The sequence below is a fragment of the Vidua macroura genome, chromosome 17, assembly GCF_024509145.1.
Source record: "Vidua macroura isolate BioBank_ID:100142 chromosome 17, ASM2450914v1, whole genome shotgun sequence".
In the NCBI taxonomy this organism is placed as follows: Eukaryota; Metazoa; Chordata; class Aves; order Passeriformes; family Viduidae; genus Vidua; species Vidua macroura.
Window position 1 is genome coordinate 6,622,310 of NC_071587.1, and position 69,731 is coordinate 6,692,040.

Genomic DNA, 69,731 nt, shown 5'->3' on the forward strand with positions numbered 1-69,731 from the left:
GCAGGGAGCAATTTTCCCTTCCCATTCAGCCCATCTTTGCTAAGGCATGACGAGGAGCATCCAAGCAGAACGGCAGTGCCCAAACCCAGCACAGCCAAGCAGACAGGGGTTTGGGGTATGCTCAAAGACTCTTGAGCAGAGCAGCCCTGAGATGCTGGGCCAGGGGTTTTCCCATTGCTCCGCTGTTTAACAGGACTGCACTGCCCCCCTGCTCCTCCTGGGGAGCCCCTGCCCAAATCAAGGATGAAGCTGGAGCACGGAGAGGCTTGGGCTTTGTTTTTCTCCCTCAAACTACAGAGCAAACAGGACCATGTGACGTGCTAACCAATGTGCTTTATTTTGTTTTCCACAATCATTAAGGATTTTGTTTGAACATTAAGGATTTTTTTAAAAAAACTTGATTGATCAAAGTTCCACATTCAATTGGTTTTGGCAATTTCAGTTCAACCCCTTCGAGTTCCCACCTGCCACATCACCCCAGGGTGACCCCCATAGGGTAATCCCTGCAGCAGCAGCTGGTGAACATCTCCCTGCCAGCCCTCCTACCTGGCCCTGGGGGTTATCAGCAGCACAGGAGCAGGGGGATGCACTGGATCCCTACCCCGGGCCAGTTCATCTTGTCAGCTCCACCAGTTTACATTGTCAGAGAAACCGGTCCCAGCACAGGGACCCAGTCATTCACCTTCCATAAAACAAGAATCAGATCCTTTATCATTCAATCATCTATTTCAATGACTGACGATTTAAGTTTAATATCTTATATTCTTACAGAAAATAAAATAAAAATAATTGGATAAAGTGGTGATTAAAATCACAGTCAATTTGCAATGCTTTCATTGAAAGTACCCAAGCAATCTGATTTAAAAAGACGTTAAGAATCAAAGCCTATTTTTTAAGAAATGTCAATAATATTCCAATGCAACTTGTCCACTGACCTGTGACTCAGCGGGTCGCTTGTGAGTGAGTCAGTCTCACAGCCTAAGACTGGCCACAGTTACCAACGGTGAAACACCACCGATGTCCAAAGTTACGTCAGAAATTAATTTGGTCCCAAACCCCCATCCATGTACTCAGTGCAAAGAACCAGGCAGCAGTCGCTGTCCCAGGTTTTCAAAACATTGAACATGTTTGGAAACAAACTGTGGCCTTCCAGTTTCCAAAGCATGGAGCAATGCACCAAGTCCTACCGACACATCTCCTGAGTCATCCCTTCACACACAGACGTGAAGAAATGGTCTTCATCCTCCATGAGAGAATTACTCATGAGATGGCAACGAGACCCCAGCCTTACACCCTGCCAGAAGCACCACGCCGCCTTCTCCCCGGCCAGATTCTGATACACTCACTCACGTTGGGTTGCACATAAATAATCCAGTTGCCTCCACCCTGTTGCCAGGGCTGCTTTCCAAAACGAGGTAGGGTATCAGAAGCTAGAGCAGCAAGGCTCGTCAGCTCTCATGGGGGGACAGGCATCTACCCAAAGATGCTCCATGCTTACAGGTTGTCCGGTTAACAACCACCTGTGACAGAAGGACTCTGAGAGAGTCAGATTTGTACCTGCAGAAGCTGGGGAAAGCTCTCCAGAGAAAATAACAAATGGATGTTGGGACACTGACCAGAATTTCTAAAAATAAAATTAAACCAGAAGGTCCCACACAGTGTGAGCGGCCACGTGGCTTTTCCTCCTGTGCAAACTCTGACGATTCCAGTGCCCCAGTCCTAAGTGAGTGAGTCCTTCCCCGGGAGTGGCTTTGTTCATATTTTATTAAGTGCACTTAAAGTGACATTTTCTACAGCTGTCACAAGTGAGGTGGCATTTTCTGCGTGGATGTTGGCCCATGCAGGGAAGGTCCCCAGCTGGAAGATGCTCTTGGCCCATGTGTTCATAGCCAAGCTAAGAAGCAGAACTCCCATAAGATTCATGAGCAACCCAGTTCTTGCCTACAAAAGAAATACAAAGACAGCTGTTGAGTTTAGACTGGACATCTACAGCATGTGAAGCACGAAGCTATTTGAATGCAAACATAATAAAAATGGAAGGCTCAATTGCTGTTAATATTAGCAACATTTTAAGCAGGCTTAAAGCCACAAAGGCCATTCTGCAGCTGCTTACCAAGCTTTGATCCATCAAAAACATTAACATCTGTTTAGCCTCAGGAATGTGAGCAGGAACTTGGACTAAGCCTAATTTTACTCATAAGCTTTGTTTCACTGAGCTGGGGAAATTTTCCTGCATCCAGAAACCTATGAAAGTTGAGCTGTTGACACTAGAGAAACAGGACAAGGGGCTGGGGGATGCTGACCACATTCAAGACCACTTCTGTCACCATTTGGAACCATGGTGGGTCCAAATTTCAACTTCATGCAAGCTCCTTCCATCCTGTGCCTTCAAACACTGTTGAGAACAGTATCAGACTTCTGTCTTCTCATTTTACTACACATTGAGTACTAACGATACAGAAAAAAAACCTTCTTTAAGTGCTCAGGCTGATTGTTTTCATCATTTTATGTATCTAAAGGAACTTACCATATCCTTGACCATCAAATGTCCAGAGGAAAACGCAATTGAGTTGGGAGGTGTTGAGACTGGCAACATGAATGCATAGGAGCATCCTATAGTTCCTGGTATCATTAAATAGAGGGGATTCACTTTCAGACGAATGGCCTGGAAAACCAGAAAGGAACAGAAATTGGACCTTGGGGATTTGAGCTGCCAACAGATAAACCAAAGGACGCAAATAGCCAGTGTGCTGTGCACAGCCCTGTAATCCCACACTCTGCAATAAATGATCGCATCCCTCACAACAAAGTCTGAGGGATTATTATCCTTCTGTGCCCACGTTATGCTACTGGACTTGCTGCTCCAAGGGTTTCAAAGAGCCTGAAGCCCAGGAGGAGAGGGCAGAGGAGGAGCTGCTCTTGCCATGGGAAGGCCTTACCAGCTCTGCCAAGACAGGCAGAAAGATGATAATAGTGGCAGTGTTGCTGGCAAACTCCGTGAACAAGGCGATGACAACCGTGATGAGGATGACAGCCACAGGAGGTGGCACACCCTCCAAGGGATGCAGACGGCCTCCTATCCACACAGACAAGCCAGACTCCTGCAGAAGGGAGAGTAAAAACAGGAGTCATCCTCCTGCATCCCTGCAGGGGAACTGGTCCTCTCCTAGAACTTGTCCTCAGGGTGTCTCAGAGCAAGCAGCTTGCAAGGAGTTGTCGCCTCCTTAGTTATCTGCTGTGTATTTGTTGTCACTTGGAGTTAACAAATATGTCCTTTGAGTGTCGTGACTCCATTTGGTTTTCCAAAGCCAAATGAGACCACCAAGTGACTCCCTGCTAAGACTCAACCCTGCTGGGCAGGATGATGCCACATGGCATCTGCTGTGGGCCTCACCTCACAGCCCTTGGCCATGGCAAAGCCTCCTCCGAGCAGCAGGATGATGTTCCAGGGCACCGTCTCCTGGGCCTTCCTCCAAGTCAGCAAGGGCTGGGTCTCTGTGTTTGGTGCTGGACAAAGAGGAAAGGCCTGTGTCAAACACCCACCCGAAGAGGAGCATCAGCCATCGCCTGACTGAATGATACCATGGGTCTGATGGGTCTGACAGCAGTGCTGAAGCTCACTGACCGTGAGCTGCTGATCAAATACACACATGGAGTGTCTTGAGTTAGCCAAAAAAAAAAAAAAAAAAAAAAAAAAAAAAAAAAAAAAAAAAACCACCAAAAAACATTCTAGCAATAAAGTTTTCTTTGAGTCTTTCTCGATTTAATACTTTAATATCCAGTTAATTTTCTCTCTGTAACAGACATAAACATTGTCTTCAACACATGGGGGTCCATAGAAGGAGGAAATTTTCTGCCATTTGAATAAAAGGTGCTATTAATTTTCCATTTGTTATTCAACAGCCAGTGAGTTTTACAGCAGAGAGCTCATCTCCCCTAAAAGCTATTTCTTAATACGTGATAAAGTGAGCTCTGTTGTATGGAAGGATGCACTAATGGGACTGAAATTTTCTGTTGAAAAAGGGCACATATTTTATCCACAGGAGGCCTGATTAAACATCTTCCTGTGTATGGACAACACAACAAATGTGCATAACTCAGAGCAGCTGCTATTTTGTTCCCACAGACCCCAGGCGATTCTCCATCATCCATCCAAAGGCCTTCAGCTACTTCTCCCCATTCAGATCATCTCTTATTCCAGGAAATTTATGAATTAAAATTTGTATTTCATTGCTCCTCAAGCGGACTGACCCAAGACTTCAAAACCTGCTGGAGAGTTTGAGCTTTAGAAGTTCAAATTCTAAATTATTCTAGAAGCTGAGGAAGAGCACCTATATCTGAGAATGGACAACTAGCCCAGCTCTGCCCTCTCAGAGGTCCATGTTCCCCTCGAAGGACAGGAGCTGTTGGGAAGTCAGACCCCAAACCTCTGTTCCACCATCAGGTCTGCTGTGGTAAATGAACACCCATTTCAGGTCGCTTCATCCCACCATGGCATCAACCCTGACAGCTACATGAGCAACTGAGTCATTCCTGCCATCAGCAGCAGGGCAGCGGCTGGTACTTCAGATTTAAAAAAAAAAAAACCAAAAGCCTCTCTAGGATCAAATGGCACCTTCAAGCCACCCTGCTCCACACAGACAGTGCTGCTGCTGCAGCTCCGAGGGGGGATAGCACTGCCTCTGCCCCATGCCTGCCCTGCCAGGACACAGGCAAGCACACAGTCCCTGCCTGGAGGGGTCTCCTACTCACCTTTCAAGTCAAACCACCACCTGAAGGAAGGTTTTTGTGAAGGGAAGAAGAAGAGTATAATCACAATGGTGATTCCTGTAACCGCATCTGAGATAAACCTGTCCAAAAGCAGCAGAAACACTTGTAAGAAGCACAGGCCTGTAGAATTACAAAGTTTATGAGAACGGGGATTTACCAAAGAAGATTACAAGTTTCCATCAGGTTTGAACAATGCTTGTTGTTCACAGTTCTTTTCTTTTATAATTCCCTGTCGAGCTACATTTCTACCGTGGGCTGTGAACCCCCCAGAAAAGCTGCCCTACAAAAGTAAAAACCAAGATCTAATCCCCGCCACGTTGATGTTCTGGTTTTCTGATTGCAGAGTTATAAGGACAAGTTTCCTGAGCCTGTTGCAGGGAGGAAGAGAGACAGAACCCAAACCATCTTATTTATGTGAACTCTTTGCAAAATGCTCAAACTCTCAGGTGAAAGGCAGGCTCCATCCAGTAAAAAGCTTAATTTAAGCATGTGTTGGATTTAAGGAGTTATTAACTGATGAGGAAAAGGTCCATAACTACTTTGTTATATTAAGGAAACATTTATCAAACTAGGATTTTATTTGAAAAAACCCACCAAACTATTAAGCTCTCTTCTTTTAAGAAATAACAGCACCCTCTCTGAGCTGTAGCATTCCCTTACTGCTGTATCTATTAATCTTCACAAGGTATGGTTGTCACAAGGGATACAAACTTGGCAAAGAGACAGGATAGCACTCAGAATCAGTTCCTGCCATCTCTCTTCAGTCTTCAGACCACTGGTGAAATCAGTGGATTGCCTAAAGAACTCAGTATTTCACTGTAAATATATCTATAAACAGCATTCCCAACATTAAATCCTCGGGATGGCCTCAAACAGACACACCACAACTTCCCACTAGCTTCATGCACCTCCTCTAGGAGAGAGAAAATGCAAAGCTGGCTCTGCTACTTGATGCTCAGTTAATTTATTCCAGGAAATCTGAGTAATAGTGTTAAGCAACACAATCAGAAACTCAGGAATGTCAATGACTTGGAAATGTTACTGCAAAATGCCAGAGTGGAAGGAAAATAAAGTCTTACCCCGGTGCAAACAAGCTTGCCCAGCCTGGAATGAATTTGGGATCCCTGGAGAACAGCATGATTGCAAACATGCAGAAGAAGAAGAAAATTGCCTGCTCTGCAAACCTGAAATGAAAAGAAATGAGGTTAAAATGCTGATGTGCTAAAGGGGTGGATCCAAGCTAGGACAAGTATCCAGCTCCTGCTGCAGGAAGCAGGAATCTTGGCTGAGAAGTGAGGCTGATTTTCTAAAAACAGCTACGGTGAAACATTGGGCCAGATTGCAAATCTATTTGCAAATAGTGGTGTTTGCCAGCAATACTCTCTCGTTGGAAGACATTGAGGAGAAGAAAGATGGATATCAGGAATGTCACAACAGTGGGATGCAAGGCTGACCCTCTGGGTGTGGCAGAGAGGAAGGGCCAAGCAGCTCCTCGTGGCCATGGCTCTGACCATGTCCCTCCAGGGATGGTGGCACTGCAGCTCAAGCAGTACAAAAGGATGACTGAGATTCAAATCATACATGAGACAGCAGGAACAAATTCCTCCAAGGTCAAATTCTAAACACTGTCCCTTAGACACATGACAAACAGCAGGGTAAAAGGCAATAGCATTCACTAAGTATCTAGTGGAGTTAAGGTTTAACCAAGGTTTAAGATGATGCCTCAAAATTCTATTTAAAATCTCTCTGAGCACAAGCAAGGGTACACAAGCCCTTGGTAAGAGGCTGCTTGAGCTGATTTTTAGTTATGGGGTTGCTAATCAAATTGGTAGAGCTCAGCTTAATGGACTTTCCCACTCCTAGATCTCAAAGTGGGACTTTGATTCTTTCAGAGACATTTTGCAGGCTGCTCGATAATGTACTGAATGGAACAAATAAACCAATTTCTTTCATTTACAGCACAGACACAGAGAGCTGTCTTTGAAGAACCACTTCATGTTCCACACAACAGAAATAATTACAATGTCAATAGCAGGACACAAACATCACTGGATATTCACAGCATTGCCCTGAGTATGAAAATATTATTTTACAGATGGGCAAACACAGACCATTTAATGATAAACCCTAGAGTTTCAACAGTCTTCAGTAGTCTTGGCTGCCCAGAATATCAGTGGATGGTTGAACATATAGAAGGTTGGATTTCTGGAGATACTCAGCTTTTCCTGCTTCCCCCCTTTTTTTTAGCATTTCTCAGAAATCTAAAACTCATGTTTCTTTCTGCTGGTGCCTTACTCCAAAATATAATCCCCATCCCTAGTTTGTACCAGCTTTTACTTTCCTCACTTGACTATCATAGTTGAGGGAATTGTTCAGAAAAAAATAATTTGTTCCATGGTATGGATCTGACTTCTTCCTGTATACTTTCTCTGAGCTTTAAGATTTCTTTAAGTATATCCACAATCCATATGATTCATATCCATAATATGATTCATCAGCAAATGCCTCCTGCTTTGCAGGACAGGTTTGCACAAACCCTTGAAATCCAGCCTGTGTTGGTTAGCACCTAACACAGAATTGGGTTTGTTCCTGGAGTAGAAAAATCATAAAGAATAATTAAACAGCTCAGCATGAATTCTCTCTATAAAAGGAATGCTGTTCTTCAGAAGATTTGAGTGCAAGCTGCTATTTGCAATTATTCACACTAGCAAAGGTGAGGGGGGTGGAGCATGCAGAAAGCCAAGTTCAGCAGGTTACAAACAGATGAGTAGAAATGTAGGTATAATTTTCTTTAAAAAGCTCCATTCCCCACAGTCCTCCACTCTTAAAACAGGATATTTCCAAACCCACTGAATTGCTGTCTCATTTCTATCCCAGCTTTACAACTCACTTTGTTGGACCCAGTTTCTGATAGTCCTCCTTTATCACCTCCTTGGCTCGGGCTTCTGCATCCACTCTTATATTTGACTTTTTTGTTTTCCAGCCCCTGCCAAGAAATACAATTATATTTTTACATGCATTTTTACATGCCTCTGACCTAAGTGACAGATAGGAAATAATGCATTTTCTATGCAGCACATGCAGGACTCAGTCCTTCTCCAGCACCTGCTCTTCAAGGTTCAAAGAGCTGCACATCTCTGGCAGCTCAGTTTGTGTTACCTTCAGATTATGAAGACTAACAATGAAAATCTCTGCTGAGATAAAGGTAATAAAACTTTTTTTATATATATCCTTTGTCTCTGCAGTCATACAAAGGAGACCCTGCAGAGGTGAGGAAGTTTCCTCTCATTTATATTCTGAACTGTTTCCTCCAGCGTGGGCTGTGATTGCCAAATGAAAGTCCCAACATTGCAGGATTTCCTTGTCTTCCTTCCAAGCAAGTTACCTACTTGGGCAGAACAACTAGGAATAGGGTGACACAGAAAATTAATCTGTCCCTTCATTTTCCAAGTCACTTGTAATTTCCTGGGTGATCCCAGGATGCTGCTGAGGATCAACAAAAAATGTGAGGAATTTCTAAGTGGCTGGGAATGTTAATGTGCTCCTGGCTAAGCCTCTTAGCCTGGCTGCACTGACTGCTCACAGTTTGCTCCTTTGTAGCATGTGCATACAAATGATATATTCATATCTTGCACTTCATCTCCCATCACATCCCATGACACTGAACCTGGTTTCTAACACTGCTCGTGACCTTGATTAAAACTGCAACCCCAGATTTCAGTATCAGACACATCTGCCCATCCCCATGGTCCCTGCCCTTCTTTAATTCATTTATTCTTTCAAAGGGTGGCTGGATGTTCTATAGAGATGAATGGTTGATCATTCAGAAGCTCCTGCATTTCAAGTTCCTGGCCCCTTAATTTCCTGGTTTTTGGGAGGTGTCATTAACAGCAGCCTCATCTCAGCCAGCCCACACCTCAGCCTTTTAATGCCCTTTGGATTCAGGCAAAGCCCAAGCGTCCACCTGCCCGTGCTCTGCTGCAGGCGCCCAGGACCTGCCCACAGAGAAATCCAGCCACTATCCCCAGGCAGTTACAGCCCAAGCAAGGCTCCTGTGGGGCCTCGGCTGTACTTGTGGAGCTTTGCAGTGTCTCCTCCACGCACCTCACCACGGGGGAATTCTGGCATCCGCGCTGGCCCAGCTATCCCAATAGAGCCGGGCCTTGTGCTGGGGACGAGCCAAAGCAAACACAGAGCATCACGTCCCTGAGCACCACAGCAGCTCTGCCTTCCACCGGGGCTTTGGCCTCTTCCCTCACCTCAGGGGCTGGGGGTGTGCCATGCCCAGCCCTCACCATGGACACGGGAATTGAGGCTCGGCTCCGCACAAGCCCTGGCACACGGTGAGAGCAGCACAGCCCTCGGCAGTGGGAGCCAGCCAAGCATCACACAGCAGCACGCAGAGCCTCCTGAGAAGCCCCACCAGCAAGTCAAGGACAAGCCTTTGGCATTTTCTGGATTAAAACTTTCCCATTGATCTTTTTTTCCCCTATGTCTGAGACAATGTAAATATTTGGACACCTGTTCTCCTTTTTCCCCTCTCTCCACATTTGCATTTTAAAGTCAAAACAACAATTAAAGACTTTTCTAAATATCACAAATTCTGTATGGTCCCTGGAGGAAGCAAGACTCTGACTTTGTTACCATCACTTGTGAGAGTGTGGAGGGGGAAAAAGGTCTCCACATGAGCAGCAGAGCAGTGCTGCAATCGCTTTAGGCTGTGCACACTGAGGCGTTGCATGTGTCCAGCAAAGATTTACCAAAAAAACATGTTATTCTCAGTTACAGATTAACACCTTGTTGTAAAATTAAGCCCTGTTGTGAAGTAATCTGTTCCAAACCCAGGTTTTTGCCCCAAGAAGAAATCCTGTCTCTTTCATGGGGAACTAAGATTTTATCACAGTCTTCAAACTGAGATCCTTCTTTTCCTTCTGTCATTAAAAATCTGCCATCTACTCTCCATAGACCAAGGTCAGGCAGTAAAACAACCTCTAAAAATTATACATTTAACTGAATGAATATAATGCATACTCTGTACATGTATTTCAGTTGGATAAAGTATATGAAACTATGAGATATCTTTAAAACCTTCTTATTCTATATCAGCTTTTTAAAAATAGATGACTTGTTATGGGATGGACCTGCTAGAGTTGGTTTTAAATTCCCACACTTTCCAGAAGATGATCCTGAGTGATATCAGAAAATTTAGGATGAGAAGAATGATGACCACGTATTTTATAATGCTAATATAACCAGACTACATATATGTGTAGTAAATATCAACATACCTCAGGTTAATTCCTCCATACAGGATGGAGATCCATAGCCATCCCATGAGAAGAAAAATCAGCATTAAAGGAAATGCAAACATAAACCAAGAACCAAAGTTCACCACATCACATTCTGGAAAATAACTAAGCAAATGGGAAAAATCAAGTTAATGCAAGATGGGAAATCAACCCTTCCATCTATGGGCTAACAAGCATCTGAAATCAGCAGTGAAATATCCCACAAACCTGCCCCTGTGCATTTAAAAACTATCCCTGTGCATGCCTCAGGAGTTATCTGGACATAAGGAAATGTGAGGAGCATTTTTGTGTTGGGACAACTCCCAGGACACCCTGCCACCCCCATCTCACCCAGCCCAGCTGTGAAAACACGCAAGGAAAGATTTGGAAATCTCCCTCCAACTGGAAAATGCCATCATGCAAAGATTCTCCTGAACACCCAGGATTAAATCCTGCTACAGAAACTGCTGGAGAGCCTGGACATGAACCTGGCAGGGATGCTGCAGTGCCCAGGACAGGCTGTATGTACTCCTTGTAGAGGTCAGCAAAAGTAATAAATACCTGTGGGCACCTGGGCTGGCACAAATCTCTGCCCCTATGCACATAGGAGGAATCTTTTATGGCTAAGAAGTAGTGGGTTCATTATTTTTCTTTCTCCCATACAGCAATAGCTATAATTGCACACAAAGCACTACACAGTTTGCTTCATCAAAACAGTTACCAGGTTAATTGTAGGCGTGGAGTCAAGTCCCATTCAATTCAATGGGATTAGAAGCATCAGTGAGGTGGAGCACACATGCTCCAGTTTGGCTGCCAGCCTGCCTGGCTATGCTGGAAACCTGCTCACTAAGTCTAAGGCTGGTGCACTCCCTGCTTTCATTTCCCAAAATGTTCTGGAAGGGCATGAATTTTCCAAACCAGCACTCAGCACAGAAAGGAATTTCCTGCAGGGATGAAGAACATGTCTCTGTCTTGTAGGATTTACAAGGATCCCCAGGAAAGCCTCCCATACCTCTTCAGCTGTCCCAGAAGGATGAGGTTTGGTGCAGTTCCTGTCAGCGTTGCTGTACCTCCGATGCTGGCTGCATATGGGATTGAGATGAGGAAACCTTTCCATATGTTTGTTTTGTACTCCTCCTCCTTCTTTAAGTCTGAGAGAGCATCACTGGAAAGCTCTTTCTCCTCCGCCAGATCTTTGCTTTAAAATAGTCCAAAAGAGAATCCGGTGAAAGCCCTGGTTTAAATACAGTGCAACCACTTCAGAGCCTTGACAGAGGAAAATTCCCAGTTTTTAGAAATCCAAGCTCCCAGTATGCTCAAGGACACCTTAGCAGCTTGGTGCTGCAGAGGGGTCTGCTTGGTGAAGTGCCACATGGGACTGTCAGCCTTGCAGAGGACAGAGCACCCTCAGACCCATCCATAGGAGCTGAGGGTGTCTGTGTCTTGTCCAGACCCTCAGCAGCTTGTAACACTGAGCACAAAGTCCACAAGACTACCAAAAGGAAAAATAACTAGAATTTGATCGATTTGAGGGAAGAAACATCTGTTGCTCTGTTCCTGAAAAGATGCTTCCTCCCCATCCTTGCCATCAAAGCAGGACCATGGCCAGTGTACAAATCCTGGGGGGTTTTACATCATCAGCTTCACACATCTGATGTTCCTGAGAAAACCAAGGCACAAATCCCCAGCAGGAGACACCTCTGGCTATGATTTCAGAGTGGCTGAAAAAAAACCTCTGTAATGATTTGGACATGCAGAGGGATGCTGGACACACAGAGGAGGGTTTTTATCATCAGGCTGCTAGTGACCAGGATGTTCAGTAAAATCAAAACATTGCAATGATTGAATTTCAAATTCCTAACACTTGGTCTAGCTCAGGGGATAATTCTCTCTCAACTCTCTAATACAAACTTTATAGTTAACTTACTCCTCAGTACTTGCCAGAAACTGCATCTCAGTTGGTACAGTGTAAAGTTTATTCTGCTGTAAAGATGCTGAAAAAGAAAGATGAGGACTTTAAAACAGTTCAAAGCATCTAGAAAATTCTCCTTGAACCAAACAGAGGGACAGAGGAAAGAACTACCATCTTAAAGGAGGGGCTGTGTGAATGAAGGGTGAGCTCACACCAAGGGGATGGGGTCAGGAGCTCACACCTGGCAGGGATGAAGGAGCCCACCTCCTCCTGCCACTGCTCCAGCCCCACCACAGCACCCAGCTTCTCCTGCAACAGCCAGGCACTTGGTCCCTTTACAGCTTCTGACACAGGGTGGCCTTTGGGATCTTCTAACACAGCCCAGACTTGCAGGGCGTCCCTTACCAAGTCGTGGGTTTGGGGTGGGTTTTCCTGGGGGAGGATTAACCTTAATCATTCTTAGGAAGGAACACTGTTGGGTTTTGTTGTATCTGTAAGGCATTTTCCCCAAGGCACAGCAGGAGCACTCCCTGTCACTGAGCTTCATTCCCATGGGGTGAGAATTTTACACCCTGCAGACATCTAGTGCAGTCACCATAAGGCTGTAATTCCTTCTTTAAAGACAAGAGTGAGACACATTTGGGGATTAGGTTTTGTACCAGGTCCTCCAAAAGCCACCCTGACAGCAAGGACCATTCCAAGCCCATCATCCTCTCCACAAATGCCAGACCCTGCAGGCTGAGCAGCCAGTCCCAGGACTCTGGGAGCTGCACACCACTTGACCACACCAACCCATGGGATAACTCAGAAATCAAAAAATGGAAATGCAATACAATCACTCTCTGTAACCAGACCTGACATTAAGGCTCGTGGCATTTGTGGTCATGGCTTGACCTCCCGAGGCTGGGAGATGTACTACCAAACCTCATTTTCCACGTTCCTCACAGGACTGGAGCACTTGTGAGTTTTACCCACCTTCAGTCCAGGTGGCCCTTCCCCACCCCTGTTGGCTCAGATGCCTTTCCTTGTCCTCTCTGCATGGTTTTGGGTCCAGAGGTTTGTGTGCCTGCACTTCCCTGCACTACATATAGAGCCCAGTTCCTGGTACTGCCACCTAAGCAATCCCCAAATTTCCTTGCACCCCTTCTTAGCACAAAACCCAATCCCCTTCCACCCAGTATGACCTAGAGAGCAAAAGCATGGAGAGAAGCCAGTGGTCAAAGTCTCTGGACTTACTCACGTGTGCACCAAAGACACTGTGCTCGTTCCAGCTCAGTGAACCAAGGATTTTTGCAATGTCATGTTTTACACATGGCTAATTTACTGAATTGGAGTTAATTGGCTTGGATACACACACACTGAGCTTTCATCCCAACCTTGCCACGATGAAGGGATGTAATTAGAAGGATGAACATTAACCCATGGTTGACTGTTGGTCCCTCAATGGATTTAGCCCAAAGGCTCTTACACTTCTGTCCCACTGAAGCCCAGTCCTGGCTCTGCAAAAACCTTTCATTCTACTTCAACTTTTAAAAAAATTTTTTCCCTAGCTAAACTCAGACTACCAGCCAATCTGGGCAGGACTGTTCGTGAGTTATCTTTCAAGGAAGGATTGCAAAGGTAACCATGCAAAAGAAAGCCAGGCATACTGTAGAACTTTTCTTATGAAACTTGTAAAAAAGGAATTGAAAATTATTACAGGTCCATAAGTCAGAAAAGACCAAAGGTAGCAAGAGTTTGGACCCAGCTGTGCACACCTCTCACAGAGCAATATGAGGATTCTGTGGCCATTTCACCAAAATACCTCATATACCTTAGAGGCAGAAATGCTTTTCCTAGATAGTTTTTGCTTTAATGACATTTTTAGTTTCTAAAAGGTTGAGAAGACCTGAAAAGGACTATTTCCACCCACTGAGGGATGCAGGCAGCAGTGCTGTGGCCACACCCTGCCAGCACTGCCTGGGATTAAGCAATCAAACCAGGCAGCACTGCCCAAAAATGCACATTTCCCACCTACCCCTTTAGAGACATAATTTCCAGGTCTGTGACTCAGTTACACCTCAAGCACTGAATGCTTTATCTTGAATTTGCAGAATATTCTCTATGAAGGAAAAAAAAGAATGGAAATATTTTCTTGTGATTTTTGCCTGGAGATATTTAAGGTGCTCAGAGAAATGAAATATTGCCAATGAGGGGTTAGTGGGCAGAAGCAGGAGAGAGGTCAGGCTCAATGGCACAGCAGCTTCCAGCTTGTCACACACCTATTGCTGGAGATGTCAGACAGAATTGCAGGGCTCACCTCCAAAAGGAAAGTTCTAGAAGTTGAAAAATGTCTGTTGGTGTTAAATTTATAACCCTGCTTCGATCCACCAGAACCAGCTGGGACTTCAGCCACCCAACCTCACTACCTGCTCTCCTTCATCAGAAGCCAAGCGTGTGAAAATGAACAAATTATTACACTCAGTTTTAGCTGTCAATGACACAAGAATGTAAATATTAGCTGATCTATAACATGCTGCCCACATAGCTCAACATGGACACAAGTGATCCAAATCTTGAGATTCTCTCATCAGGAAAAAAGTGTCACCAGCTGATCAGATATCACTTAATTTCAGGCACTGTGTGTGTAAGCAAAGTCCTACACAAAACTGGTTTCAAACACTTCTTGAGATATTTTGCTGTAAGTCAAATGTTTTGAAATGTCACATATTCTTTATTATATTTTAAATTGTTATTTTTAACCACTCAAATATTTTTTAGCCTCATGGACTCTACCACAGTGTTATGAAACCAAGTCAATTGGCAAACTGATCTTATCACATGCCATTGTACAAGTTTTCTTCCACATACAGCTCCCTTCACAAATGAATCTGTCTTTCTTGGAGCAGAGATCACAATTCAGATAGATTATAAACATTTAATAAACTACAAAATGATTATACCTTTTTCTCATCTGCACATCTCTGCTCCTAAGTGTAACATCAGATTCATCACTTTTGACTGACTTCAGGTCTAGGGCTTCCTTCAAGGAACTCAGCTTTGCTCATCCATTCAGAAAGATTACAGAAAAGGATGAGTCTACCTTGAGACACTAAAGTTCAAATAAAAAGTCTACATAAAAATGCAGATTTTGATGTATGAAATGTACATTTTATAGGTGATTCCTCCTTCACTTGTATAATAAATAACTTTTAAAAGCCTTTATCTCAAAAAAAAAACCCCAAAAAACCACACAAAAAACCCCAAACATAACCACACCATCACATGATATTTGCAAAGCATCACTTTATTCATTCTTCTACCTGCATGCCCCTCCCTTGCCTTTTCTGGTTTCTCTTACCACTGGAAATGTGAGTCAAGGATGTTAATTCTGTGCTTAACAGTGTCTAGGACAAGGTGGGGAAAATCTTCCTTTTATGTGCTCCCAAACTCTACTGTATTTACAGCCACAACTGCACAGTCAGTTTCAGAGGCTGGGGACAAAAAGGTTAAAAGCAGACTGACAAAACACAGAACAGAAAATTATAGAAAGGAAATCAGTGAGGTTGATTTTAATAGATGTGAATAGTCAAAAATTCATAAAGCAAACATAATAAAGCAACCTGGAGTGCAAATATCTCACGATTGCTAAACATCAATGATGAATGATTAACTATATCTTTATTAGATGTGCACATGTTTGAGCCTTCTTCTGGGGACTCCTTTATCTGCCTCAGGACTCAACAGGAACTAAGAAGCCATTTAAATCACAGAGGCAGATGAATTACTAATTAGTGCAAGAAGAAGCAGCAGCAGCAGAAGAAGAAGCTGTGACTACTGCTCAGATATCAGCAATAGCTGCAAAGGGGATGTCAGGATGTCATTTCTGGATTGCTGTTTCTCATCACTGTCTGCCAGAAGCCCGAAGTTCTGGTGAAGAGAGGAAGGCCTTACCTGGCCACATACCCTTGACCTATCCTCAACCTGCTCAGGAGCAACACCAAGCAGCAGCATCGAGATGGAAAAAAATCACAAAGCACTTCACAGACAGATATTTAACCTGACAGCCTTCCCTTGAGTCCTTGCTTTCTCCTCCAGCTCAGGCTCCAGTTCCATGGGTGAACAAACAGGAAAACGAGAACACACGTGCCCCAAGTGCATGACAGCTCTGTGTGCCACAGGGAGGGACCCCACTCCTCACCTGCCCTATCTCCAGCCCTCCCTGGCTCCAGCTATCCCCACAGCATCCCTACAAACCCCCCCACCACCGTGCCACAGAGCTGCACTTTAACCTGTGCCAGCAGCAGGTTTATGGAGCAGGCTGGCTGGGCATCACCTCTTTTTGGTTTTCCAGGCCACTCACAAGCATTGCCTCCTGCATGGCACGAGGAAAGGGCAGGATAAAAGGCAGTTTTCTGCCAATATTCTTCCACCATGGGAATAAAGTGTGCAGTAAAGTGGGACCAGCCCTGAGATCAAGCTGCAAGCTAATGAACATGGTATTTGTGCCAGTGAAGTCAATAAAATGGGGCAGATTTGAGAGCAGTGGGGCAGACCTCAGCTGGCTTATTCTACTGCCCTGTCTCAATTACCTTGATTTTCTTCATTTTCCCTGTTCATATCCTTAGATGTGTCTTTCTCCCCAAAGAGGCTTTTTAAAATTGCATTTGCAATTGGAAGCATCATAGCAGTGGAGGCAGTATTACTTAACCACATGGACAGGAAAGACGTTGTCAACATCATCCCTAAGATTAGTCTGAAAGAGAGAAAAAAGGAAAAGCTGAATTTCTTCAGTTTGGCAAGTTCTCTGACACATTAAGAGGAAAAGCTCATGTGCAGAGATAACAAAACCAATACCAAAAAGGACTTCTATGACTCTCCTGAAACTGGATGGAGCACAAGTATGGGGCTGAACCAAACGATTCTCCCTGTGCTGCACTGGCCCAGGGGCAAACAGCTGGACAAACACAATAAACTGGAGAAAAGGGGGTGTGGACAGCCTCCACTAAAGCAGCAGCTCAGCAGAGCCTCTTCCCAAGCACCTGCAGCTCACATCCCCCAAGGAGAAGCCCCTGCTCCCGTAGTCACCTGGCTGGCTGGACTCCCACCAACATGAGCACCCGGAGAGCAATCCTGCGGTGTAAATTCCACTCCTCAATGGCCGAGGCCATGATTAAACCACTAAGGAACAGGAAATTGGTGTCTAAAAAGTATTGTGGGCAAACTTTGTTAGATGGGAGGATCCCCAGGAAGGGAAAGAGGACGATGGGCAGCAGAGCTGTCACAGCCAAGGGCAGGGCCTCGGTGCACCAGTACAGGGCCATCAGCAGGATCACATAGAGACATCTTCCTTCCTGCAAAAGGAGGAGAGGAAAAGTGAGATGTGGCATTACAGAGACATCTTGTCACTTGGAGACACTTAAAGAAGCAAAATGCTTCTTTACTAAAGCAAATGCTCCAGTAACTCCCTTAAGGATACAGTACTTCTCCCAAATCATTTCCATCAAGTACAACATCTTCCCCCCTGCATTGTCTAAGGGGTTCAGGCCACAGCAAAACCAAAATCCTCCTTGATTGCCTGATCTTCCCACATGCTTGCAGGCATCAACCAAGGAATCTTTGGAGACCAGGAGCTGTCCCACAATACTGAATTAGGGCTGGCACTGCTGCTAACATGCTCAGGTGTCTGACCCATTTGTGCTTTCCCTCCAGCTTCCACGGACCATGCTCTGCACAGCTATGCAAAAACAGCCCTGGGAGATGTATGTCCCCCACATTTGCAATAGGCAGCACTCAGAAAGGTTTCTTTTCTTGGATCAGAGTCTCCCAAGAGATTTATGAGAACCCATTCCATGGCAACTGATCCCGGCCCCTACGGAAATCAGTAAATCAAGCACCCCGGTGTCACACCACTTCCTGCGGGCAGGCATCGCCCGGCATCACCCCGGCCTTGGCCAAGGCTGGCAGAAACCCAGTGCCCCAGGCTGCAGCATGAATTCATCCCTCCACCCAGGAGGCACAAACTAGACCAAAGCCATTTGTCACAACAGCCACGGCCAAAACAATGAGCAATGGAAGGAAGTCAGGAGAGCAGCCCCGAGCCCGGGATGGGAGAGCCCAGCGCAGAGCTGGGCTCAGTCACGGCAGGGCTGAACAGGGATATTGTCAGCAAGCACAGGCAGAGTGCCCACAGCACTATAAATAACTGCTGAGAATCACTTGGAAGCCACAGAACTATTTATTTTATCACTTTTCCAGCTTGTTGAGCAGGTTGAATTGCTACTCAAAGGCACCCCTGTCCCTCTGCTGGGACCTTCCTCCCCTGGACTGAGTCTGGGCCTCTGAGGGGGAGATGATGGCTCTGCTCCCTGCCAAGGCTGGGAGCAGCAAGGGCTGGGGAGCTCCGTTTTGGGGATAATGTGGTCTCAGCCCCATCATTTGAGGGTTCAGCCAGAGCAGGTACATCACAGCCACCACCTGCCTGTTCACCTATGGACAATTTGCTGCAGGCCTGGGCTGAAGGAGGTCAAAACCAACATGGATTTATGCCCACTACATCTGCAAGTGAGAGTTTGAAAGGTGGACAAAATGATAGAATTTCTGATTTTCTTTTAGCACCCAGGCTTTGCATTCACAAGGGGTCCTGCTAGCAAGGCCCCAGCACTTCAGTGTGTGTGGAAGCATGAGCACAGCAGAACTGAGTGTAACTGATTTCTTCATACATTAATTGTAGCAGTGGTGATGCCTCACATGAAGTGCCCAAGATCTGGATTTAAAGATCACTTTCAGACCTAATTTTAGATGCCAATAAAATGGCATATGAGAGTGTGTGAAGCAAAACCCTCAGGCTCAGCTCAGCCCTGGCACCTGGCTTCATTTCCTCGTGCTTCATTTCCCCCAAACCAGCAGGACCAGAGCAGCAAACCTGGCAGCGTGAAACTTTACAAAAATAAAGAATCATGTTTTAAAGTGTTTGCCACTAGATTAGTGATTTAATTCCTGTGCCAACCGATAATTCCTCTTTACTATGGCTCTTTTTATATGCCAAAGAAATAGCTTTGCTCTCATTAAGCTCTTTTCCATTTGATTTCCAAAGGCCATATGAATAATTATTTTCTCCCACTGGCAAAATATTCTTCAGTTTCCTGCAAGGAAAGTTGCAGCAAAGTCAACTTCAAAATAAAGACACTTTAGCTCTTACAGGAGTAGAGCAACTGAAAATATTTAACAATGATACAAGAGCATATCAGTGAAGGCTTTAATTGACTTTACAAAATAGATGATGTACAATTTAGAAAACTAATTATAAGTAATGGATATTTATTCTCCAGTGTATGGAAAATGTTCTGGAAAACACTGCAATGAGACACAGCATCAATCTAATAACTCCTCTTCACTGCAAGATCAAAAGCCAAGGGGTAAAAATGAAACAGGGCAGAAAGAACTGCTATGTGAAAGGCTCCCCTGAATTTTTGAAACCTACGTGGATCAACAGGAAATCACTTGAAGAAAGCAGTAGTGCTGTTTATCCAATTTATTCTACCCTAGAAGAGGACAAATTGCAGCTATATTGAAAATGTTTTTGAGATAGGACCACCATTGAACAAAAAAGGAACAAGACCAATTCACAATAACTTCAATTTCAACCCAGCATTCCCTAGAATGAAAAAAAAAAAGTTATCAATAAAATTGAACCAAACTCTATATGAAATTGAAAGCTTTTTGATTTCAAGATATTTTGCAAATGTTAATTAATTGATGTCTCCAGTGTTTGGTATGTTTGGTTAGTACACAAGCAATAAATGCTAACAAATGTCAGGAGAATGGTCCTTTAGGGATTTGGCCAAGGGTGGCCCTGGACAGGCTGAGCTGAACTCGCTGCTCTGTGTGGCACCATCACCTCCACACAATCTTTATCCTTCCATCCCTTGGCTGCATCCTTGTCAAGACTCCTACATCTTGTATCTCCCTGCAGCTTTGTATTTATATTTTCAACAGAATTCTACCAAAGTTTATGGTGGCACATATGAACTTTAAAATGGATCTTGTGATCAGGTTAATTTTATAGCTATTTAATGATTTCCAGGAAAGCACTTGTGGCTTTGGACTGCAGCAGCTCTTCTTCCTGTTGCTCAAGAGCCTTGGGATCGACCTCTGCCCCTCCAGACAGAAATCCTGTCTTTGCTACACTCAAAGCACTGGGGATTTTCCACCCTGGGGGACCTGCTGAGCTATGGCAGAGGAAGCCAAGCCACGAGGCTGTCTCCTGTGGGCAGGAGACCTGGCAGTCTCTGGGAAGGGCAGATGAGGTGCCCCAGGGAAAGGAGGCTCTGGCAGGGAATGTGGGTCAGGTAAGGCGAGCTGGCTCACCCAGGCAGAGCACTGAGACACAGGCACAGCCACCAGTCCCCACTGCCAGCCTGGAAGGGGCACCAGGACCTTCAGCTGGACCTTGTTCCCCATCAGAGCCAGTGCCCACAGCTTCCCCACCCAGCAGACTCAGTGCTCAAAGCAGCTCTGCCTTGGCATTGCCAAACTTTGGGTTTTCTCCATCAACCCCTGAATGCTGCATGGGGATCACAGCCCCATCAGCCCACACAGGCTCCCCCACCACCCTATAACCAGGTAAAAGACTGGCAGACAGAGCTCCTCCAGGACCCTGATACCAATACCAAGAGAGATTTTGGCTGAATTGGAGCCCTTTTATCCCTCTGCTATCACAAAGAAACATCCTACCTGTGATATACAGAACTACTTGGAGCAGAAAAGTGCTGAGCGTTCCCATGTCACAGCTGTAACTGTGCTACCAGCCCCACTGTGCCCACTGCCTGTTCTCCAGCAGGATGGATCTGTGAATCTGATTTCTACTAACCCAGCTCCTGCAAGCATTATGTAATCTGGACTCAACCCAAGCCCTGTTTACCAGCCTCCCTGCCAGTGGAGTCGTTTTGCTCCCGCTGGCTATTTGCAGAGTGGCTAGAAAGGGGCCAGTAACACAGGGCCACAAAGCTGCAAGAGCTTCAGGGAATCTATTTTCCTCTGCTAAAATGACATAAAGCTTATTAAGCACTTTACTTTAGTATTTAAAGTAATACTTTAAATACTAAAGGGAGGCTACAGATCAGCCTGGCATGTGGTCAGCATCCCTGGTGATCTCCATCTGTACTGGGGCTTGTGGAAACACACCCACTTTATTGGTACACAACAAACTCTTCAGGCAGCTCTTGCAAAATTATTTTATGGAAGTTGTCTGTATGTATAGATTTTAAAGTAGACAGGGTTAGATGTATGAAATGTTCCATTTCTGTTTACTATCACAGTAAAAATATTTATTATCAGTCAGTTTCTTATGCTGTAGGATTGCACTATCAGAACTTTGCTCAGTATAGCACAAAAATGCTTCACTAAATGTGGCTTTTTCTTCACTGTCCATCTGGCAACAGATTACAACCTGCGTGTTCATCACCTTCAACACCTTGCCCAGGGATTTCTTCCATATCTCTTTTCATAGAACCACAGAAAAAGTAGTTTGGAAAAGACTTTTACAATCATAGAGTCAACCATTGCAGACAGGAATCAGGCAGACATGTTTTAGATGCAGTCATGTTTTCCAATTAATATTAACTCTTGTCAATAAAGACTTCCTTTTCCCCCAACCCAAGCATTGCTGCTTTCACATCCTCCCAGTGCCAGCTTGCTCTTTGCCAGGCTGGCCCTCTCTCTGCACTGAAGCTCACAGAGGATGTGGTAAAATGTAGTCACGGGGCTTTCAGTCATCCCCCTCTTTCCCCACTGAAGTTCTTCTCTCATCTTTTAACTGACCATTGCTTCCAGGTTTGTGAAACTGGCCTTCCCAAATCACCACGCACAGACACTGCAGAGATGGACTTTGTGTATGAAATGTAAAACCAGGCTACAATCACTTACTTCTCCTGCCAGGCTGCTCTCTAGACTGCACCCTGCCTGTCCATGCTCCTGCTATGCTCTCCAGCCAGGATCCAGCTCCCCTCCAGCATGCAGGACAACCCACTCCCATGCCCTTTGTCTACATTTGCATCACCCCTCTGCCCACAAAGACGCCCTTCATGCTCTTTGCTTTCCAGTGCAAGCAGTGTAATTTTTCTTCTGGAAGATCTTAAAGTCTCCTTGTTCTAACCAGGAGGACCCATCACATCCAAGTTAATTTTAAATTGCTCTATGGCCACCGAGGAAGTCAAGTCTGTTTTCTGGAGGCACTGGGCCCTATTTGCCTGCTCAGAGCTCCTTTTAGCAGATTTGGCTGCCTCAGCTGTTACCAAGCCAAGAGGCTGTAGACATTGAGTTCATTAGAAGCTGTTGGAACAAGCTCTTTGCACAGCTCATTAAAAGTGCCCCCGTGGCCCTTCCAGCAGAACAGTTCCTCCAGCCCCACCTGCCCTGCCCCAGCTCTTTGCAATCATTCACAGCCTTCCGAGCAGAGGGGTTGCAGGCACTTCCACTCAGGGGACAAATATTCAGCCATTTCAGCAGCAACCAGAGCGAGAGGTGACACACAGACCCTTGTGCAGTGAACTGGCTCCTGGGAAGTGGCTCCACACAGGGCATTTCCTTCTGCTGCCTGATGTGATGGACACAAACCATTGTTCCAGACACAGCCTGGGGAGCACACCCTGAGGTTTCAGCAAACACACCCATAAAGCAGAAATTTCATTTCTCTATTTAGCAGAAAGGAGGCTGTAGACAAAACCATTTACAGCAGCCTCCCCCTACACAACCACCACCTACAGAGGCCATCAATTAAAAACAAGGGCAATTAACATAGCAGCAGTGCCAGCCCTGTCACCATCCCTCTGTGAAGGGACTCACTCAGGGATCCGGAGAAAAACCACTGCAGAGTGACAGCTGGCAAGAGCTCTAATCACAGCTTGAAGATGTGGATGCTGGAGTCCATCACCAGTAAGCAAGGGCAGACCTGATGGATGATTTTTCTCTTTCGCGTTTCCAGGGGGATGTCACTTAAGTGTAGGTTTCCCTGGAAAACCCACTGCACCCACAGCACAGGGTGTCACTCAGAAAGGACGTACTAATCCAAGGAACCACAGCCTGTTGTGTTCTCTCAGCTTTAAGTCATGAGTTCTTGGTCTCCAGATCCAAGTGAAATGCTGCCCTTGAAACCAAAGCTGAGGTGGCTTCTTATGGTGGAAATCCCTTGGGAGATTAAAATTTCTGAGTATCCCAGTAGGGAGAACATAGATGGTGACATGATGTGAGAACAGATTTTTAACTTCAACAGAGCAGGAAATTACTGCAGAGGTGCCTGTAAGACACATTCTCACAAGAGAAAGCTCATCCTGATACCAGCAGAGGCTGGTCCTCAATGCTTCTCCTCTCCTACCAGTTTCAGTTGCACTGTGCCAGGCAGCATTCCGACCATCCCAGCAGGAGCACAGGGTTCTCCAGCTTGTCCAACAGCCCCACATTTCAGATGTGCAAGCACTCGGCAGCATCACGGCTGTTACAGTGGCTGCACATCACGCAGGAGCTCCTCCTGCCCCAGCCTGCTGTCCCTGGATGCCCTGCTTGGGACAGGCTCCCAGTAACTCCAGCAGCAGCCCAGTCAGTTGAGTTCTTGCTGAACACCTGCAGCAGCTCTCCCGACCTGGCTGCCCAGGAGAGCGCGAGGCTGGGCTGGAGTCCCGTGGCAGGACAGACCGCCTGACCGGGGCAGTGCAGCCGAGGGCATGCAGCCTTTGCTATCACATGCCAGGACAACTTCCACACTCTGCCACCCCTGATCCCCTGCCTGCTGACCCCTCGCCTGTTCCTCCCCCTTGCTGTTTTCACAGTGTGGTTAAAAGCATAACCTGCTCTTTCTTCTCCCACAGCCCTTTGCGGCTCAGGCTGCGGACAGGGGGTCAGGCAAGCTCCAGACGTCAGAACTTAATCCCCTGTTGATGCAACAGCAAGTTTCTTTTCTTGTTGAACAAGTGAGAGAGTTTAGTGTTGAAACCCTGGATGAATCATTGACCCCTGAACATGAACAGATACAACTGTGTACAGGAGTTAACAGCTACAGGTTCCCCCCTGTGCCAAACCTTGGGAGAACTTGGGGAAGCTGCAGTTTGGACTTGCTTGAAATGCTCACTCATGTGAGCATCCAGGTTTTGACAGGTACCAGCCAGTGCCACTGCTACCACCTCTGATGCTTTAAAGCCCATGGAGGATGAAGAACAGACCCCCAAGGTGAGCAGCAGAGCAGCCAGCTCTGCCAGGGTCTCCTTCCATTACCACAGCTGTATCCCTGCTTTGCCGCCCGCTCAGCTGCAGACATTTCCACTTTCTCAGCACCATTTTTTCTTCAATAAAACAGCATTGATCAGACCACCCTGTTCATGAGGTCCTTCATGGACTGCACCCTGCAGTGGACTACCAGCTCACTGGAGGAGCTGAGTGGGACTGAGCAGCACCATTACACCACAGAGACATTTTTTAGTCCTGTACACATACAGAAATCTCTTTCCTGAACATCCAAATCCTTGTACAGCCTGTGTGACACTACACACTTTTACCAGCACACAGAGCACCTAGATCAAGGCCCTTCCTACAGCACTGGGCTCATCTGTGATTTGTTCTCACAATTAACCCCTGCACAGACCAGACATGAGCTTGCACTTAGCACACAGTGCATCTCCTCCCTCTCTAATCCTATCTCACAATTTTACCAAGTGCCAAAGTCAAACAAGATGCTATTAAAGACACTTGAATTCATTTGTTCAGCTATTGAAAATTAATGTAGAAATGTAACTATTCAGTTATGAATCCGCAAGGGAATTTAGTACCTGTTGTGCAATGTGTTTTCTGCTCCTTGAGGCAGACATTCAACACAGTCCTATTCATAACTCAGCCAATAATATAAAACAGAGAAAAAAAGTGACATTAAATCCAAAGAAATGTCTCTTGGTGTCACTAAATAAAGCAATAGTCAATCTATATTATTTTTTAATTTAACAGGTGTATTTTGTATCTCAAAGGAGAAGGTTTCACCTGACCAGCACTGAACAAGCAGAACTAAGTGCCAACTTTGTGTCCTTACAGCACCTGAATATTCTATACTCACTACATACTGATCATTACTTATTTTCTGATGTAAAAAAGTCATTATCAAATGGATCTGAGTCAGAACCTGAGGGTGAAATCCTGCTCACGCTGAAGTCAACGGTGCAAAATTCCACAGTGTCTTCACCGCCCCGTGGACTTCCACCCAAGGCTCAGAAGTTCCTGGTGCACAAGAGCTGGTGCAAAAAAATCCAGCAGCCTCCAAAGTCTTGCCGCAGACTGCTTTATGTGCAGCTCATCACATGCTAAAGCACAAACCTTAAGAGGAGACCAGTTTCCACACTGACAAAACACCACTTATCTCACTCGCAAAGCCTTTTCAGATACGGCACCAAAGGTCCCCCTGGGAGTCACGCACAGCGGTGCGGGCGGCACTCCGGTCTCCCCGGCACTCCCAGCCCTGCAGCACAAACAGCAGCACAGCTCCGCAGGTCCCTGTCCCCTGCCGCCACCGCTGCCCGCTGCCACTCCCATCGCTAAGGGGACGGGCCAGCGATGCCAGGCAGGCTCTCAGCACCGGGCACTTACCTTCTACCCCAGCTCTGCAAAGCCCTGCCCTGGGTGATGCTGGTCTTGCCTCAGTGTCCCCAGATGCCATTTGGGCACTACTAATAAAAACTATAGGGCACTTGGGTATCAGCAAGAAGCACTGGTCATTGCCACTGAGCTTGAGCTCATACGATCCTCCCACCTCTCAATGTCTATATAAGAAACATTCAAGAGAATTCACGTTATCTATCTCTTCTTCCCCCTATAAACCCGACATGGCCGCAGGATGCCCCATCCATTCGCACTTTAAGTTGTTGCAAAAGGGTGAGGAGCTGTGCAGCCCACACTCTGCTCCATGGTCAAACCCTGGCAGGCAGCAGGGTGACCCTCTGGAGAGCCGAGGGCTGCTGGTGCTGAGGCAAGCGGTGGCACGGGGCACCCAGGCTGTGTCGCCGGCCCGTGTCCCGCAGCTCCCAGCGTGGAAAGCCGCTCCACACACTCGGAGCTCCCGGTGCCGCGTCCCCAGTTTGCTCTCCTGCTCCGTGCCCCACTCGGTGCCCGTGGCCCTCGTCCCGCAGCGGGGGTCCCCAGCCCGCAGTGCCCACCCGGGGTCCCTTGGCGGTACCTTGGGGGGGAGGCTGAGCAGGATGGGCACCAGCGCCAGCGGCGCGCACAGCAGCACCACGAACCTCCGCACGCTCCACGCCTTCTTCACCAGCGCCCCCAGCGCCGCCATCCCGCGCCCATCGCCGCCTCCACCGCCGCGCACCCGCTTTATCCCCCGGGAACGGCCCTCCCGGTAGGCGGGACCCCCCCGGAACCCCCCCGGAATCCCCCGCCCTTCTCCGCCCCGCCTCGCCCACCGGGAGGGGCCCCGCACCGCCCCACGGCACTGCGCCCCGCTATACCGCCTCCCGTCCCCTATACCCGCCCTTTATGCGGCCCCTATATCCCCCTCCTTTCCCCCATCTCACCACTTCCCAGCCTTTCTTCTTTTCCTTTTTTTTTTTTTTTTTTTTTCTTGTTAAAAATAAGCAAACACAACCAAACAAAAGGTCAGCGGTGCGGAGCGGGATAGAGCCATGGGAAATAGCTGAAAAGCAAGAGGCAAAGTCTTGGCTCACACAAGTGTGAGCCCCAGCAAGCAAGCAGCGAGCCTTGACTGTACCCTGGGTGTCCTATCGGGCTGGACCTTAGGGATGCTTCATGAGTCAGAAAGAAAACACAAAAGCTGCCCAATTTGAACTCCGAGAGTGGATTTTCTTGCCAGCTCTGCCCTGTATCGGGGCCATCAGAAAGATGGGGGAGTATGTGGGGCAGGACAGGATCCCCTCTCCTGACCGCAGTGAATCTCAGCAAGTGCTGCGGAGGCTGCCGGTCTCATCTGAGCGCAGGGAGAGGCAAACAACCCAGGAAACCGAGCTGCTCCACTATCAAGATGAGCAAGAGATCAAAGCCAAGGGAGCTGCTTTTTGGACCACCTGGATTCTTGTAATTGAAGGCTAAACAAAGCTGAGTGTGGGGAGAAAAATGGGAAAGCAAAGTAACACCCTTAGTACTTCACAAGCATCCTCTGAGTGCCATATATTGACAGATGTATAAAACTCACGTTCAGCAGAGAAACCTCTCCATTTCACATTTTCATTTCTCTTTAGAGAGTTACTTCCCCTTGATCCCATTTCCTAGATCATCAAGGAAGTTGGAGTCAAATGCATTGGTTTAAAAAGCAGATGTGAGAAAGCCTCATCCCCCTTATACAAACCATTAATCACTGACACACAGGGAAGACAAAATTAGAATGTGGTGGTACAATCAGCAATAGAGACAGGACTGCGCTCCCATCTGAAGGACTCTGCTCCTGGTCTGGATCCACCTCCTCCGTTCCCCTCCGTCTTCTTAAAAGCATGTATGTAATTTTGCACAAATAGTAACAAATCAGTTAATGCCCGCAGCCATCCCGGGCAGGGGCTAAAGGGTGGCGACATCACCACTGCGGCTCTTTTCAAACAGCAGAACGGACACAAAAGCTTTTGCCGGGCACTGCCGGGAGCCGCTGGCAACGCGAGGATCCGGCATCCGCCTGGCGCCCGGCCCCGCGGCTGCCCAGCCCCGCTGGCACACGCACCTTCTCTCGGGGCCCAGAAGAGAGCACAGAGCTGACCGAGGGAAATCCATGAGGATTTTTATCTTTCTTTCCCTTAACTGCTCAACAACCTGAATACAAAGTTATCATGGCCAAAGTAAATGAGTAGGAGATTGCTGTGCTGCCTCGATGCTACAGCAGGCTGTGGGGAGCAGAAGCTGCTTCATTACTCGGGTAGTGGTGCATGATGGAGAGGATGGACGGAGGGATAACTGAAAGCAAAATTCAGGCCAGTCAAACAATGAAACTGCTTAAAACAGGTTCAGCTTACCCAAAATACCCATCAGCCAGAGACTGGGAGCCCGTGTTTCAGTTCCACATGCTGGACCAAAGGAGCTCTACAAAACTTCTCTCAAAATCAACCTTGAAAGTTAAAAAAAGCTTCTAAACAATAACAACGGGCACAGTTTGTTCTTTCTCTTACAAGGATACACATTTCTGGCAGTGTGCAGGGTGAGGGGGTGGCCAGCACGATCCCCTGCAAGTCGTGGCTCACGCCGGGACAGCCCCTTCCCCAACCCCACCCGGCCCCTCTCGGCTCAGCGGGGCAGATGCTGGCTCAGCCTTCAGAGCTTCCCAGCCCAGCCCATCGTGCAGGGGCTGCACGCTGGTTCTCCTGGCCTTCAGTTGGGAATTAACGTTTAATTAGTTTGTTTTCTTGTAAACTCCATCTCTATCACCTCCGTTTCCAGTGCCAGCAGCAGCTGCAGCTGCCCTGCCTGTGCCTTCCCTGCCATCACCGGGCTCAGACCACTCCCGGGCTATTACTTAAAGTGAGTTTACTTTATTGCCAAAAGAAAGGTGCTGTGAAGTGCCCAAAGGGACCTCTGTGGGACATAGCTTGTGCGTGGGCCAGGGAGGGGCTTTATTTTTCTGTAGTGACCCTCACTGAGTGAATCCTGGGTTACAAATGAGCTTTTATGCTTTTATTGCACTAACTTGGTTTTCTATCAGCAGTGATGGGAGAAGAGGCTTGCAAAAGGTTATCAGTGTTCTGCATCTTGCAAAACTGGAAATATCAATTTCCTGGAGACATCAAGGCCTAGACTATAAAAAAGTTCACTGAAAAAAGCTACAATATATATCTTGTATGCATAGTTTTTACATATACACACAGTAACTGCCATCACAGAGCAGCCACTGTCCAGAAATCATGGCAACAGCATTCCCAGATTATTCAACATTCTCCATCCCTGTTCCTTGCTTGTATGGGGCTTTGTTGATGTTTCTTTTTCCTCTTAGTGCTCCTCTAGGTCTCCAACTCATATTTATCTCGAAAAATCCCCTTAGTTCAGTTCTGCCCTCATGGCATCATTGGGCAAAACAGAACTTGGTCTTATTGCCAAGCTAAAGTCAGGCTGGTTGTCAAGAGCTCCCCACGCCCACCACAGAAACCACTGATGATGTCAGATACCAAAATAAACAGAAAAGGCAACTCCATCAACAATCAGCAATTCCCTCAGAAGTACTATACTGCACTTTCTGCTGATAAAATGCCTCTATTTCCATTTCATTTATCTTTCCCTCTTTCCTTTCATTCCTCTTTCCACGTCTTATCTGCACCTCCTTGTATTCATGGGATTTTTGAGTGATATCCAGGTGTAGAGCCAGGTCAAGCAGGTGCTGGAAAGCCTCTGGAAATGAAGCTGTTCCCAGCAGGCCTGGAGTTGATGCCCTGAGACAACAATTCACTTTTAAAAGCAAAAAGATTCAAGCAATAGAAAGACCCAGAGTGATCAACTGTACACCCAGCACACAGCTGTAAATACATTCTGCTCAAAGGTTTTCCCTGAACATACAGATTTTCCTGGTGCTAGTGTGGTGGCAGAGAGACCCCCAGTGGCTTCATGCACCACCAGCCACCACTTGTCACATCCCACAACCTCGGGGTCCCCCCAACAGGCAAGCAAGAAGGTTTTGGAGGGGCTGAAGGACAATACAGCCTTTGGGAGAACAGCCCCTCTGGGTAGGACAGGGCAGGACATCACCACTTCCACCAGTGTGGGTTGCAAGGACCTTTTACAAAGTCAGGCCAAACTCTGGAAGAATATTGGTGGCTCAAAACTGGATTTGCAGCAGATAAACTATTCAGGGAAAAAAAAAAAAAAAAAAAAAAAAAAAAAAGAGGAAATAGGAGTCTTATTTACCTTACAAGAACGGGCATGCACTGGACATAAAGCCTGAATGTTAATAATGCTGTAAAATAATGGCTAATTATTTTAATAACAACAACAATAGCAATTAAAATCTCTGTGCTTACGAGTACAGAGATGCACAGAAAGCTAGCACAGCGGCATGTCAAGCTATTCCCAGCCAACAAAAACTGGAACTTCCACCTGCCCTGTGAACCAGTCAGGGAAGCAGTGGTTTTCATCCAAGGAGGTGCTGCTGCAGACACAACTCATCCCAGAATCATAGAGTGAATTGGAAGGGACCCCCAAGGGTCATTGAGTCCAGTTCCTGATGGACTGATACAGCGGAGGCTGCAAGAAGATGTGGGGTGGACACTTTGCATGTCCAGAGTGTCCTTTATGTTGGACATGAACCTGCTGAGATTTTTCCACCTTCAAACAGCAACAGTTCAGCATTCTCTACAGCAATCCATCTGACACACTAGGCTGATCAAGAGGAAATATCAACAAGCCCTAACACAGATGTGCAGAAAGTAACACTTACATAACAAGGAGGGGTTTATCACGCAGTGAAAAAGCAAAACATTTTGCTTTTCATCACCAGTAATGTCCTGCTTTGTTTTGAAGCTCCATCCCAGAGCTGATTTCAGCAGAGTTCAGGAGTCCCTGCTCGAAGGCCAGTCCCACGCAGCAGCTCCTTGGGAGGACTGGCCTGACCACAGGCTGCCGACCCCGGCTCAGGGCACCGCGCCGCCCCTGAAAACCTCCCGTGGACCGGCTTTGTTTGTGCTCCGCTGTCCCGCAGGGAGAGCTGCATTTTAACAAACACGATGATAGCTGGAGACAGACTTCTTCAAAGGGCTTTGCAAACAAAACTCAATCCTGGCATCACCGGGAGACGGTGAGAGAGCTGTTTGTACAGATGGGGGACAGTGGGCAAGGGGGGGTCAGGCTGCTGCCTCCCCTCCGCGGGGCCGGCACTGGGGGCTCAGACCCCTCGTTAGGGGACTCGTTATCTCACATCCACCTGCTCCCACCGTGCCACGAGGCTCCAGCAGCCCGCAGGACCGGCGGGCAGCACCGATCCAAGCGCCCGTGTGTGCTCGGGCCGGGCCGTCGCTCTCCGGGCAGGGAGGACAAGGGGCAGCAGCAGCAGCTCCTCCAGCCCCGTGCGCCGCGAGGGGAGAGCGCCCGGGGCACTGAAACAAAACACGAGAGCGAGGGCGCCCGGCGCGGCAGCCAAAGCTGTGGCTGGGCGGTGGAACCCGGGCCCCACGCCGGGGTCGGGCACTCGCCCAGGCGGCTCCTCTGGCAAGAGGTGAATGCGCGCCGGGCACGGGCAGCCCGCCGCGCTAGGACACTTGCGGGCCGCGGGACGCGAACCGGCCACCTCCGCAACCAGGGGCGGCGGCGCTGCGCCGGCGCCACCGCGCGGAGTCAGGTTGCGCCTGCGGAGGCGCCTGGTGGTTCTCGGCACCGCCCGCCCCGGCCCCTCTGCTCGGGCTGCGCCACCCCAAGAGGGCAGGGAAAAGCCCTCTCCCCTTCTGCCCTCTCACAGCTGCCTCCTCTCCCCGCTGATCCGTACGGGACGTGGCCGTGCAGAGGCGAGGGACTCCACTCCGCTCCTTTTTTACAAGCAGTTTCAGAGCAAATGCTGTGGGTGAGAAAACAGAAGGCAGTGCACAGGAGAACAGAGGACCTTCCCCACGGATAAAGACTGCCCAGCACAGTGAATCACTCAGCAAGTTCACCGTTTCTCTGTATCGTTACCTGCAGACAATGATGCTCCCACATTCACCCAACTCACATCCCAGCCTGCTCACAAAGCTGATAATCTTCTAACCCACCCACTGCAGCAAGCACCCACTCGCCACTGCAGCAAGGCTCTCCTCTGGCACACCTTCCATTCACACTATTAGATACAGTAAGCCAGGAAAACGAAGCAATATAGAGAAAACATTACAAGAAAAAGACAATTACCACCTACCTCTGCCAACCGCCTACCTGGGCAGGCAACAGCAATACCAGCAGTCCCCCTTGTAAAGCTCCAAAAGAGGAAATTTACAGCAGACTTCTTGCTTAAAGTAGAAGTTTCTCAGTAGAAGACTACTCTGGATTAACAAATTTTATATTAACAAATTTGAAGTACTATTGACTGAGAGTGAAAAAAGCCAATTTACTACCAGAAGAAAATAAAACTGGTCTATGTTTAGTGTGGTATTCCAGCATTGCCCATGTTCCAGAATTCAGTTCTGAAAATTTTCAGGACGTGTTGAGTCATTTATAACAGATTTAAACAGATTTAAAAGTCATACATAACAGAGATGCGGGATTTAAACCCTTTGTTGTAAAGTCTTCTGAGAAAAACATACACTTGTTTTTCTCAGTTATCTTTTGTAGATGCTGTTTTGTAGTCTCTGAAGCAAGAACCTCCCATGAATTTATGGTCTACAGGCCAAGAAAGATTGCTCAGAATGATTCTAACCACACAACGATGAGTAGAATGACACTGTAAACTACTTTGTGTTAGAAATATTTAACTTTTAGGACAGAAGTGACCTCTAATTGTTTCTCTCTTGGCTGTGCCCCAATCTCACAATTACTTTGGTTACTTGATGACACTTAGAACTCTTTCAAGTTTATTTATTTGAAGACACAGTTATCAAAATAGTGATCTGTGAAATAAAACCAACTTGAAATATAAATAACCCTCTTTGCAAAACCTACTATTTCTCCATCCCTAACCCCACTCTCTTCTACCCAATCATGGATCTCTTCCTTCCCCTTAGCCGAACCTCATCCAGCTTTTTGATCACAGGACCAGATTTTTTAGACGTGGCTGCATAGGTCTTTAGCAGAGCTTGGAACATCGTTTCAGTATCTGGATGAGTGCTGATGAAGGCTTTCTCCAGAACATACAAATCAACTCCTTTATCCTCTGGAAGACCCGAAATAAAACTGAGTCCAAAGTCTATCAACACCAAGTCCAGCTTCTCCGTGGGTGGCCGCAGGAGGAGATTGGCAGTGGTAAGATCCCCATGGATAATATCCTCATCGTGCATCCTTGCTAACAGCTCACCCATCTTCTCTGCTAACTTATGGAGGTCACTGGTATCATTTCCACTCTTTTGTACAGAATAAATATGATCCTGAACAGTAATTGAGTCTACAATATCTTCAAGATAGATGGAGTTGGTGACATAATCCACAAAGTAGACCACTGGAGCTGGAATCCCTGTTTAAAAGAACAAATCAAATGCCAGCAGTTAATTTACATGGTTCCCGGCTTTATTTTAATAAAACACAACCAATAAAAGCTTTAAACAGAAATGCCAGTTGAGATCACACCCAGCCACTGATGATGATCCCTTGGAATGGCCTGGCCAACACTCAGTCCAAGCCACCTGCACAGCCTTGCAAGGACTTGGCAGCTCAAACCCTTTGACAGCCCAGCCCCTCCTGGGGGAGCCTCCCCGATAAAACACGCTCTGGGACACACCGAGGCCAAGATGAGTTTCAGGGGCACTCTGAAAGAGCAGAGCGTGTCGCCCCGGGCTCAGAAGTCCCCGCATCCTTCAGGATGGCGACAAGTGCCCGAGATCCGTTCCGAGCGACGTGAGGAGCCGGCGTGGCGGGGCTCACACCGCCCTGGGGTGTCTGTCCGTGTGTCCTGCCGGGGCTGCCCCGCTCAGCCCGCCCCGGGCTGTGTCTGTCTGTCCGTCCTGCCAGGCAGCCCCGGCCCGGCCCGGCCCGCCCCCGTGCCCACCTGCCCGCCGGCACCGCAGCAGCGACCGCGCCTCCTGCACCATGCGCCGCCGGCTCAGCCGCTCCTCCAGCGCCGGGTGGCGGTAGCGCTTCGGGACGCGGAGCTTGGCCACCGCCGGCCGCCCGAGGAAGAGCCCGCGGTACACGTGCGCCTCGGCGCCCTGCTGCACCAGCCGCAGCCCCGGCAGCGGCGGCGGCGCCGGCGGCTCCTCCGCCACCATGGCGTCGCCCGCCCCGCCCTCGACACCGTCCGCGGCGGGGCCCGCGGCCTCCAGCTCGGCCGTGGCGGGGCCCACGGGCCCCACGTCGCCCATCGCAGGGCCCGCGGCCCCGGCCATGACCGAACGCGCACCGCCCGCCTCCGCCTGGGCCGCCGCCATCGCTGGGACACACACGGCGCACGCGCGGGGCGTCTGTTCGGCAATGCTCGGTAATCTCCGGCCGTGCTCGGCAACGCTCGGTTGGCCGTGACGGAAAGAGACGAGCTGCCGAAGCGGCGGCCGGCTGTACCGCTCCGCCGCCCTCGCTATAACGCGCCCTGCCCCGCTCTGCTCGGGGCCCTCCTTCCAAACCCCTCCCTGTGCTTCCCCCCGGGAATCCTGCTGCCCTCCGCTCGCCTCTGCCGTGGCGGGGGATACTGGGTAACTGCAGCATGGTGGGACTTGTTCCCGAGCATCCCCGAGCCCGCGCGCCCTCCCGTGGTTTTGCCGGCGCAAGAGCGAGACCCGCAGCTGGCCCAAGGCTCGCAAGGGAGATGCGGGATGCGTTTCTTCCCGAGGTGGCAAGTGGGAGCTCCTGGCTCCCCCGAGGTTTTCCCAGCATCACCGTGGAGCCCCTCTCCAGGGCATCATCCCTGGGACACCACGGCCGCGGCGTCACCCCCACGTCTGGAGCATCACCGTGCGGACTCCATCTCTGGGACATCACCACCAGCATGGTCCATCACCGGCTCTTGCTCTTTCATGTGCCAAAAGCCTCTGCTGGAGCGTGTGCAGACCCACTGCGGCTGCCCGGCTGGTGGCTGGGAAGGAGAAGGGGTTTGTCTGAAAGCAGTGGGGGATCAGCAGCCTGCAGCAGGGCGTGCTGTGACCTCCAGTCCCCACGCTGGGCACCACCAAAGCTTCTGCCCAGGTCTGCCATGGGCCACCACGCATGCCGTGAGTCGGGTGACTCTCCCTTCCTCCAGCAGCCAAGTCCCACATTGCCATCTTATTAAGAGATGGATAAACCTCATTATCCTCATAAACCTCACTGGAGCACTACTTGGGGTTTTATGGCACCCTGAAAACCCACTGCCCTATTGGGTGATCTGCGCATGCTGCAAATATGTTCCTCAGAAGATACAAGAGAATTCAGCCCAGTCCATGTCAATATGTTTTCAATTGTTGCTTTTGGAGGTGCCACAAGTCCATTTTGTCTTTGTTTTCTCACCCATAGCATTTGTTTCCTTTTCAGAACATTTATATTTTAGTAACGCATTCCACACAGCTTACATGTCATTGCATGGTGGGATCATGCCTGGCAAATATTTATCTTGCTTCAGTGACAACTTTTAAACAACCTTCCCAAGTTTTCAATGATACAGATAATCCATCCTGCAATTCTGCCCACCCGTGGCAAACTCCTGCAGCTGTGGCAGGGCTGCAGGAGCCCAACAGCTTGCCCAGGGGAATGGGGTGAATTCTCTGTGGCTGGAATTTGCAAATGCCTCAAACACTCAAATAAAGCAGAAGGTTTTCCCTGTGTTGTGAACAGATTTTATCAGAGCATCTGTGCACAGATACCCCCACAGACACACATATACAACCTATAAGCAAGTGCACACACATAGCCTTCGGTTCATTATTCTGGCAAACACGATGGTTTTCTCTCATGCTGGCTAAAAACCTCCTCCAGAGCTTCCAAAATGTGAAACAAAATATTTTTGCTTTATTTTCCCCTTTATTTTATTTATTTAAATTTTATCTTCCCTGTGATTTCACTTATTCTTTTCTCTTTTAAAGCAATAAACAGTTGACATAGCCCTTGGAAACTAACTAGAGCCATTTACAATATTTATGGTATCACCCAGTATTTTTATTGGAATATCGAATCACCCCAGAGAACTGCTCTGAAACTGGTAAATTGTTTCTTTATGTAACTTTGCGCTCCTGGTGGCAAGCATTTACAAACTCTCCCTTCACAAACAATGTAATTGAGTTAAAAATTGCAGCCCAGCAAACCAAGCTAATGGGAACCAAGGCAGATCTCATGGGCTCTTCCCTGCTGTCCTACAGATCCCTTGGCATCAAGCAGGATGCAGCCCTGGAAGCAGCTCTCCAATCACCCCCCAGCTTATTTAGGGATGGAGGCTGCCATCCTCAGAGCTGGACAGATGGGAAAAGGGATGAATTGGAGTTGTTGCAGGGTGCCATGCTGAAGGCATCCCTAAAATGTACAAATAAACAAGATTCCTGGTGGGACCAGCATTGCCGGGGAACCCCCCTGGGTTAGGACATCATAAAAGAAAGCACCTGCAGCCTGGCATCAGGAGGAGAAACCTCTCTGGGATGTAAATGAACATGTAATAAATGCAGGTTCCTGGTGAGCTGGCTCCACCCAGGCCAGCTGTGACGCTCCTGCCAGCTCAGGGACCATCACTTCCATCAACAACTGAATAGAGTTTGGTCACTTTGGTCCCCCGAGCCCCTTCCTAAGGGTCAATCATTATAGAAGAAAAAACACTTGAGGGTGTGATGAGGACTCCTGAACACCACGTCTTCCTTTTTCCAGGGTGGACTTCTTTCTCCTCTTGTATTTGCATTTCAATTTGTGATTATAAAACCCCTTTCAGCTGCTCCAGCTCAGAGGTAGAAGGTAACATTTCCAGTAATCACAGGCGGGTTGTGTTGCCAAACACGGGCTGCCGTTCCCGAGGCGAGCACATTCCTGCGGCTCAGCCCTGGGGATGTGTCAGCCCTGGGGTTGCGCTGCCCGGCTGCCAGGCAGGAACACGCCCCGAAAACCCGGCAGCCAGGAGCGAGATAAGGATCGGAGGGAAAATGGCACTGCCAAGACACACGGACTGCAGAGGAGGAGGAGGAAGGCATCACAGGAGGAAGCAAGGACAAGAACGTGCCTGCAGGCATGAAGCATTGGTGGATCCAACCCCCCAGACCTTCTCACGTGGAGCTTAGGGACAAAGGTGCTGGGAAAAAAACAAAACAAAACAAAACAAACAACCACAAAAACCCAACAGTTTTTTATGGAAACAGTGATAAATTTCTGGAATGGCCTGCCCAGGGAGGTGGTGGAATCACCATCCCCTGGATGTGTTTAACAAAAGAGTGGATGTGGCGCTCAGTGCCATGGTTTAGTTGAGGTGCTGGGGCATGGGTCGGACTTGATGATCTTGAAGGTCTGTTCCAACCCAGTAATTCTGTGAATTCTGTGAATTCTTTCAGCAGGCCCAGAACACCCACTGGCTACAAAAGGTGTGATAAGAAAGCTGTATTTTAAGAACCCCAAAGAAAGATTTCCCCCCCCCCCCCCAAATTATCCCTGCTGTACATCATAGCAGGTTTTCACCCTTTTTTCCAGAGGACAATAACCCACAGCCTCCACAGTGTCGATGTGACAGCTGCATTTCTGTACACACTGATATCTTTTTGTCCTCCTTTGGTAAACACACCATAAAGCTCTTCCTGTGCTCACCAAGAGCTAATGTTCAGGTGGCAGAAAAATAAATGCTGAGTGACCATAGAGAAAAATATAATTTCTTCTTTCTCACACTGAAATAATTTCAGAAGGAAGGAATTGTTCAGGCAAATTGGAGATCAGCCAAGAGTGAGTTTGCCCTGAGGTTGATGAGGACTCTAGGCTCTCTCTGGCTCTCTGCCTGGTGTGGTGGGGAACAATGCATGGGAGACATCTCCTCCAGTTCCTCACCCAAAATGCCTTGGCTTGAGCTGTGGGGGCCAGAGATCATGGGCAAGATCACACTGCATCCCCTGCATCCCCCTGTGCTCCCCAAATGTGGAACATTAGCCTAGACACAGACATGTAGTGTTTCCTGTCTGCCACGAACTGGTCTCGTGTGGGTCTTGGGGAAGAGAGAAAATTGGAATAATTTCTCCCTCTGCATATCACAAGAGCTGGTTGTGATTTCAGAGCTGTTTAAACTGCTCTAATATGAAATGCCAATGCTGTTGAAAAGCTCTTCCCATGAACTCCCTGGGTTTCTGTTGGCTGGTGTTTGAAGCCATTCTTCACCAAGTGTGTGATCCCTCTTGCAGCTGTCAAGCTGTATCAGAGACAAGATTTTAGAAAAGGTGTTCTCACATCCTGTATTCCCACTGAAATTAGAGCATATGAATGGGAAGCTTTTATTTAATCTATAAACCAGGTACATGATTTGACACCCTTTTCCTATTCTCTGTGATTTTAAGAAGAAAGAAAACCAAAACATTTGATCAATTGCTGCTCATGTTGCAGTCAGATATCCAACAGACTAAAGCTGAAAGGATCACCAAATATATGATCCAATATGGCCCATCTCAAGCATCCCAAAACTATGAGTTGAAATAAAATGAGTTGGAACTACTGCTCTACAGAGCAGAGACATGAGATGTATCCCCATACTTGGAAAAATAACAATTTTTAAATATTTCTCCCAAATTCCCTATTAACATGGGGGATGACTGCAAATGCTTTTTTAAAAAAAAATCATGTACGCACATGTTCTTTATTTTTCACCCAGCCTGTTAATTTTTGCCTGTGTCAGAGACACAATGGTCACTAATTCAGACCTTCCCAGGTCTGAATTCTGTACTGTTCAATTCTGTCCTAGTTCAATTCTGCACTGGGACAAAAAGCATTACCAGCACAGGCTCCACAGAGTGCTTTACTGGAGCTTGTGTGGTTACAACATACTAAATATTAAAATTCAACAAAGGTTTTTAATGAAATATTACCTGCAGTCACATGCCAGCTCACAAAGCAGGTTCGTGGTCATCTGCACTTACCCTGCAGTGGCAGTGCCTGCTGCAAGGCTCTGGGGAGGCTGTGCATGTCTTCCCGCCTGTGACACCACATCCTCCTCGCTGTCCCCACGCCAGCTGGGTCACAGCAAACTCCTGAACATCTCGTGTACTTAAGCACAGCACAACCCGCCCAGCAGCTGCCATTCACACAAACAGCACCAAGGGGCAATGTTTGCATATTGTGTTAAAGAGTTTTGAAAGCACTTCGAGGTGTATAATGCTTTGTAAAATCCTTGTCTAACAAACTGGACTTTGGGACATGTGAAATTAGCCTCAGAAAATAATCTCACATCCAAGTGCAAGTCCCAGTGTCTTTTATGCAGGAGAGCAGGAAGGTTCCTGTTCCACTCAGCAGATAAAGAATGTTAATTACAAAGGAAGTTGAATATGGAAAGCTTTATCTGATGGAGCAGTGTGTCAGGGGAAGGAGATAATCTTGAATGACCGATTCTTTCTGTCCCACAGCCATGGAAGTTAAGAGGACAAACTCAGACACAGAATCACAGAATCACAGACTCAAACAATACACTGAGATGGAAGGGGGCCACCAGGATCACGGAGTCCAACTCCTGGCCCTGCACAGGACACCCCAACAATCCCATCAGGTGTTGCAGAGCATCATCCAAATACTTTACGAGCTCTGTCAGGCTTGGTGCTGTGACCACTGCCCTGGGGAGCCTGTTCAGTGCCCAACCACTCTGTGTGAAGAACCTTCTCCTGATATCCAACCTAAACCTCCCCTGCTGCTTTTGTTGTTTTCAGCTTTCAAGTGGCCACCCCTTTCTTAGGTTTCTGCGGCTTTCCAGCCGAGCTACCTAAAGACATGAATAAACTGTCAATCTCTCGTGCACTTTCTGGAGGCTTTCTCGTCCTGAGAGATGAAGCTCTGCAAAGAGCAGCTCTGCAGGCAGTGAGGAGATTTCTGTTCCTCCAGTGAGACAGGCTGGTGACAGAGCTGACATGCCAGCCACCAGACCCACATCCTCATTTCTGGACCAAATCGCCACGTACCTCCGTAACGTGTCCCCGGCCACCCGGCCGATGCCCGTCCCGGTTCCGCAGGGCTCGCCCGTGGGCTCACCCATCCCGCGGGATCCGGCTCCGCTCCCGGGCGGGGCAGCGCCCCCGGCCCGGGACCCCCCGCCCCCGAGAGGGGCGGGCAGGGCGACTACAAGCCCCAGGCTGCCCGGCCGGGGGCAGGGCAGCGGCGACGTGGCGCGGCCCCGCTCCGGCCGCCGGCCCCGCTCCGCCCCGCTGCGCTCCGCTCCGCGCCCGCCGGGGCTCAGCCCCCGCCATGGGTGAGTGCGGGACGGGCGGGGGGCACGGGGGGCTGCGAGCCGGGGAGGGACGGGCACGCGCTGCCCAGGGGAGAAATTTCCAAAAAAAAAAAAAAAAAACCAACAAAAAACCAAACCAAAAAACTTTGCAACTTTTCCTAAAGGCTGGGGGTGCATCCCCCGCCCCTTCCTTTCTTTCTGTTCTTTTTTTTTTTTTTTAGCGGTCCCAGCAGCGCGTACAGGGAGCACAGGAGCCAAGGAATTTCCTGTGGCTCGGTGCCGGGGCTGTCCCGGGAGGGGAGCGGGGTTCGGGCGTGTGGAGCGAGCTGGGTTTGCTGTGCGGCGCCCGCCGGCCTTGGCCTTGGTGTGAGCAGAGTCCGGCTCAGCCCGCTCGCAGCCCCAGCCCGGCCGGACAGCGGTCACTGCCCTGTCCTGAGCACGGTCCCTCCACCGGCTTGCTGCGGGGAGGGAATCGCCTGGCACAGCTCCTTGCTCCACCAAACCTTCTGTCCTCGTGTGGAGGTCTGAAGAGTCCTCAAATTCCCCAGCTACGTCAGAATAGATGATACACAAACTGGATTTCAGTCAAAGTTCATAAGCCTTGACTGCTTATTAAGTTAACAAGAAATGCAGCAAAACCTGATGAAATCAGCCATGGTATTTATAGTGGGACTGTCTGTGGCTAATAGAATTTGTGGCTTGAAGCTAATGGGGTGGCCACTTATGCCTTATGTTCTCAGCAGATATTTTTTCTAATTATCTGCATAAGGTGTACAAGGAGTGCTAAAAGCAGCGCAGATGGTCACACAGAGCATGGTGGGAGGGACTGGGATAGCTGGGATGGCATAAGTAGCAGAAATGATAGCTGGGATGGCATAAGTAGCAGAAATGAAACACAGAGGGTTGCAGAATAAATAAAAATTGTTGTATTTATATACAGCCATCACTGAGAAATAGCCTTTATTGATAGCTGTGATTAAAGGCCAAGCAGAGACACTTTCCATTAAACACAGCTTGTGACAGGAAAAAAGTCCTTCAGCAGGGTGAAAAAAGTTTCCACAGTCTGGTGGTTGTGCCCACATTTTTTCCATGTGCAGTCTACCAAAACTGTGAATATTTCTAATTAAATGAAAGAATGCAGATAGCATTATGTGCTGCAAAACAGCATAAAACCCAAACCGAATCTATTTCACCTATGCTTCAAAAATGTAATTGGAGGTGAGGTCAGTGTCACTTCTGTCCCCAGAGGTCCCCACAGCAGCGCTGGCTCTTGCCCCAGTGCAGTCCCTGCTGGTGGAACATGGCTCATGGTTCACACGTGGTCACCCCTTCATCCCCTCCCCATGGCGAGAAGCACCAGCAGCACCTTGGTTCTGTAGGGTTCTTTGGGGCAGGTTGGTGTGAGTTGCTTTTGCTGCTTTTTGTGTCTTATTTTAGCTCAATTTACACACTTAGGGAACTGGCACACTCAGCCCTGTGGGAAGGGCAAGGTCAAAGAGTCACTTCTTGTGTTTGAGGGTGGCAACAGTAAACTTTTCAGCTCACAATGAAGTTTGTGCTGTGGGCCTGGACGAGCCTGAGCAGACTGCAATTGGCTGGGAGATCCTGAGAGCTGTGGGCTGCAGAAAGAGAGATGAAGAAATCAGGGCCACCCCACAAAGTCATGCTGAGGGTACAAGATTAACTAAAGGAGAAAATAAAGGAAAAATAAACTTTTTTGAGCAGGGCTTTTAACCACAACATAGGAAGTAAGAATGTAAAACCTGCAGGGAGAGCTGGTTGTACCACATGCACTGAAATGTGAAAACAATAATGCAGAACAGTGCAGAGCCAGAAAGCAGAAGCTGCATTTCCTGCCCAGAACAAATTTTGTAGTTACAATCAAGAGATACCACAGAGGATCCCACTGTACAACTCCAGACATTACAAATCACTGTCCTGCACTTAAAAACAAGTCTTAACTCTGTTTAAAAGTCCTGATTTCAAAGTTTTGCACCCCAAATGAGTATCCCTGCAGTTAATGGAAGCCTGGTGGGTTGTGTGACTGTCTGCAAGTGCCTCTATACATGTAATCTAGCGACCTGTGGGGGAATTCCACATCATGACTTTGTAGATGGAAAACTGTGGCTGTCCTGGGAGAGCTTTTTCCAGCCTGTGCATGCTGATAGCTTGTTTTATAGCATCAGAAAACTGAACCTGGCACTGCTTGCTTGTTTTCCAGGTCGTGCACTGATGGTCCTCGTCTTGTCTGGAGCAGTGTCTCTCCTGGGCGGGCTGATATTTGGATACGAGCTGGGGATAATCTCTGGAGCACTGCTGCAGCTGCAGGCAGACTTTCAGCTCAGCTGCTTCAAGCAGGAAGTTCTGGTGAGCGCCGTCCTTATCGGAGCGCTCCTGGCCTCCCTGGCTGGGGGGATCCTCATCGACCGCCACGGCCGGAGGAGAGCAATCCTGGTCAGCAACTTGGTCCTCCTGGGGGGCAGCCTCATCCTCACACTGGCCAGGGCATTCCCTGTGCTGGTCATTGGGCGAATGACCGTGGGCTTTGCCATCTCTGTCTCATCCATGGCCTGCTGCATCTATGTCTCAGAAATGGTGGCTGCTCACCAGCGAGGGCTGCTGGTGTCGCTCTACGAAGCAGGAATCACCGTGGGCATCCTGCTGTCCTATGCACTGAATTACATCTTTGCGGACATGGATGAGGGGTGGAGGTACATGTTTGGACTGGCCATTGCCCCGGCGGCCATGCAATTCCTCAGCATCCTCTTTCTCCCAGTGAACCCTGTAAAATTAAGCTCGTGGGACTCAGACTGCCAGAAGGGCCTCATCCCATTGCAGGACACAGAGGACAAAGCAGCAGCAAAGCGGGAGCCCTGTCAGGAGAAGCATTACTCATTTCTTGATCTTTTTAGGACCAGAGACAACATGAGGAGGCGGACTCTGGTGGGCCTGGGATTGGTGCTCTTCCAGCAGTTCACTGGGCAGCCCAATGTGCTGGGCTATGCCTCCAAAATCTTCCACTCAGTGGGGTTCCAGAGCAACTCCTCAGCGATCCTGGCCTCAGTTGGGCTGGGAGCAGTAAAGGTGGTGGCCACGCTGGTGGCCATGGCCTTGGCAGACAAGGCGGGCAGGAGAGTGCTGCTCATGGCTGGCTGTGTGGTGATGGCCATCTCTGTCACCACCATCGGCCTCACCAGCCGCATGGCTCCGCTGGCCATGGCCAGGGACTGCAAAGCGGCCGCAGGCCCCAATGCATCCCACGGCCTCACCCAGCACCCCCTGACACCTGTGCTCCCCCAGGCTGCTGTGTCACCCGTCCCGCCAGCGTCAGGTGCTGTCAGAAGTCAGGCAGGCCCCGGTTTTGCTTCCACAAGGAGCCTTACGGAAGTTTTTGCCAGCACTCAAAGCAAAGAGGTTGTTCCTAATCCTTCCCCCGCTCAGAAAAGGGACTTGGCAGGTCAGTCCAAGAAAGGAGCACTGGAAAGCACAGGCCCTCCCCTCGGTGCTGCTCCCTGGGCACAACATACGGTCTTAAATTGGATTACGCTGCTGAGCATGATGGCTTTTGTGAGTGCCTTCTCAATTGGATTTGGGCCAAGTAAGTGTGGTGTTTATCCTTGCATTAACCCAGAGAATAAAACTAGGGCTCATCTGCAAGCTGCCTGCTTGAACCATTCCTTATGTATCTGCTGGGCTGAGCAGCTCACTGTCTGGGAACTGGAAATATGTCCCCTCCTGCCCCCTGAATCAGTTTCTAGCACTGCAGCTCTGTCAGCTACAGCACTAGAGTAACTTTCTCTTCCATGCTATTCACTACCCTTGTAAAGTTGTTTTTTTCTCTGAAGTTCAATAGAAAATCAGAGCATCCTACAAACCCTACAAGCACTACATAAACTTCCTGTCACCCTGGTGAGGAGGAAAATACAGGGCTGAGGACAGAGGGACTGAAGGGCTTCTCCTGGGTGATTATGAAAGTCAGTGCAGAACTGGAAGTTGAACCTCTTTTGAAGTTTCTCAATATCAATTGGGGTTTTTATTCTATTTATTATTTATTTTTTTCATCAGATGAGATTAAAGATTAGTTCTTGCTTCCATGTAAATTCTACTGTTTTCTGGCATTGACATAAGAAAACTGCATTTAGCTCAGGAAAAGAATGTTAGGTGAGCAAGTCTCATGGTTTTGACAGCCATGCTACAAATTATTTCAAGCAAAATAACTCCAGGATGAGAGAGACTTAAAGATATGTATTGCTTTAACTCTGATTTTAGCCCAAATGCAATGTTGTCTCCCTAACTCCACCCTTTTCTCATTTCTTTACAAAGAGCATGACCTGACAGCAGGTCTGTCAGATCTCTTCATCTCCTGTGAATGGAATGACCAGCTACCCTGCTTTCTTCTTTACTCCCTGGGCCTGTTTATTGCTATTTCATTCCTGCATGAAGCGTTGAACACAGGAGGTTTGAAGTGTTCTGCTGTGATCTGTCTCTGAGATCGATGAATGTTTGACACCACCAGCCGCGGGTGCTGGGTGAAGCCAGAGTTTAAACCCCCTGCTGAAATCTCCCTTGCCCATTTCCCAAACAAATTGCTTAACTCCACACTGTCTCTGTGATCTCTCTAATCTGTGCAGTGACCTGGCTGGTCCTGAGTGAGATTTACCCTGCTGGGATAAGAGGAAGAGCCTTTGCCTTCTGTAACAGCTTTAACTGGGCTGCTAATTTACTGATCAGCCTCTCCTTCCTGGACCTTATTGGTAAGTAGCCCCTTCCTCTCCCTCCACCTCCCACAGATGGTTAGGGAAGGTGGCTACCATGAGCCATTTGGAGATTAAGTGGCATTTTGATACCTGAGGACTTGAGGCTGGAAAAGGAGTGACCCTTTGCCCCTGAGAGCAGGAAAGCCAGGCACCAACAGAACTGGCCAGAGCCTCTCTGTCACTCGTTTATAAAAATCCCCCACTGCCCACTGGGCTGCACTGTAGCACCACAGTATCAGGAAGCACAGAGTCTGCAGCTTCCACACCGGCAGCTTGACAGCATTGCTCAGCAGGCACTGCTGGCCCTGGGCCTCGGCTGCCTTCTTCCCCCAGGTGCTGGCAAAGCCTGGCATGCACCAGCCTTTCCCTTTGCCAGTTTCTAGTCCAAGCCTTGCAAATAAGGAGTTTCCCAGCTCTCTTGAAGGCTTCACAAAATAAGGTGCCCCTGTCAGGCACCAATGACCACCTCACAGTAAGCAATCAGTTTCCTTTGTACCCCACGGTGTGACTGCTACATTCACACACTTGAATCTGCAGATGCCATTGGATTCTCTTGGATGTTTCTTCTCTATGGGCTGATGGGAGTGATGGCTGTTACATTCATTTACATTTTTGTGCCAGAAACAAAGGGACAGTCCCTGGAGGAGATAGACCAGCAGTTCTCCAGGAAACGGTACGTGTGCTGCTGTCCCGGGAGTGCTGGCTTTGGGGGCTTCCCACTGCCAGCCCCTGGGGTCTGTGGCCCTGGGCTGATGTGAAGTCTGGCCACTGCTACTGCGAAAATAGAAAATGTCAAGTTTGTGGCAGGGCTGTGGGACAGGGTGAGAGAGCTGCAGCGCCTTCATCAGCAGGTCACTGCCCTGAGCCTTGCAGCTGTGCTGCTGGAGGGCAGCAGTGACACTCAAGAAAAATGGGTTAAAAACCAGGACTCATGGTCGAGGAGAGGAGACCAGGACCAGAGTATGGGACAGGAAGGTCAGGACTGGGAGGAGGCAGGGGGGGATGATAGTCTTGTCTTTTCACCTTAGAATACTCCCAGGCTGATCCTTCTGCTCTGAGGCAGAGATATCTCCTGGAACATGGGCTCCTGTGGCAAGCACATTTCTCTCTGTGCACCTCAATAAAAAATCCTGAGAGAGAGAGAAATGTGCTTGCCACAGGCTCCCGCCTGGTAATTTTCACACAAAGCTTCTAATGGACTAGGGAAGATCAAAATGTGGTTTTGCCGTCCTGGTTGTGATGGAGATGGCAGGGCAGGCACTGCTGGAGCAGGAGAGATTGTGCTGCCTCATGGCCGATGGCAAGGGGAGGGAGCACACAGCCCTCGGGGGGCAGGAGGGGTGACTGCTGTCAGCCCCTGCCCGGCTCCCTGGTGCTGCAGCTGCTGCTCCTGACCTTCATCGCTGCCCTGGCAGGGTGTGGGAAGGAAATGCGTTCAAGCAGAGACGTGGAAGAGGAGCGAGCTGCACACACGCACTGTACCAGAGAGTGGAGCACGCCAGCAGCACATGAAAGCAGCGACCTGCCTGCAGCATTGTGTGTGAGGAGCTCCACCAGCAGAGAAGCAGGCTGGGCCATCAGGACACTTCTCTGGGGCCTTGAGCTGGTGACCTCTGGTCAGTGACAGTTCTCCCTGCAGTGCCTTAGATCTGGGAACACGCCAACAGCATGTCCTTTGGGTCCTTGGAGAATCACTGTTCCCAGGCAGGGAATACATCCTTCCTTTGCATATCTCTTAATTTTTCAGCATTTGTGTCTCCTGACATTTAAGAGATTAATGGTTTTATACGCAGGAATTAAAGCACAGGTTTTGCTGACAATTTCTCCATCCTTGAGGCTCTTTTGTGAGCAAGGTGTGTTATTTTCCAGGTCTCGGAACACCGGGACGGGGCTGCACCACACTGGCCCTGCCCCCAGCGGGCGGCCGGCACCGCCCATTCGGGGCCCTGCGGTCAGACCCCGCAACCCCCAAAATCAGAGCCCCCCCACCCCCGGAGCCCCTTCCCTGCCTCCCCGCACTGTGCCCGGGGCCTGGCAGGAGGGATATGCCAGTGGGAACCGGGGGTACCCCGCCTGGGGGTGAGAGGCTGCTGGGGCTGGGCTGGGGACAAGGTGGGGGCAGAGGATGGGGGTGCTGGGGTGGGACCAGGGTCGGGGCAGCGGGCGGGGCTGGCTGTGCTGGGAGGACACCCGAATTAGCTCTGGGGCCAGCAGACAGGGCTGGGGACAGTGCCAGGTGCTGGGGTGACGGTAAAGAAAGCTGTGAGACCGCTCCTGGTAAGGGGGCTCAGTGAGCCCAGGGTAAAGGACTGTCATTCCCACTTTGTACAAAAACCCACAGTGCACTTTCCAAACCCAGCAGCTTCACCCCTGAAGAGGAGGAACCTGCGAGAGGTGCCCAGCTTGTCACACACTGCACAGGGTTTGGTGTCTGTGCCTGCACAGCCTGCAGGGCCCCTGAGGAGAGCAGGTGTGGGAGAGCCCCGGGGCTGCAGGAAAGGGTCCCAGCTCTGCTCCTGCAGCCCTTGCCATGAGGGGTGCACGTTCCCAGGCATGAGACAGCTCTGGAGCTGCCAGCAGGTTCACAGGGCCTGGCTCCTCCATCGCAGCAGAGCTGGGCAGGTGGCGCTGCAAGATGGAAAAGCTGTAAAGGGGTGTCCAGATGAAAAGCTGAAGGAAGGTCAGTGGGTGCAGAAATTCAGACTGGCATCCTGGTGAGGAGGAGGTGGCCCTTATCCAGGGAGAGAGCAGCAGGGAAATAAAGGAAGTAGCTGCAGTAAAGAAGGTGAATTTGACCATGAATAGTACCAGCAGACTCACAGGAACATTTTCAAGCAATCAAAGACAAAACCTAGATGTGCTTCTGTCACTATACCAGAAGCTTAAAAAATAAGATAATGTCAAGCTTTCCAATCCTGAATAACAATTCCAGAACCAGTACAGATTTCTTGAGATGGGAAATCACAGATTCCAGTTAAAAAAAAAAAAAAAAAAAACAAAAAAACAAAAACAAAACAAAAAAAAAAAAAAAAAAAAAAAAAACAAAAAAAAAACAAAAAACCAAACAAAAAAGTAGAGCCAGTACCATGTTACTGAGCCCTGATAAGAATAAAGGTAATGAACAGCAAATATAAAATGAGATTAGAGAAGTTAGTCAGCTCAGCAATCCATCAGGAAGGAATAAAAAGTGTGTTTGGCTACAATAAAGGGTCTCCAGGACCAAGCAGTGCTGGAACTGCGAGGAGGGCTGCTGCTCTGGGTTTGGTGGGGAGAGGTGCACAGGACCTGCTTCACAAGGTGTTTGTGGGAGAGCTGCTCTCTGCTAGTGACCACAAAACAACCTTTAATGCTGTAGTGGGAGAGTGCACACCAAATAAATCCAGCCTGGGGCTCTACAATTTCAAGAAAGGGAACTATGAAAAAATAAGGTGATTAGTCAATAACAACAAACCAAAAAGGAGCAGGCAGAAAGCAAGGAGCCTGCAAGTAGTCTGGAGGCGATTAAAAAATGCTCTGTTAAAGCCTAAGCAAAACATGTGCCACAACTCAAAAAGAACTAAAAGGGCCTACAAAACACCCTGCCTGACTCACTGGTAAGGTTAAGGAGGTATCACAGGGAGAAGGTCAGTGTTTTAAAAGTGAAAAGGTTTCCCACATGAGAAGAAAAGGAAAAGCCATAAAACATGGCAAGTAAAGAGTAGACAAAAAAGAGAGCTAAAAAGGAGCATGAAGATCTTGGAAAGACCTTGCAAGTATCTTCTAAAAAATCTTTATTTAACTATATCAAAAGGACGAAACTGGCTGGGGAGCCATTGCTCAATACAAAGATGCAACAGGGTGCCAGGGAGGATAAGACATGGTGAGACAGCTTGGGCACAACTGAGTGTTGTTCTCCACTGCTGCAGGTATTTGGAAGAACCTCACACCCAGTAAATCAGAGGAACTGGATCAATGTGACTTTCCAAGTGGCTGCTGTCCCAGAGGGGTGGCAGGTTGCTAGTGCAGCTCCCAGCTACAAACCAAGCTCTGGAAGGAGACCCTGGGAGCTGCAGGGGTGAGTGTCACCTCTGTCCCTGCTGGGGTGGTGGGGTCTGCACCAGCTGGGACAGAGCCAGTAGGCATGGATGCCAAAGAGGGAAAGCTTCCTTTGCCAGCATACTGGGACTCTAGGAATATATCAAGTGTTCACATGGATAGGGAGGACCCAACAGACAGAATAGATGAAAGATTTTGTCAAAATTCTTTTTAAAAACATTTACATTGCCAGGAAATTGAAACAATGTTTCTTTTATGTATTGAAACCTCTTTAAGGATATTCCTGTGTTGTAGGTAGCAAAGTGCAAGCTTTAACAGGCAGTTTTTGAAGATAAATGAGATTCAGCAGCCAGACTGCCCAAGAATCTCTGTTGGGTCTCGTTTTATTCAGTGTTGGCAAGGGAATGGACAGCAAAATCTCCATGCTTGTGGATGACACTAAACTGTTTTAGGAATGAACACATTTTGCCATTCACAAAGGGCTCCATAAAACCCTAACAAATGTGAATGAGGGGGCAAAAAGGGCAGCTGGGTTGGGTGTGCTGGGGAACGCTGCAGGCTGGTGTCAGAGGCCTCTGAAGGCTGGCTGGGGTCAGCATGGATGGGAGGAGTGCTCGGCTGAGTGAGTTGGATCCCTCCATCACAGTCTAACTGGACAAATGTCTCCCCACTCCAAATTTTGACCCATTAACATAGCAACAGGCTGTTTCTCTTCTTCTCTCCCCTGAGGCTGAGACCTCATAAGACTAGAGGATACAGAAATGCTTGAGGCAGTGATAAATCTTCTTTAGTGGGCTTTTATTTCCTTTTCTTTCACAATATTTTCTTTAGTTTCCTAGCCAAATTTTTTCTAAGGAAAGATTTCTGACTTCCTTTGAGCCACAGCTCAACATCTGTCCACATTGGGGGCTGAAGTAATACACTGTTAAGGGGTTTTGATGTCAAGCCCAAAACCCCACCAGGGATTTCTGCAGCTCTCCCCTTTCCTCCCTCCTCCTCTTCAAACAGCCTTTCATTTGCTCTCACTAATTGTGCTGTCATGCCTTTCTTTTTGCCCCGCTTGTGCAGACAGCCTTCCATGCAGACAGGTTTCGGTGACAGATGCCTGTGCCATGAGCTGTGCGAGGGGCGGGCTGTGCTGCGGAGCGTGCGCATGGCCGGAGCCGCGCTGAAATGATCCAGGCACGCATCCAGCCCGGCACGGATTAGCCACTGCCTTCCCTGCCTCCCCCCGGGGTGCTGCTGGATAATCACTGCCGGTCGGGAGAGCCCCGCCGGGCCCAGCCCACCCACAGACACCACTTGCTCCTCAGAGTGGGCAGGAAAAGATCAGCAGAGCATCTCTTGGAGAACTGAAGAGGAAAGTCTTCCGGAGGATTCGGGCTGGGCGCAGGGATGCTGCAGAGCCTGGTGTCCCAGGGAAGGTGGCTGTTGGGGCAGATCTTTAATAAGCACCAACCAGCCACCCCCCACTCTTACACGTGCTGCTCTAGTGTGCCATAATCAAAATCTGAATGGTGTGAAAAATAAGTACAAACTTCGTCTGGCCCAGACTGACTTCAGGAACCAGCTTGCAGAGAGGTGATGTAAAGCATCAGTGGCAGCGTGTACCATCCCTGAGCCCGCAGTGTCCAGCTGTGGTAACCTGATCCAGGTGATAGACTGAAAGCAGAGCAAGGTGTGAGTCCCTGCTGCAAATATTCCCACAACTCAGCAGAGAAATGTGGGATGTGAGTCCACATCCCTTTTGTGCATGTGAAGGCAGCAAGCTCAAGGACTGGATCCTGCTTAGTCTCTGCTCGGGGGGATACAGAGCTGGCTGAAAGGAGCCAGAGTACGTGAAACACGATAACTGGAAAAAATACAAACCAGAAGATGGGCTGTTTAATGCACTACAGATCCAGCAACATAACCAGAGCTGAACAAAAAGCATTCCTCATATAGGAACAAAGACACCAGTTCAACCCAGGCAATACCTGGAAGGAGATGGGTGTGTTGTGTTTTGCCAGCTCGTGTGTCTCCAGGCACTGCGTGGGTCAGACCAAAGCCTAAAACGTGACGGGTGCTTCCTCCTTTTACTGCATCTCTCCCCTCTGCAGTGCTGCTGCCAGCACCAGCACCACCAAGCTCTCCGGGTTTGGTAACTATGGCCTGCGCCCTTGTTCCTCCTGCTCCATCTGGCCTTCTTCCTGCTGCTCCTGGGCCCAGCTCCCCCAGCCCTAAGGTGTACTAATTCAATAAACAGAGGGAAGAAGGAGAGTTGCTGTCACTTTTAATCACAGCAGAGAAGCAGAGACACAAAGATAAGGTCTCCATCCCGTTGCTGATGGTTTGCAGAATGAGTTGCTCTGACAGGTCACCCACCCAGAAGAGCCTGTTGTCTGTAGGGAGGGAGACAAGATATCTGTGGCTGGGCTGGGGTGAGACCTCAGGTGCAGCAGGAGCAACACCAAGACCATTGCTCTTCCCCTGAACCTTCCAGGACAAATTGAGTTTCAAAACAAATCAGTGCCTTTACTTTCCGTTTTTCTTCAGGTGCTTTTCAGCCACTGTCACCTCTGGGAATCCTCCTCTCCTTGCCACCATGACAAGAGTTGCAAGGACCCATTTCCACTTGTAAAGGTCCTCTGCAAGGGTCTGGGGGTAATGGTCAGGTTCAGGTGCCACAGTCCCAGAGCTACAATCCTGGCTCCACCCCTGTGGCAGTGTCCCAGCTCACTCACACAGCTCCTGGGGGTCACAGCCATCCTTTTGGTCTCACTCAAACTCACAGCTGAGTGCTGGTGCACGATGTGACCTCCCGCAGCAACACAAATAAAATGTCGGCACTATGACTATTAATAGTGTTTCTATTCCTGCTGCCATTACGATGGCTTTTGCTACTATTAGTAATAATATTTACATATGCAAAACCACAGATGCAAAACAGATGTTTTGGTTGGGATCTCTGAAAAAATCTTGTCTCTGCCACATATATTTATGACAAATATTGAGGGTTAACCACACAGAGTGCCATATAGAGAACAAATAGATGGGGAAAAAGAATGAAATAATTCCTTCCATATTCCTAACAGAGGCCAAAACTTATCCATTCCCTCTCTCTGCTTCTCTCCTTTCCAGCATTTGAGACTTTTCCAATACCAGGCCAGGGATGGTTTCCATATTTGTTCAGACTTGTCTAGTTTTATTTTCCAGTTCAGCTATTTTTTCAGATGCAGCCTTTCCTGATGGATGGAAAATACAAAAGGAATTGCTCATCTGCTCCCTGCAAGCTTTTTCCTGACCACTGGGAAGCTCAGGCACTATTCCAGCCCTGGACTAAACCTTGCCTTATGGAGAAAACTTGATCCTTGTTTGCTGAGTTCACACGTCTGGGAATAATTTAAGCTAAGGGGAAAAGTAAAAGTGAGAAGGACTACCACTGTCTCTGAGCCCACCTCATTCCCTCCAGCATGCAGCCCTGCCTGGGAGGATGGCTGTGGCCATGGATGAGGAATGATCACATCCCCACAGCTGGCCAGTGCTGGAAAGCAAGAGAGTGGCAGCTTAGGGCAGGGCAAGAGTTTTGGCACTTTCACCCAAGCTTGTTTCACAGAAAAAACAGAATCTGCCAGCACCAGGGCATCCCCCTCTGCTTTTAGCAGTGGCTGGTGTAGGACTCAGGGACACAGCCAGGAGGATGAGGAAAAGCAGAAGGACAAGGCTGAAACAAGTACCTCTCTTAAAGGCATTGATGAGTAGCTTTGCACTGGAGTTATGCAGAGCCCCACCAGCACAAACAGCTTCCCTGTGAGCCTGCTTTGGCCTTTTATCCATATATTTACAGTTGTGGGAACACCAGACATTCCCCTGCATCCACGGGTCTCATGTTTGTGGCCAGCTAACTAACTTCAGTCCTTTTCTACTGACAAACACCCTGCAGGACACCTTAATATCCCTGAGCAGCCCCAGGTCCAGCTGCTCCTTCCATGAACAGGAGGAGGAAGAGGAGGAGAAGGAAGGCTCTATCTGCTGTGCAACAACACAGCAATGCTTGAACAGAGAAAGTCACCAGACAGCAAACGAGTGTCCCTGAGCACTCATGAGTAATAAAGTGCCCCACAAACTAAAGAGCCCCCAAGTGCTACTGAGGACTAAGTAGTCCCTGAATACTCACATCTCTCTCAGGTCAAATTCCACTCTTTAAACCAATCCCCATTACATTTTACACATCGGGCTGTAGGAGGCCTCCGAGGGGCTGTTAGAGTCTATTGTAGGGGAATAAAGAAAGTGTCAAAAAGACTTTTAATGCCCAGTTAAAAGTGGCCAAAATACAGTCTGCAGTTACCTGATAAGCTGCAAGGTCTCTATTGGGAGAAGTATTTTGGTTTTTCAATTGTCTCAACCCTTGCATACTTGCAAGAGGCCGGCCTTAGCTCTGAACCAAAGCTTTGTCAAGTACATTAAAACATTATTAAAAGCCTGGCTTTTGTTCCATAAAGGCTTTTAATGCTTGCTGGTTTGGTTTTGGTTTTTTCCTTTATAATGTTTAAGACCAGTAATTTTTGAAGATACCAGAGCACTGCAGATTGCTGCAGCCTCTCTGTGGTTTGCAGCATCAATACTTTTTCCAGCACAGTAGCTGTCCTGCCACTGCCATCCCACTGTGCAAGTGTGGGAATCAAAGTGCTCGGGGGGATTAACAACTCCAGAGATGAATAACAGGGCAGTGCCAGAGCCAGAGGACAATGCCTGAGTCCCATGTTCATGGACTCTACTCATTGCAAGAGAAAATATTCACAGTCCTCTCTCGGTGCAAATTACCCTCTTTAAAGGGAATCTTGGGAGATTTCACCTACTTACTGCTTCAGTTACCCTTTTTCATGAACAGCTACCTAATGGCTATGGACTACACCTGGTGTCCACGGCTCTGGTGGTATTTTTATGGAGATATTTGGACATCAAAAAGTTAGGTATTTGAACAGCTAGCATTTTTTTTTTATTTTTTTTTTTAAACAGATCTGTAATTCATTCAAAGGTTCAGTCTCAGAGTGTCAACAGGCAAGAGCTGCCAAGCTGCTGAAAACAGGGTGTTTTTCACCATCCCCTGTTTGCTCCTCTGCACTGTGAGGGCTCTCTGGGGTGGACAAGCCCCGTGGTGCTGTTTTGCTGATATTGCTGTGCTTTGGGAAGGGTGTTTGCATAGTAGCGAGCAAGGCCAGCACACAAAATTAATGACATTTGAAGTTCAGTGCAAGTCTTGACTGTCAGGAATGCAGCACTGAAAACAAAACTTTAAGCTTCCATATTGCAAAACCTATTAACTGCTTTACCGTTTTTGCAGTCGTGCCAGCTCACTCATACTGCAGCTTTTACCAAGGCATGACAGCTCATTTGTTTAGCTTGGGCCAGGCTTAAAGTTCTGATGAAGCCTAATCTTGTGACCTGTATTTATTTTGGCCAGGGATGCTTTTTGCACAGACGACTTCCTATCCTCCCTAATCTTTCCCGCAGGAAAGGAGCTGGGAGTTACGAGTCAGGGGAGGAAGGCAAAGCCAACCAGACATGCAGTGAGAGAGAAACAAGTGCTGCACATGTCAGTGAAGTGGTCCAGGTTCAGGGACCCTGTCTGTTAGGGGAAGGAATTAAAGGGGGAGTCAACACCTCCATTGTCGTCGTTTGAGATGTGTCAAATCCATTATGGTTTCTCTGGAATTTTACCCATCTGGAAATATGGCTGTCTGTAACTTGGACAGCTTCACAACTTAAGGATGGAAATGTCTCTTCTTGGCTTGAACTTAGCACGCATCCCACTGAAACAGAGAAGAATTCTGTGGGTATAAACCCCCAGCAACCCCATGGGATGTGTCACAGGTTCCCCACAGCTGTCAGTCCCCCATGGAGCAAGCTGGCCCTCGGCAAAGTGCCTGTGGGAGGAGTTGCTCTCTCCTGTGTGACTACAGAGGGAGGACAGACCCTGTGTCAGGCAGCCCAGCTGGATGCCAGCAGTTCCATATTGTGAGCTCCCTCACTCCTCACTTCCATTTCTTCTAAAACTAACTCAGAGAAACACATTCAGGTATCTGCCTTGGGCATCAGGCTTTCACCACCCCTCTAAAATCTGCCTCTTCGCATCCCCTGCAACCACAGGTCACTTGAACATTATGTGTCCATTTACTGGAAAATCTCTGAAAGAAATCAGGGAAGGTGTAATTGGTTCCAGTCCTTCACCCTCTGCTTTAACATGCAGGACAACACCAAAGTGTGTGGAGAAGCCCCATCAGGACCCTTCTGGTACCTTTGCAGCTTGAGCTACACCAGAGAGCACCCAGCTTTCCCCTTGGCCTCACCTTCAGATACCCTAAACAATAGCTGTAAGATTAAAGACAGAGGAAAAAAGAGAGAAAACCTCAGCACACCCTTCTGGTTGTTTTCCGACAGAAAGCCAGAAATGCCCTGTGGTGGCATTTACCCAGTTCTGAAGGCACAAGTCACCCGGGACATGACACCATTTTTCCACTGGAAGCCAGATGCTTGAAGTACCAAACTACTTTCTAAAAATGTCTTTTCTATCAAGTTGTGAAGAAATGTGGTAAGCACAAACCTGCCTTTCTAATGCAGCAGTGAGACTCTGCACTGTGCTGGCACTAGAAATGCTGGTGACCTTCACAAAACCCCTATTTTATATTCAGAAATAGGGCTGTGAATGCAGAGCCATAGCAATGGGGCAGAGGGGATTTTTGAAAGACAAACTGCCAGTCGGGTTTGGTTTCTGTTTGATATCTTGAGTTTGACCAATTCCCATGAGTTAAAATAAAAAAAAAAAATGAGTGGCTGGAAATATTCCCCAGTTTCATTCCCATGGAAGAAAAGTGCTTAAAAGCATTCTAAGGTTAATGGGAATATAATGAAAAAGACATTTCTGTAGAGCAGCATTTTGAGTATATGCCTCCTTTAAATACATTTTCCAATCATTAAAGCAGAAAAAATTGGGATAGAGTTCAAATCCCTCTCAAACCTCTGGAAATTGGGTGGCAAGGAACCAATCTATTGCACTGCTGCAGGGATGCTCCAGTTCAGGGCTTAAAGGCTCTGCAGTGGCTGTGCTGAGAGTCAGCACCCACATGAGCAAATCCCCCACTGAGTGGGAAGCAGAGCACCCACGTGTGCTCTGGTAAAAGCCCTGAAACCCAGCCCAGCCAGGCAAAAGGTGTGTGCACTCTGCCTGCAGGGATTTGTCCAGGAATGACACCTTTCCAAGGCTGCCTGACACTTTTTCCCTCAGAGGAGAAAGTGTCATCCTAAAGCTTTCCTAATTAAGCAGCTGGGGAGCATGTGGGCATTCTGCACACCTAATTGCCATCTAACCACTGGCCAAGAGCTGGGATTTGGGAAGATGGTGAAGTTGACCAGCAGCAGGGTGACACTTACTCCTCAGTGTCAAGCAGCCTGTCCCAGAGGTGCTTCACAAACCCAGAGGTGCACAGGAGCCCAGAAGACATTAATTGCTAAATCAGGGATGATTCTCCCTCCCATCTGCTCAAAGGGGCTGGGATTTGCAGAGGAGCTCACAGCAGCTGCACGTGCTCACTGTGTGCTTTCCCTGCCTGCCTATGTGCTAGCTGTGACTGCATACAAAGGTTGGTAATGCAATTACACATGTATCATGTTAATTAATTGTGCCACCATTTAAACCAAAGAGAAACACAGGCATAATAAACAGTTTAATAATTAATATTTCATTATTATATTTTCTTTGTGGTTTACAAATATACTGACATTGGACTAAAGTGGTTGCAAATGTTTTGGTAAGAATGTCAAACCCACAAGCAATGTTAGAAGAGAGCCTGAATAGGCCACTGGCTTTTAAACTACTTGAGAGCTGCTTAATGTGCACTGTGCACTGAGCTTAGGTCTACAACAACTGCCTTGCAAGGTTACCCCTTGGCAGAACTGTGACTTAAAATAGCCTTAAAAAGGCTTCACCATCAATGCACATTTCAAACCCTAGGGATGTGTTTTATGCAGAACAGACACGCACAAATCTCACAGGTGATTTGCTGAATCAGGACAATAAAGTGGGAATTATTTTCTGCCACTGCCTTGTGCTTTTCTAAGACACTGAATTTTAAATGCCCTGCCAAAGAGGAACACTGATCTCGCCACTGATGTGCTCTTGTCCTCTCTGCTCCAGTGCCACCCTGCCTGGATGTGTTGCAGCCCAGAGGTGAGGGCCCAGCAGATCAAATCCATTGCACACTCCCACATTATAGATGTTAGCAAACAAGCTCCTCATGACCCCTCACCTTTCTGCCACGGGAAAATGCTGGGAGGCTCATTTCCTCTGAGGACAAACAGCAGCAGTTCCACATGGCAGGACAACACTCCATTGAGGAGCTCCCTTTGCAGTGCAGGTAAACAGTTGTGCAAACCTTGAGCAAAGTTCTCAAGAATTGTCAGGCTGAGGACACAAGTTTTTAATTTCTATTGACTTAGTTTAAGTGCCACAGGAGGCTCAGGGAAGAAGGATGAAAAGAAAGGCTGTGGTGATGGAGTGCCCAGCTGAGCTAGTGAGAAGCAGTCGGAGCAGAGCAAAGCAAACGCGGGGCTGGCTGCGGGCAGCGGGGCCGGCAGCCTGTGCCGCCCGTCCTGTTTGTGTTTACGGGACACAGCCCCTGCCACCAGCTGCTCTGTGCTGCTGGAGCAGCACTTGCAGTGATGGGCGGCCTCTGTACCTGCTGGGCCATGAACAGCCCGAGGCAGCACCACTCCATATCCCGGGTCTCTCCCGGGTGTGCCGTGCCCGGCGTTCGGACCCTGCACTGAGGACAGCAGGACAATGTGTGTCCGGACAGGGACACAGCAGCAGCTCCCTGCAGCTCCCTCCGTGGGACAGCAGTGACATACAGAGAGGTGACAGCTACGAGGAGAAGCCAATGGGTGCCTTATCAGTTATCTGTGGCTCACTGACTCTTTGCCTGTGCAGAGCACATGTAGAAAGACAAGCTTCATCTTGCATTTTAGCAGCATTCCCAGAATGTGTTTTTAGGAAGCCACGATGATGTTCCAGCATTGGATCACCCCTAAAAGCCACCAGCCATCACCGTGGCCCGTGATGTCAGCCCTGAGCAGTGCTGGTCTGGGGAGTCTCCAGAAGACAAGCACCTTACAGCCCCATGTGCCACGTACCTGAGAAAGGATTTAGGAAAGGAAAAGGATTTAGCTGCGTTCAGGCATTCATTACCAAACCTTGTTAACGCAGGGAAGTGAAGAGGCAGCTACCCCCAGCACCCACAGCCACCTCCCCTCCAGAGCCCCCGTTTGCCCACTCTGACGAGCAGCTCTCGACAGCCGGTCTCCAGCTGCAGCCAGCGCGGTTGGCTCTGCACGATCTTTAATTTATCATCACCCTTGACCTGCATCACGTCCTGCAGAGAGCACCAAGGTGTGTGACCCCAGCCTGTCGCAGCGCCGCAGCCGCAGGGCTCCTGCCGAGGGCGGTGGCAGCTCCCTGCACCGAGCAGCCCCAGCCCCAGCGCTCCAGCCTGCCAGCGTGTTTGCAGAGCAGAGCGTGTCATACTTCTAAAGAGTGACAAATTGCCAGGAAGGGCCCCCCCGCACCCCGGCTCTGCTCTGCACAGCCCAATTCCCCCGTGCCGCATTAACAGCTAATAAAACAATAGAGCTTTTAGTGGGGAACTTCAAAGGGTTCTCAGGCAGATGAATGAATTTCACATTTCTTCACTTACTGTCAGCACTAAGGGAGAGAAGGGCAGGCTGAGGTCGAAGGCTTCAGCAGGCAGCAGCAAACAAATACAGCCTGGTATCCGGGCTACTGCAGAAAATGGAGTGGGAAATAGGCTATGCACTTATCAAGTACCAGGATTTTCATCCACTCAGCTCATCCACTTCAGCTGCCCTATTTTCTTTTTTTGGTTTTCAAGAAAAAAAAAAAAAAAGTACTATAAAAATTAAATAAACCTCCATAGTTACACCTAAACCATAGGCTGAGCCAACAACAGCTCATTTCAGTGTGGAGAATCTTTAGGCAGTCTGGCCCAAACTCAAGCAAACATAATCATTTTCAGCAACACAATTGTATTTAGTAAATGTGCCTTGAGGTCCCACAGCTAATTCATAACTACGTGTCCATCTACAAAATACATTCTGCAAACCATTAGCTCATTGTCATGTGCAGCCACAATGAGCACCTACATGAATTAAGCTATGAGCTGAGTGACTAAGAGTGGGTTAATACTACTTAAAAGATATTTCTGGTTTAGGACATGGAGAAGGAAGTACAATTCAACAGGAAAAATTGAGAGAATAATATTGTATAGCTCAAATCATAGAATCACAGAATTGTTTGGGGTGGATTTTAAAGCTCATATGATTCCAAGCCCCCTGCCATGGGCAGGGACGCCTTCCATTATCCCAAGTTGCTCAGATCTCTGTCAAACCTGGCCTTGAACACTTCCAGGGGTGGAGCAGCCACAGCTTCTCTGGGCAACCTGTGCCAGGGCCTCGCCACCCTCTCAGGGAAGAATTTCTTCCTAATATCTAATCTAAATCTTCCATCTGTCAGATTAAATCCATTCCTCCCTTGTCCTAGCACCATCTGCCTGTGCAAAAAACATACCTCACTGGCTGTGTTAATAAAGATTCCCCTGCAGGTTGCTCTCAGATAGGGCAAGGAAAACCCAGAGCTCAGGACCATAAATTGCACCTACAACAGTGGTGCTCACTGGTGGAGGAGACCATCAAAGTCACCAGCAAGACTCTGCCCGCCAAACCTTCACGAGGGGTGGAGCCTAGAGGGCAGTTTGGAAGGAAATAGGGATGGAAAAGATTTTAAACAGATGAAGCATCATTTCATTAAACTGCCACAAGCAACACAGCTCAGTTTCTTATATTTCTTCTGTCTTTTCTGACCAACTTTTGTTAGGTCGCAGCCTTTACCCCCACACAGTATCTGAGGAAGAAAAGAAAAATCTGATTGTTCTGTGCATGGCTTTTTTTTTTTTTTTTTTTTTTTTTTTTTTTTTTTTTTTTTTTTATCCTTATGTATACATGATACCCAAAACAATAGGAATAAATTATTCTAGTTTTCAGAGCTGGCATGTTTTAGCCTCTTGAATACCATCATCTATATTCTACATCACTTCCAAGCACAGCCCAAATTGTTCTGCAAAATAACTTTAAAGGTTGCAGTCATTTATGTCGCGCTCAAATCTGCTGCCAAATTTTCAAAGCATTCTGCATTTGGCTGTCCTTCCAGCCACGCCTGCATTGGACACTTTTCCAAGGGCTCCCCGTGGCCGTGCAGGGGCAGTGTTTGCAGGCAGGGAGCTCCCGGGGAGCCGCGGCACCGCTCAAAGCAGCCGGCTGGCAAGAGGGGAGGGAGGCTGCCTCCTGATAACTGAGCTGACAATTTCTAGGTTCTCTAAAGCCAGACCCTTCCAAGAATGCCCTTTGTTCAGCAGTTGCTCCATTCAGTCTCTCTCCCTGCTTGCTTGTAATTTATTCCTTCTAAAAGCCTTGCCCTAGGCCAGCAGAAAATGAAAACAAGGAGCCAGATTTTCTTTTTTTTTTTTTCCTCACTTTTGCTCTTTCATCAAGAACAGTGAAAATTTGGCACAGTCAAATATTTTGTTCAGCTTTTTCTTTCAGTCTTTGAAGTCCCCTAAAGCCTTGGTAGGAGTCTAGGCTTCCACTCACATCTGCTTTCCATGAAGCCATTTACCGCACTTTATTTTGCCATATTAGATTTTTCAGGACAGGGACAGAACTAACGAAGCATTTACATTCTTGGGAAAGTGGCATAGATACAACTACCACATTACTCTGATAGAAACAAACTACAACTGACATATTTCAAGTTCTCAAGCAAGGAGCTGTGTCATGCCACAGGCAGCAAAGACTCCTGGGCTGTTGGTTACCTCATTTCTTCCTAATGCTCATTTAATATCAAACACCCTCATTGCAACTTTCGTTTACACAGTTATTGAGGGATGCTCTAGTACCTATAGGAAAATGAAGGCAAATGTCCTGCAAAAGGGACAGCTTAGATGAAAGCTTAATGAAAGCAAATTGTGTCTGAACAGAAGCTGCATCAGAGACAGTATCAGTGACACAGAGCACTGTCAACAAGATAATGGCATCACGCTGCTGATGAACTGCTAAAGCATTTCTTCTACAGGCAGAAGACTAATCCCCTGACAATGCTCCATTCCAAGGCCTCTGTTGCTATTAGAGCAGGGAAAGGGTGTTGACTGAATCTCTGTCAGGAGGATCCTGGCAATGCCTAACAGAATATTGATTATCCTGCTGTTTTCTATTTTGCACTTCTCTCTTCAATAACCAAACCCCTCCCCTAAGAAATATTTGTCTACTTCTCATAGAGAGTATTATTAAGAGAGTTCTAAGTCAGAACTGATAAAGCAGCAACTGAGAAAAATATGCCTTGGAGGAGGCAAGATCAAGAGCCCAGCAAGCTCATCCTTTGAGCATGATCTCCAATGGCCTTTTGAGCTTAACAAGGGGGAGTTTGTTAAAAAGCCAACTGGAACTTGGAAAGTTCATCACAGGATTGCCTATCTAAGCTCAGCACAGCTCCAATCACTGAAGCTCATGGAAGAAACATTTTTTGGAATCCAGCCCTTTGCCATCCAGGCAAAGGACCAAATCACAATCAAATGGCAAAGTATGAAATGTGCTTGGATTTGTTCAGGCTTGGGAGGCAAAAGTAACTTCTGGTTGAACTTGATCACAGGGGCTGTGCATCAGCAGGTGAAAGTCTTCATAATATTGCTTAACATTACTTAGGGCAGAAATGGCCAGATCAGGCTCTTACATGTGGCTTTGAGCAGGCAAATGCCAATTTTGTTGTCTATACAGACATGGAAGTCACACCCCATGTACAACTATGAACAGCTGCAAGGAAGTTGATAGCATAGCCTCCCACCTCAGTTTTTCTCTGTGTTTGAAAGTGAGAGAATAAGGTGTCCAGAATGGAAGTTATTTACCACATCCTGACACTGAGAGGTAGGACCGTGGATACAGGAGGATAATCCTGGGATTGCTGGAAAGCATGGAGAGGGTGCATATCCCCCATCTTTGTAAAGCCCCATTCAGTTTCCCCTGTGCTGGTCCCCTCCCCTCTCCTGCATCTTTCTTCCTAACACTTTCTGCTTCTTCATCTCTTTCATGGACAATGTTTTGAAGGATGGAGGATATTGAAATAACCCACAATTGCAGTTCCCAGAAGATGACAGCCCTGCAAGAGGTGTCACATTCCTGTAGGACACCCTCACTGCTGCCACGTGTTTTGCTGCTGAATTGCATAGCCCTTACAAAAATACTGAGACATAATTTAAGTGTGTAAAAGTAGCTTAGACCCCAAAACCTTCCCCAGCCAGGGCAGGGGATCAGGTGCCCCATCAGTGTTCAGGTGTCCCCTGTCCAGACAGACCCAGGTCTTGCTGGGAGGTGCTTGCAATCACTGGGGCAGGGGCTGAGGTGGATGTCAGGAGGTAGGGGCCCAAGAAAGGGATGCTTTCCCCTGCTGCCCTAGCAATTCAAATTATTTCATGATGGCAGAAAATTAGGAGAGGAAAAAACCACAGCGCTATGTTAAGGAAAAAAAAAAAAAAAGAAAAATATGATTTTAAAAAATGCTGTGCCAGGTAAAACTCCTCTGCTTTGTTATTATGAGAGTTCCCAGCACTGATAATTTCTCCTAGTTGCTGGTTTGTAAGTTACTTCTGAGTAGAAAATTCAATTACATGGGCCAAATCAACAATAATGTTTTTCCTGGCAATGGTTCATTTTGCCAGTGGAAACATTCCCCCCCCCTCCCTTTTCTGGATTCAGCTCTGCAAAGTTGCTAAATTCTTCCAGATCTCTGGTCTGATGTGATCATAAATATCCTGATTGTATTCGACTGATTGACAGACTGGGGATGGATTAAGTGGGGATTACAGCCTGGAATGATCAAAATGTGCTTTCATGGTCAGTAACTCTGCAATAAGTCATAGTTCCAATGTACATTAACTATATAATCTAATTAACATGGCTGTTTATGTATTTAATATTATTCTTAAAACTTTTTAATAAAAGAGGTTTTAAGGAGAATTAAATGTTGTTTAAAGTATAAGGACCTGTTCCTTGAATGAACAGTAGTTTGGGGTTTGCTCTGTCATTAAGATGACTAATAAAACTCTCTCTTACTATTAAAATGAGATTTGAGCAGTATGATGGGCCTAATCCTGCCCTAACTAATAGGTGTGTTTTCTCTGTTTTATTTAAAGTTACTTCAGGTGTAGTAATTCAGGGCAGAATTTAGTCCATCAGGATTAGAAAACTACTTTTTAATCAACTGAGAATATTAAATATATGTCCATATAGGTACATAACAAAAAGTATTCTAAGGTGCTCAGCACTCACAGATCTCACAGCTGTCATTATTTACTGAGCAGGAGCAGCAGGAATTAGCTTTATGGGTACAAATCTTAAATGTTTTACTTCACAGGTTAACATCCCCCATACATACCTAATGATATCAAACTGAATGAAACAATTCATAAGGCAAAACTCCCAACGACAGCAATGTGTTCAGCAGCTGCACTTGTGAATATAAAAAGAGCTGGCTACTTGATGGCAAGGGCAGGGAATTATAGTGGAGATGTTATGCAGTTGTCCATAAAAAATGAAATCTGAAACAAGTAAATATTTTGCAGGACATGGGGTTCCCTGCTGTCTCCAATGCACTAGTCTCAAAGTCAGCTCCTCAGAGGTGTGGATCATATTGCTCTGCAGCTATAGTGCTCCTCCAACACCCTTTTAAGTTTTCAGATTTTTCATTTTCACTTGAGAGGTTCCCAAGCCAGTTTACCATGGTGTGTTAGTAGTGCTGGGCCATGTCCACAGAAGTCAGGGGGAGAGGGAGCCCTTCTGCCCTGCTCTCTCTCACTGCATGGCCAACTTCTCACCTGTGTTCTTACAGCATTTTCCTGACCTGAGACACTCTAAAAAGGAGCCGAAAAATTTCAGTTTGTCCAGCTGTTGGCTTCTGATGTCCCTCCCTGCTCCCCTCCTGGTCAGAGGATGCGCCCCAGGGACAGCTTGTTCTGGTGTGTGGCCATCTCTAAACCAGGGTCAGGACAGACACCACTGACCCAGACTCAGGACCTGACCTGGAGATCAGAGAAGGGGTCAGCCCTCTGCACACCCCAAACCTGGGGTCCTGGCACAAATCACAACTCCACTGGCTGTCACCAGAGATCTGGGATGGCTTGCCTTGAGACTGACCTTGCACAAGTCAATCCATCAACACCAGGATGAAACCCACTTCATGGCTCTGCTGATCCTCCAAGCCACAGAGAAAGCTCTGCCCAAAGTCCCTTAAATGAAGCAGGAATGTTTCAATTTAAAGGAATTAAAAGCATTTTTAAAATGTGATGGCTCCCATCATACCAAGTCCCTGCACAGTGCACTGCCCGACAAACCTGATTATTCTCCAGCCAGCCAGGGGCTTAGAAAGTATGTTGAGCACTCAAACCATTTTAGATCCCACAGCACTGTACATACCCAGAATTCGAGCAGAGTTCACATTCAAGGGCTTATAAAAACTTGAACACACTCCAATAACTTAAATCACTCAGTGAGGTTTACAGTGATTTAAAGCCATTGGAACTCTCCACGTTTGGTGCACAAGGGCTCCAGCTTGGAAAAGAATCAAGGCATGTTCCAGCATGGCAGCTCCAGGCATATTGAATCAATTTCAGCATGTAAAAATAATTAACAATGATAAAAATACATTAATAATACTGTAATTATAAGGCCAGACCAAAATTTCAGCCTGAAGAAAAAAAAAAAGAAGAAATTCAGCAAGGTTTGTGAACAGCTTGGACTGGGACTAATGAGGGATTTCAGTGACAGGAAAATGAATTGAGGCAAATCAAGGGTAAGGAGCAAAGGAAGATCACATTTGTCAGTAGTTTTAAAAGTTATACTGGCCTGAACTGCAGGACTTGCTAAATTCTTCCCTGGAGGTGTGCCAGCACAGCACTGCTAGGCCAAGGGATCAGAAACAATCCAAGGTCCAAGTTCTTGCAAGCCATCAGGACAAGGATCAAATGCTATATATCATGGAGCTGGCTCATAAATCTCCACTTTCTAGTAGCTTTGAGTAGGGAGGCCAAAAGTAGCACCTGTCTGGAAAGGATGCCACGCTGTCTGAAGGATGCTTTTCCAGAACCAGCTCAGTCCCTGTAGGGTGATGTCAATCCCCCAGGGCACAACAGGGCTTTGGCTATTTCTACATGAACTTTCCAGCACCTGGTACAGAGGCTTCAGCTTGGACCAGCACCAGGAAATGCCTGAGGTTACAGGAATAAATACTGCCAGGGACATTAACCACCAAATGGTTTAGTCACATCAAACAACTGATTTGTTTTGGTCAGCAGTCCAGGATGATTCTTATTTCATCAAGGCTGATTCACCCATCCCACTCTGTACTCAGCCATCATGCAGGTGCCTCCTTGAGCCTTCCAATAACAACTCTGCAGAAAATTTTGTAAAATAAACTAACAGCACAAAGTCTGTCCAAGGCTGTGAGAAAAAAAAAAAAAGTAAAAATGAAAATTTCTAGTGCACGTTGTTTGAGAGAAAAGGGTTGGGCATAGACAGGTGATATCACCTTTTTGTAGGGGAAAGACATGTTAATTGGAATTACCCTGGCAGAAGTATTTTCTCATTGTTCATGTTAAGGTGAGTTTCTGCACACAGAAGATAGTGACTCTGTTCCCAGAGCCACCCCAAAAAGAAAAAACCCTTATCATATGCCATTATATCCCCAATTCTACTGCAGTTTTGAAATTAACCTTTTGCTTTGGCACAAATTCCCATCTCATTTTCTGTGAAACACAGCAGAGCTCAGGACAAATGCAACCAGGAGAGATTTTTATGGAGGAAAAAAAAGCCTGTAAATCCTTTACTATCTTTAATCATGAAAATAATTCAGTTGCTGCAAGCCTGATATTAATGGCCAGGGCCCAAGGACCTTGCAATTCACAAAAGCACTGAAGGGATCCATAAAGAGTGGCTGGCCATGAGGAATTTACACTTGTTTTTTAAAGGGAGTAAAAATGTGGCTGTAGCAATTTAGAAGAGTTTATATATTCTGGCCTCAGAGAGGTTTAAATCACTCAGTTGAGAAAGATGCATTGGTGCATTAGTGAGCCTTCAGGCAACGCAAAAGGCCAGAAGAAATTATTATCACAGGAGCATTTTGGGCAGAGACTGCTCTGAAATCTTGCTCTGCCCCTAAGTGGAGTCCCTGACTCACACTCAGAGCATCCTCCCAACTTCCCCCTTGTCCCTTCCACCCCTCCACACCCCCAGCAGGGCCCCTCACACCCAGCTCAGGTCCCCCAGCTCCCCTGGAGCAGCCCCTCACATCATCCAGTGCCTGGGAGGTCCCTTGGTCCCCTGGGATGGCCAGGAGCCCTTGGCCAACAGAAACATCCAGGACAGGGAGGCCCAGGAAGAAAAGTGTTTTCAGAGGGCTCAAGATAAGATGTGGTCTTTGGGAGATAATGACAATCCCCAGCCTCACAGCATGCAGGACTAATTGCAAAGCCCATCTCCCTGACCCAGGTTTCCCACTCTAAGCCCTTCTCTGTTTCTCATATTCACTTGCTAATTCTGTTCAAGCATTTTAATCCCACCTACTGCCAGGACAGAAAAATAAGAACTTTCTGTTTGGAAACCAAGCTAGTAAAAACACAAGAATGCAGTGAAGGAAGAGCTGCTGCTGTGCAAGGGCCGTGATCTCTGGTTCTGCAGGATCTCAGCGCCCTGACCTGGGTGCCCCACGTTGCCCTCAGGTACCTGGAGGAGCTGCTGCCCATCTGCAGCCTGGGCTCAACACCACAGCTGTTCAAGCTGCCTTCCAGTGTCACACAGCTCTGACAATAAATGCCATCAGATGCTGCTCCCTCTGACAAAGATTTTCTGGCAGACTGCAAGAATCCAGGGCGTGACATTGCTGCTGCTTGCAGGGGAGGTGACACAGCAGCAGCGCTCCCTGATCCTGCAGCTACACCAGACCTGGAGCTAGAGAAACCCAGGAACAAACACCTGATGCCAAGAAATTTAACACAACACTGATAAAAGCATCTGACTCTCGAGTGGCACAAGCTTTGCAGCTCAAAGAGCCACAATTTCACCTCTGCATCTCCCAAAGCTGCCATCCCAGGAAAAGAACAGTTGAGTTTGTTGGCTGCTCACACCCCCAGTCTTGGGAAGAAGTATGGGGAAAGGCACTTTTCTTGTTCAGCTTTGGGTGTGTGTTTTATTTGCCTTGCCTTGGTGCCCTCAGGGTGGTTGTTGGCTGTAGTAGATGGTGGGTTTTATTTTCCTGACTGGTTGTACCCCTCTTGAGAGAAGTTGTTACAGTTGTAGTTGTATTTTTCCAGCTTTTCCAAGCTTACCAGCTCCCCAGGGCGCTGTTTGCCTGAGTGGTTTGGTACAGTTTTATTTTTACAATAACTATTACACTTTTAAATTTTATTTTTGTATGTTAATTAAATACTTTTTAATCACAACGCAGACGCAGTTGCAGGGGCCAAGAAAAATACGTAAACAAGAAGAGAATCCAAACATATATCTGCCCAGCATGGTACAGAAAAACTTTCCAAACCCAAGTTCAGCCTAGCCCAGTCCTGGATCTCTGCATTAAAAGTTTAACAGCAGAACTCAGCCACCAGTAGTCTGCTCTTCAGTTCACTGCAAAGCTTTTCCTTGCATTCTGGAGCAGGAAGGTAAAATGCCCAGAGAGCAGCCACTGGCACATGGAAAATGCTGACTTGTGGCACCAAATCTGCCCACCCCACTGTCAAATCAGAGAACAATATCCTAAAGTTTTCTGAAATCATGTTTGTCAGATCATGCTGAAGAAATGCTGAAATTGTGCAGCAAATGTGACTTGTTTCTCAGCCCTGGAGCTGGGCACCTGTCAGGTTGGCCAGCTCAATCAGCTGTGCCATACATTTTCTCCTATTCCAGTGCTTGCCCCAGGAAATTCCACAGGGCATCAGCTTGCCCACGTATGCAAATGCAGCAGAAATGAAGCAAAGAGTCTGTGGACATCTGGAGAGAGATGTCTATGCCTATGGCATGGCCAAAGCCACCTCTTTAGATTGCAAGTGCTGTAAAATTCTTGCCATGCCTGAGAAATAAAATGTGAGGTTTAATTTAAAATGAGAGATATTAGAATGGCGAGCTGCAGGTGATGAGGTGATGGCATTTCCTTGGCTCGGGGCCAGGAGGGTAGGAAAAGAAAACAAGTGAGATGCATTATATCCTACATGCCTTGGCAGCCCAACAAAGTGACACTCATGTAGGGCTCATGAGCGAGGCAATTAATGACAGCAAAGTGGCAGAAAGAGCACTGTAAGAAATTAGAGCTGAAGTTCAAAAGCACAGGAGAGACAAGACCAATGAAAAAAAAAAAATCCAGCAGCAGTGTGTATGTGAAAAGTCAGAGCAGTAGGCATGCAGTGAAAGTGGAAAAGGTATTTTTTCTGAGAACCTGTATGTGATCCTTGCATACCCGTCACCTCCTTTTTATTAAATGTTTGACTAAGTGGTGATTTCTTTAATATCTTCATGTATCTTAATCATGTAAGTGGTGAACACAGTGGTGCTGGGTTAACAGCTGGACCCAATGACCTCAGAGGTCTTTTCCAACCTTAATGATTCTGTGAAAGACTGGGAGTGGCACAGGTTGGAACAGCTGAGCATGAGGACCCCTTGTCCTCAAAAACAGGTTTTCTACAACACTCTCAAATTCACCCGATGAAAACCACAGCAATGGTGTTATCTGGATATGTACAAAAGGTAAATAATAGTATTTCAGGTGAACACACATCCATTTCTCTTGCCAGCACAGTGGGTGAACCACCACCCACCTCAGTGGGCAGTGAGCCCTGCAGGAGACAAGCAGTGGGTGGCTGTGCTCCCATTTTGGCTTTCCTGTTGCTGGTATGAGCAGTGGCTCTGGTAGTCCCCAGGCTGAGCAGGGAATTTTACTGCTCTCTGTGTCTGTTGTGGGCCCAAAGACCCTTGCAATCATTTGGAGAATTTTTGAGCCTAAGACACATCAGAATGATATTTTCTTCCTATAAATTATTATTACCACCAAAACTACTTATACCCTTTAGCTTGAAAAAACAATTCTAAAATAATCTCTCAATTTAAAGCTGGGCAGAAAAATCAAGACAATATAACTTCATAAAGCCTGCTTTCACTAAAATAGTTTGTTTCACGATATTACAAAGAATATTCAAAAGACAACATTTTCTTGGAAATTTCTATTTTTAGTTATTTCCCACAATTAAGTTTATTCTAAGCTTGTTCTCTTTTTCATGGTGATGGGCTGTGCTCCCCTTAGCAGAAACTGCACAGTATGCCTGGCATGTGATGGACTTACCAAATCTGCTGGAAATAATATTTTAGTTATTTATAGCAAATTGATTAGAGCTTTTCTGAACAGGCAGCAGCTCTTCCACTCATAATTTGTCCAAAAAGACAACAACAAGGCTCAGCTGCTTGGCTGCCAAGCAGAAAGGTCAAATTACTGACCTCCATTTTGGGGTATCGGTTACAGCCACCTCAGCACTCCCCACTGCTGCTGCAGTTGTCTTCTAAATATAGCTGCTCTCACTTGCAGGATATTCTCTCCTTGTACACAATGCCAATATGGTTCATCATTCCCCCAGGAAAGCCTATCACAGGATACTGGCAGTATTTATCATTAAAAGTTACAGGCTTTCTGCTGTTTTATTTATTGAGTGTTGACAGAGACTTTGGTGCTGCTGGTACACACAAGTAAAGACAACACTATTTGAACAGTTTAAGCCTAAACTAGCAAAGCTGGGCTGTGTAAGTTGGCCCAAATAAAGTCAGATGAGTGGCTCAACAAAATCTCAAGTCATTTTGCACAGAAAAATTAGGTCCATAGATATTTTCTACACTGAAGATTATTTCACTGAAGATTATTTCTTTCAAATCACAGGAACACAAGT

The 69,731-nt window shown here is 47.7% G+C and overlaps 3 protein-coding genes and 3 long non-coding RNA genes across 8 annotated transcripts; 3 read left to right on the forward strand and 3 right to left on the reverse strand.

The window, feature by feature from the left end:
• Positions 1–313: 313 nt before the first annotated feature.
• Positions 314–26,269, reverse strand: SLC13A3 (solute carrier family 13 member 3). Its single transcript, XM_053992814.1, has 13 exons — positions 26,159–26,269; positions 17,038–17,303; positions 16,542–16,705; positions 11,986–12,052; positions 11,071–11,256; positions 10,059–10,184; positions 7,661–7,756; positions 5,850–5,954; positions 4,753–4,850; positions 3,395–3,507; positions 2,940–3,101; positions 2,528–2,665; positions 314–1,941 (listed from the first exon to the last, which is right to left on the reverse strand). Exons 1-13 carry the CDS (start codon positions 26,267–26,269, stop codon positions 1,756–1,758), a joined length of 1,818 nt encoding a protein of 605 aa, XP_053848789.1. The 3' UTR covers positions 314–1,755.
• A 6,155-nt stretch (positions 26,270–32,424) lies between these two features.
• Positions 32,425–35,155, reverse strand: TP53RK (TP53 regulating kinase). Its single transcript, XM_053993327.1, has 3 exons — positions 34,867–35,155; positions 33,575–34,304; positions 32,425–33,043 (listed from the first exon to the last, which is right to left on the reverse strand). The coding sequence occupies exons 1-3, from the start codon at positions 35,011–35,013 to the stop codon at positions 32,565–32,567; spliced, it is 1,356 nt and encodes a 451-aa protein (XP_053849302.1). The 5' UTR covers positions 35,014–35,155; the 3' UTR covers positions 32,425–32,564.
• Positions 35,156–35,684: 529 nt separating this feature from the next.
• LOC128815799 (uncharacterized) lies at positions 35,685–36,260 on the reverse strand. The gene is made up of 2 exons (XR_008439723.1): positions 36,087–36,260; positions 35,685–35,939 (listed from the first exon to the last, which is right to left on the reverse strand). It is a non-coding gene; the product is annotated as an uncharacterized LOC128815799 (long non-coding RNA).
• A 35-nt stretch (positions 36,261–36,295) lies between these two features.
• LOC128815797 (uncharacterized) lies at positions 36,296–37,305 on the forward strand. Of its 2 annotated transcripts, none has more exons than XR_008439720.1 (4): positions 36,296–36,429; positions 36,558–36,757; positions 37,017–37,046; positions 37,153–37,305. It is a non-coding gene; the product is annotated as an uncharacterized LOC128815797 (long non-coding RNA). The 2 variants fall into 2 exon arrangements; XR_008439721.1 differs by having other exon boundaries at positions 37,020–37,046.
• A 1,415-nt stretch (positions 37,306–38,720) lies between these two features.
• Positions 38,721–39,444, forward strand: LOC128815798 (uncharacterized). The gene is made up of 2 exons (XR_008439722.1): positions 38,721–38,804; positions 39,060–39,444. It is a non-coding gene; the product is annotated as an uncharacterized LOC128815798 (long non-coding RNA).
• A 397-nt stretch (positions 39,445–39,841) lies between these two features.
• SLC2A10 (solute carrier family 2 member 10) lies at positions 39,842–46,448 on the forward strand. 2 transcript variants are annotated; one of them, XM_053992815.1, is made up of 5 exons: positions 39,842–39,892; positions 42,093–43,469; positions 44,503–44,625; positions 45,166–45,301; positions 46,044–46,448. In XM_053992815.1, the coding sequence occupies exons 1-5, from the start codon at positions 39,889–39,891 to the stop codon at positions 46,138–46,140; spliced, it is 1,737 nt and encodes a 578-aa protein (XP_053848790.1). In that variant the 5' UTR covers positions 39,842–39,888; the 3' UTR covers positions 46,141–46,448. The 2 variants fall into 2 exon arrangements, with proteins under 2 accessions (XP_053848790.1, XP_053848791.1); XM_053992816.1 differs by having other exon boundaries at positions 45,250–45,301.
• The last annotated feature ends 23,283 nt before the right edge of the window (positions 46,449–69,731 follow it).

What these genes read in the sequence shown, in the direction of transcription:
- SLC13A3 (XM_053992814.1), bottom strand. Translation starts at nt 26,269, where the DNA reads ATGGCGGCGCTGGGGGCGCTGGTGAAGAAGGCGTGGAGCGTGCGGAGG. An exon ending in GTGGGAGTCCAGCCAGCCAG is followed by an intron (nt 16,706 to 17,037) that starts GTGACTACGGGA and finishes TCTCTCTTTCAG; the next exon opens with ACTAATCTTAGGGATGATGT. An exon ending in CAGAAACTGGGTCCAACAAA is followed by an intron (nt 5,955 to 7,660) that starts GTGAGTTGTAAA and finishes TTTTCATTTCAG; the next exon opens with GTTTGCAGAGCAGGCAATTT.
- TP53RK (XM_053993327.1), bottom strand. Translation starts at nt 35,013, where the DNA reads ATGCTATGGGTGAGAAAACAAAGACAAAATGGACTTGTGGCACCTCCA. An exon ending in GCAGATCACCCAATAGGGCA is followed by an intron (nt 34,305 to 34,866) that starts GTGGGTTTTCAG and finishes GCCTTGGGCCAG; the next exon opens with CTGCGGGTCTCGCTCTTGCG. An exon ending in GCTGCGGTGCCGGCGGGCAG is followed by an intron (nt 33,044 to 33,574) that starts GTGGGCACGGGG and finishes TCTTTTAAACAG; the next exon opens with GGATTCCAGCTCCAGTGGTC.
- SLC2A10 (XM_053992815.1), top strand. An exon ending in CTCAATTGGATTTGGGCCAA is followed by an intron (nt 43,470 to 44,502) that starts GTAAGTGTGGTG and finishes TAATCTGTGCAG; the next exon opens with TGACCTGGCTGGTCCTGAGT. An exon ending in CTCCTTCCTGGACCTTATTG is followed by an intron (nt 44,626 to 45,165) that starts GTAAGTAGCCCC and finishes TTGAATCTGCAG; the next exon opens with ATGCCATTGGATTCTCTTGG.